The sequence below is a fragment of the Apium graveolens genome, chromosome 5 (assembly GCF_009905375.1).
Source record: "Apium graveolens cultivar Ventura chromosome 5, ASM990537v1, whole genome shotgun sequence".
Lineage (NCBI taxonomy): Eukaryota > Viridiplantae > Streptophyta > Magnoliopsida > Apiales > Apiaceae > Apium > Apium graveolens.
In genome coordinates this window covers 260,105,965-260,178,053 of record NC_133651.1, presented here as the reverse complement: position 1 = coordinate 260,178,053, position 72,089 = coordinate 260,105,965, and the positions used below count along the sequence as shown (strand labels likewise).

General features: G+C 35.9%; 3 protein-coding genes across 3 annotated transcripts; 1 reads left to right on the top strand and 2 right to left on the bottom strand.

Moving 5' to 3' along the window:
* Nucleotides 1-21,227: 21,227 nt before the first annotated feature.
* LOC141661714 (L-tryptophan--pyruvate aminotransferase 1-like) lies at nucleotides 21,228-26,680 on the top strand. The gene is made up of 6 exons (XM_074468715.1): nucleotides 21,228-21,292; nucleotides 23,901-24,092; nucleotides 24,336-24,639; nucleotides 25,358-25,638; nucleotides 25,751-26,049; nucleotides 26,143-26,680. The coding sequence occupies exons 2-6, from the start codon at nucleotides 23,974-23,976 to the stop codon at nucleotides 26,346-26,348; spliced, it is 1,209 nt and encodes a 402-aa protein (XP_074324816.1). The 5' UTR covers nucleotides 21,228-21,292; nucleotides 23,901-23,973; the 3' UTR covers nucleotides 26,349-26,680.
* Nucleotides 26,681-47,747: 21,067 nt separating this feature from the next.
* LOC141660900 (uncharacterized) lies at nucleotides 47,748-50,797 on the bottom strand. Its single transcript, XM_074467881.1, has 3 exons — nucleotides 50,180-50,797; nucleotides 49,312-50,128; nucleotides 47,748-49,210 (listed from the first exon to the last, which is right to left on the bottom strand). The coding sequence occupies exons 1-3, from the start codon at nucleotides 50,795-50,797 to the stop codon at nucleotides 47,748-47,750; spliced, it is 2,898 nt and encodes a 965-aa protein (XP_074323982.1).
* A 12,128-nt stretch (nucleotides 50,798-62,925) lies between these two features.
* On the bottom strand, nucleotides 62,926-68,015 carry LOC141725116 (ribose-phosphate pyrophosphokinase 4-like). Its single transcript, XM_074527533.1, has 7 exons — nucleotides 67,535-68,015; nucleotides 66,164-66,479; nucleotides 65,908-66,003; nucleotides 65,072-65,140; nucleotides 64,560-64,688; nucleotides 63,846-63,945; nucleotides 62,926-63,285 (listed from the first exon to the last, which is right to left on the bottom strand). Exons 1-7 carry the CDS (start codon nucleotides 67,903-67,905, stop codon nucleotides 63,152-63,154), a joined length of 1,215 nt encoding a protein of 404 aa, XP_074383634.1. The 5' UTR covers nucleotides 67,906-68,015; the 3' UTR covers nucleotides 62,926-63,151.
* Between the last annotated feature and the right edge of the window lie 4,074 nt (nucleotides 68,016-72,089).

The following is a 72,089-nucleotide window of genomic DNA, read 5'->3' as shown; positions in this document are numbered from 1 at the left end:
GTTTAGAGCTCTGACTGAGTGACACACTGTGAGACTAAGTGACAAACACTTAAGTGTAGAATGGAGTGAAACACATTATGAGATCACTAAACAGAAATCACACACTTGCACTGTGAGGAAATGGTTACCAACTATAATCTCTTCACTTGATTGTGTGATCATATCCCTCTGATTTGATACATTTTGAAGGATTACTCAACTAAATGGTAGAGATTATAGAAGATTAACAGAGATTACACAGAAAAATAGTCTTTCTTATACTAAGGAGGAGAGTTTTCACCTTTGTTGTACTAAGGGGGAGGTTCTTCATCTTGGGGGGGGATTATTGGTTATGAGTTCTAAAACATTTTCTATGTGCTCTATGGGAAGATCTGAAGGTTGAAGATAGTATTTGGAAGATTTTAAGATATATTTATCTGTAACTTTACTTAAGGGAGAGAAGAACCAGTTCTCTACTGAAGTTAAATGTTTATAGAATATGTAGAAGGTATAAGATAGTATTATTTACACGTCCAGAGCTGAATGTTGAAAGCTGATTGAATATCTAATTTTGGAGTTAGTTGAGTTATCCTCCAAACTATTGTTTCTCCATTATTGTTTGACCGCCAGGTGTAACAGTCAAATAAGGGGGATTGTTCAGCAAAGTTGAAGTAGAATGTCTAACTCAACAATACTGGTTTCGATAACTCAACATAGAACAAAGAATTGAAAATAATCTATATTTTACTAGAATCAGTTCAGAATAATGATTTGGTATATACATAATAATCTTATAGCTGCAGTAAAAAAGATGTCAACAGAAGTCCGTATGAAGTTCATTAATATGTTCAGGCAACGATGGAATAAGGTTGACGTCATTCGAATTAGTTATTAGGGTTAATATAAAGACCTGAAGGATTCTAAGTGAAGCTGAATGGATATTATAAAGAACTTAATAGCGGTTTGTATAGTGATAATACGAAGGCCTGGGAATGAAACTAGTCGTCTGTGAACCAGACTAATTGTACTAGGCACCAGTGTTCCGTGAAGGAAAACTAAGTGTCATTCTCAGAAATATTGTTAAGTGGTATTCATAATCAAGGTTAATCTTAAATGATTTAATTATAAAGACCTGAAGATTAGAATATTTGAAGACAGAAGACTGAAGACTTGAAGATACATAGGACTACAGCTCAAGGCATACATGAATGGGTAAACGGATTAAAAATAATCCAAGTACAAGACCATAACTTTATAATATCGATTTATATAATCAAATACAAGTTTATTTGGTCGATTAGTAGCCTTGGTTTATTACATTATCAATTTGTAGAGATGAAAATCCAAAGAAAGAACATGAGATGTCACTATCATGCACATGAGATGACTAGATTCTTTTTCTCTCATCCTTGGTCGATTTTTAGGAGTCAAGGACTCTATATTATCAATTTCTAATTAATTCCCAAGGCATATGGTCGATTTCCATTATAAAAGAAGCACCATGTCGATTTACAGTTTTTCATGAAGTTATATAGTGATTTGTATCTCCCTACGTAATATCAAGTCACCATCAAGTCCTTCTATTCTTTTTTGGTCGATTTGTAGAATAAATAAATATTATATTATCGATTTTCAAGCTAAGGGAGGTTACATTGTCAACTAGGAGCTCTACATGGTCGATTTTTAGCATCAAGAGGGTCCCAAAGTTGATTTATAGATGGAGAAAAAGACATGGTCGATTTCTAGCATATACCTGGTCGATTTCCAATTTTTTAGTGGAAATTAGTAGCATTTCAAGTTGAAATGAGTGGACTAAAATGAACCACATGTCCCCGTCTTCTCTATCAAGTCACATCACTCTACATCCATCATATCTTTGAAGGAACCAGTAGTCTTCTCCAGCCAACAGTAACGAAACTATGCAAAATTCTTTTTGTGATAGCTAGTTTGATTATTTGAAGGTTTTACAAAGAGAAGTGCTTCCAAAATTACCTCACACCATAAGGACTTACACAACTACATTCACAAGTTTTAGATCTATATTTTAATAGGTTATTTGATAAGATCTCTAGCTTGTTTGACTGATAAGAAGAACCTAATACTGATAGCTTTGTATCGGTTTGTTTTATATTTGTTGCTTCGAATCTTTTATATTAGGAGTTGTAAGCAAACCCCCCAGGTATTTATACTTTGAATAAAAGAATATTTATCCAGAAACTTGTGTGTGTTCGTTTGATTTATATTCCGCTGCATTTAATCGATTAAAAACAAAAAACATATATTCACTCCCCATGTATGTACCTTTTAGACCTAACATAAGTGTCTTTGAGCTTCAACATCCGTACGAACAAAGGTTAAGACCATAAGTATATCAAACTATATATCTTCTGATGGTTGAACTTCTGGATTATATTCCATTCGAGGACCGTCAAGGATTGAATTGTTTTCATCGGTGTTTGTATGTTCCAGCTTTTCAGCCCAATCATTTTCATCAATCACTTTTATTTTATTTTGAGATTCCACCAACTTCTCATGTTGAACACCGAGATCATCATGAAATAACTTGAATGTCCATATGAGATCTATTAGTGTAAGTCATATGTCATAGGCCTATTTGTATATTCGAGGATTTAACTCAACTCAAATAAGAATGTAATAAGTAAATAGTGGATCTATCATCAGAGAGATCTCACAAAGTAACATCTGTCAAAGGATAAAGAAACATTGTTCATCTGCAAACTTGAAGATTCACTGGAAGAAGTTCAAGAATTTGATCATGCCTCAGTGATATAAATCAAGATCGTGGATTTAATCAAGTGACAGAGATCTCGTCAGGGTATCATTTATTACAAGGATTTAATCTGAAGAAAATCAGAGTATCAAAGTCAAGACATGAAGAAATGTCACGGAAGTTAGTCACTCATGAACCAGACAGTACATCGAGTGTCAGCATGGAAGTGGCGGAATTGATTCATAAGTCTCAGTGATTTTCAGAAGATTGTCAGAAGAATGGATGCTGCTCAGGGTTAGTATTAATTCTCTATTAACTAATTAAGTCATATATTTTAATTAAGAAAATAAATTATATCTGCAAAGATTAATTTATTGATTAATTGAATTAAATTGATTAATTAATTTAGAATTAATATTGAGGATTTACAAGATTTTAATTGGTTTAAAATCTGCTTAAATTCAAAACAAGACAATTCATTTGAACTAGTATGACAATTGATAGTCATACCGAAAGTCATGCCAATACATTTAATTGTCTTATTAGAATTTCTGTTTAGATTAAAATCTGTTATTAATTCAGCAAGACAATTTATTTGAACTAATATGACAATCGGTATGACAATCAATAGTCATACCGAAAGTCTTGCTAGTTTATTTTGATTGTCTTGCTAGTTGTAAATATTGTCATACCGAAAGTCTTGCTGGCCAAAGAGATTGTCATGCCAGTACATTTTTCAGTTCGGTGTTTGATAAAAGAAGCAGAAGACTTTTATTGATCAATACTCTAACAGAATCCAATCCAACAAACAAAAAACAAGAACACAGCAGCCGCCTAAGAAATATTTCATTGTTCTCTGCTGAAATTCAAAGATCAATTTCTAGATTGCAAAGTTAAATCCAATCAACTAGAAATCTTTATCTTGTTCTTGTGTAACAATCTAGCGGATCAAAATCCCTAGAACTTAATCTCAAATCGCGTTTAGCATTTGATTCTAATTATTGCAAAAATAGAAAAAGTTCATGTGGAATTTATTCTAGATTTGTGATAATTGATTTGAGATTAATACCTTGTAATCGATACAGTTGTTGTAACACCTTTCAAGTTTAATAATATTTTTATTTAACTTGAATTTTGTTTCACATTTTTATTCCGCATTTATTCGATTATTCGGTACCGTTTGTATTCAACCCCCCCTTCTACAAACACATTGGGACCTAACAATTGGTATCAGAGCCTTCTGATTAACGAACAAATCAAGATCCTAGACTTTTGTGATTTTTCAACTCCTTGAATTTTTATTCATTCAAAAATTCATAATGACTTCACAAAAAGTTGGAACCGTTAAAATTCCACAATTTGATAAAGAGAATTATATTATGTGGAAGAAGAAGATGCTCTTATTTTTACAAGTGGCAAATCCCAAATATTCAAACTTGTTAAAGAAGGGTCTAAAAACTCCGATGGTTATTGAACCAGAGGTGATAGTAGATGATGTTGTGATTACCAAAGCTAGAACCTATCCAAAAGAGCCTGAAGATTTTACTCCTGCTGAGAAGGAAGAAGCCTCCTTGGATGCCAGCCTTCAATTAATATTAATTGATTCCCTTGATCCCTTGATGAACAGACATGTGATGAACTGTAAAAATTCCAAACACATGTGGGAAACTATTGAGGTGATTAATGAAGGCACAGAGGAAGTTAGGGAGAACAAGTTGGAAATCCTAACCTCTGAATATGAACATTTCAAATCAAATCCAGGAGAAGGAATTACTGAAGTGTTTGAGAGGTACAATGCGTTGATCAACAACCTGAACATCAATGGAAAGTATTATTCAATCAGGGAGGTCAACAAAAAGTTCCTTTTAACACTGCCAGCTCATCTTGAACATTGAATCACTGCCATTAGAGAAGCTAGAGATCTGAGTGAGATTTCTTTGGACAGGCTCTATGGAGTGTTAAAAACCTATGAGTTGGAGCAGATTCAACAGAAGGAAGTCTACGGGAAGGATAGAATGGTTAGCACATCTACTGCACTTGTAGTTGAAGGTCAACAACAACAACAATCTCAACAGTTAGAAAGAATGGTACAGTTTTCCAAGGGTGAGGAAAATGAGTTAGTAGCAGAATATGATCCTCCTACTACAAATCAATCAAGTGATGATTTTTATTCCTTGGAAGAGCTGGAGCAATTGGAAGATGAATCAATGGCCCAAATTGTCAAGAGATTCTCTAATGTCAGATTCAGGAGGAATCCCAAGCTTAAGTACAAGTCCAACTACAACAAATTCCAGAAAGGTGGATCTTCATCCTCTAACACCAGCAGTGGTGGGTACAAAACAGGGATGGTTGATCGAAGCACCATTAGATGCTATAACTGTAATGAGTTGGGACACTTTTCCACAGAATATAGGAAGCCAAAGCAAGTAAGAAAGAACTCTGAAAGGGCTTATCTGGCAAAGGGAAGAAGCTGGGATGATACTGACAGTGAAGATGAAGAAGAAGGAAATCTTGCTCTTATGGCTATTGATGGAAAAGCTTCATCATCAAGAATAGAGGTAAAACTTTCTGATGCTGAAATGGTTTATCATCTAAGAGGTAACTTAGATTGTGCACGTCGTGATAATGAACTGTTAAGTTTACAGATCACAGACCTTGAGAAAGAGGTCAATGAATTAAGACTTGTGCACATTAATCAAGACAAATTAAAAGAACAAGTATCTTTTCTAGAGAATAGAGTTGACTGTTATAGAAAACTCGAAACTATTCTCAAAGACAAGATCACCGGTCTTGAGACTAAGGTTAGAGCCTACTTCAATTCTTGTTCGAAGGCTAAAGAGTTCTACAGTAAGCAAGCTGTTAATCAAACATCTGGAATAGGTTATGATTACAATGCTGCTATTGGAGAATTAGGCATAAACTCCCCTCCTCGTGTCTGTGCTAAAGGGAGGGAAGTACCACATGTGCTTAAGGGTGTTGATGAACCCCTCTATAAAGCATCAATTGCTGAACCATTTGATGCGACCTCTTCTGTTATTCAAGAAGAAATACGTGCTGAGGATCATGCTTATGAGAAGATTGTTTCCAAGTCATATGAGTCGAAAGTTCCAGTCAAAGTTGTGAAAGCAACTGAGATTAACTCAGACACACATGAGTTGGATAACAATAATGCCATGTCTACCATGCATAAATTGCCTGCTGTTAATCACTCTCATAGAGCATGTAGTATTGCTAATTGTATGTCTTGTGCTTTTAATATGATGTATGCTTATTTTAATGGTAAGCATGTGTCTAATGATAAGACTACTCCTCGTCAGTATGTGAATAACAAGAAGCATGATAGGTCTAAGACTGCTAGTCCTTCTAAGGCTAGAAAGGAGACATTTGTGCCTAAGCCTAACCAGAAATTTGTTAAGGCTATTTACAAGGTCAAATGTTCAGTCATTGAGAATGTTGAGATCGTTAAAATTAAAAATGTTGTTTTGCTTGACAAAGGACAATTCTACAAGTATGCCGGGCTCAACCAAGTTTGGGTTCCGAAGAAGGTCTAATCCATTTGAAGTGCAGGGCAGTATACAGGTGTAACCGGTAGTGTGCATTCTTGACAGTGGATCATCAAGACATATGACCGGAGATAGAGCCCTGCTATCAAATATGGATTGAGAAAGCTGGCCCCCTGGTTACCTTTGGAGATAACAGCAAAGGTTTATCTGAGGGATATGGCTGTTTGCAAGCTGGATATGTTATCAGTGAAATTTTGTATATTATGCTAGGTTATTATCAGGAAGCAGTATCCAACATATAGCACCAGTGACGAGACTTGGGAATATTACGACATATCAAGCACCTGCTGCACATTACACTTGGAATTGAACTCTAGTAAGATGTGTACAAGTGTACTCCTGTTTGGTGAGTCAAAAGAGGAAGTCAGTGCACCACAGTTCATGAACTTTGCAGTTGCAGATCTATTGGACTATGCAATCTCTTCTTCACAATCTCACTTCAGGTTGGTATGAACTAGTATACTGCTCAAGCAATCATCAAGGACATGGTATGGCACTCTAACTGCAGTTACAGTTTTATATGAATAAGTAGAGTCGTCATATTTATAACTATCTTATCACTAGGCACAATCATATTGTTTTATATGTGCAGTGGTATATTGTTTATGCAACATAACAATTAGTATCTAAAGTACTTGACAAGTATCGGTCAATGATATCTTGTTAACATTATGTTGCAGATATTTGTAAGCTTTTGACATGAATGAGAATTACTTAGACTTTACCCTAAGTGATCAATGTTTTATCAAAAACTCATTCATATTGAAAAACAAAATCAAACTTCTTTCTACATTAGTGATTTCTTATGTCATGTAAAATCTTTTGAAATCACTATTGTAAATCATTTTCTCTCTATCACCATATGTTCTGTGTTACAGGTTCAGTCTCCAATGACTTTCTTTCATTGACAGTCATGAGGTTGAAAACCCACAACATCTATCCCAGACTGTAAAGACAAACACAGAAATAGAACCAACCAACACTCTCTTACCACTAAATGTAGTATGAATGAGCGTGAGGGAGATAATGCCTTAGTGCACCACATAAGGAAGGTTCTGTAGTCAACCCAGTAGCTCTGTCTCCTACATAGATGAGTAGTATTTAAACCGAGACAACTGCTAGCCCCCATACATCTTCTCAAAAAGATGTAATGGCTGAAAAGGCACAAAAACAGTTACTAGATTCATTCTCTCAACAGGGTGCGTCTATTGAATTTTGCCTGTCAGCCAAGGTATCCGATCTAGTGTCACCACTTCAAACATAAACAATTCTTGATGCACAAGAAGAGGTTACACACACAAAGGATGAGTTGACGGAAACAAGAGTTTCGACCATTTTAAGGTCAGATTCGATTGTTCAAGGTTCGTTAGTGGACCAATTGCCTTTACAGGTGTTAGGAGAGGATACTGATCCAAAAGCCATATGTCAGTGGTCAGTATCTACCTCCCCAGGCTTAAATCCCCTGGATGCATCTGCGGATAGTGGATCTGACATAGGCGCAGATCGGCAACTTGTTGACAATGATTCAGATATTACCTGATGAGTCACAAGGAAATGTCTTCACATATATTAGAAGGGAACCTTGATCTTTATGCTAAATTCTTTGGATCATTGTTTACCTTCCCAGAATTCAAATCTGGAACCCTAAAAGGGAAACTAGCAACTTGTAGATTATGACTCAGATTCATCTGACGAGTTTAACAAGGATGGGGATTTGTGAACTCCCATTGCACCACCTGTGACCTCCTTAAGGATGGCTAAGGTGATTTTCCTTGCAGGTACAGCTGGATTATGGAGCTATGAGAGAAGAGTGATACACTTGTGAGAAAGAGTGTAAACACGAGTGGAGAGAAGAGTGAAACACATGTGAGGTACACTAAACAGAATCACACACTCACAGTGAGGAAGAAAGAGAAACTACTTGTTATTTCTTTTCCAACCAAGTGAAATATGAGAACTCCTTCAGACGATGGCATACATTCCTTCTTTAAGAGGGAGATAAAAGCTTAAGTAATAGTTTGGAGGATTCCTCAACTAAGGGGGAGAAATAGCAGGGAGGAAGAAAAAGATCATATGTACACTACTCCACACCATTGTTGTTTGTAACTACGGATCCTATTGTACGGGAGAGGTGGTAAACACAAGGTGATTTTCTGATAAGGGAAGAAGCTGTTAAGGGAGTACCATTGGTTTTATCTGCGGATCCTATTGTACGGGAGAGGTGGTAAACGAAGGTGATCTTCTTTAATCAGTTGATTCTCATAGGGGGAGAAGCAAGAGAGATATGGGCTTCTCAACAGGAAATGTGGTTGTACAAATGAAGATGGAACTACTTGAAGATATGTTCAGTCTAGAGGAACATCTACTTGGAATCTGGAAAATGTTAAATCTCATCCAGAACTTTTCTGCTATTTACTTTGCATTTCTGTTTATATCTTTTTCTTATTTGTTAGTTGAGTTATCCTCTAGGTATTTGTGTGTTATTGTCTAACAAACAAATAGGGGGAGATTGTAAGTCATATGTCATAGGCCTATTTGTATATTCGAGGATTTAACTCAACTCAAATAAGAATGTAATAAGTAAATAGTGGATCTATCATCAGAGAGATCTCACAAAGTAACATCTGTCAAAGGATAAAGAAACATTGTTCATCTGCAGACTTGAAGATTCACTGGAAGAAGTTCAAGAATTTGATCATGCCTTAGTGATATAAATCAAGATCGTGAATTTAATCAAGTGACAGAGATCTCGTCAGGGTATCATTTATTACAAGGATTTAATCTGAAGAAAATCAGAGTATCAAAGTCAAGACATGAAGAAACGTCACGGAAGTTAGTCACTCATGAACCAGACAGTACATCGAGTGTCAGCATTGAAGTGGCGGAATTGATTCATAAGTCTCAGTGATTTTCAGAAGATTGTCAGAAGAATGGATGCTGCTCAGGGTTAGTATTAATTCTCTATTAACTAATTAAGTCATATAATTTAATTAAGAAAATAAATTATATCTGCAAAGATTAATTTATTGATTAATTGAATTAAATTGATTAATTAATTTAGAATTAATATTGAGGATTTACAAGATTTTAATTGGTTTAAAATCTGCTTAAATTCAAAACAAGACAATTCATTTGAACTAGTATGACAATCGGTATGACAATTGATAGTCATACCGAAAGTCATGCCAATACATTTAATTGTCTTATTAGAATTTCTGTTTAGATTAAAATCTGTTATTAATTCAGCAAGACAATTTATTTGAACTAATATGACAATCGGTATGACAATCAATAGTCATACCAAAAGTCTTGCTAGTTTATTTTGATTGTCTTGCTAGTTGTAAATATTGTCATACCGAAAGTCTTGCTGGCCAAAGAGATTGTCATGCCAGTACATTTTTCAGTTCGGTGTTTGATAAAAGAAGCAGAAGACTTTTATTGATCAATACTCTAACAGAATCCAATCCAACAAACAAAAAACAAGAACACAGCAGCCGCCTAAGAAATATTTCATTGTTCTCTGCTGAAATTCAAAGATCAATTTCTAGATTGCAAAGTTAAATCCAATCAACTAGAAATCTTTATCTTGTTCTTGTGTAACAATCTAGCGGATCAAAATCCCTAGAACTTAATCTCAAATCGCGTTTAGCATTTGATTCTAATTATTGCAAAAATAGAAAAAGTTCATGTGGAATTTATTCTAGATTTGTGATAATTGATTTGAGATTAATACCTTGTAATCGATACAGTTGTTGTAACACCTTTCAAGTTTAATAATATTTTTATTTAACTTGAATTTTGTTTCACATTTTTTATTCCGCATTTATTCGATTATTCGGTACCGTTTGTATTCAACCCCCCCTTCTACAAACACATTGGGACCTAACAATTAGTATTTTAGAAGGTTGAATAGTTGGTGGCTTATCTAATTTCTTCTTCCCCTTATCATTCCAATCAGCTTTAGTAATTGTCATAGACCTTGTGATAGGTCCAGAAGAATGTGGAGTACTGTTGATCTCTTTGATTACAAGGTTCTTCTCCTTTGGCTTTTGTGTTATAATTTTCCTGGGTACTTGAATATCATCCGTATTAAATTGTAACAAGTTTTCATCCATCAGTCTGATCTATTTTAAGTTCATCCTATGATTTTATTTCACATAAATTCTTCTACTAAATCATCATCCTGGTTTTGAAGTTTAGGATCTTTATAGTATAGAGTGGTTGATTTTCTTTTGAATTTTAGAATCCGTATACTTCCCGGTACACTTCCACTCATCAGATCTAAATTGTTTGGACAGTCCTGAGTTGTGTGCCCTAGTTTTTCTTTCTCTCTCCTCAGTAGACATATCTTTAGGAAACACAATAGGAGTAAGATCTTCAGTAATGAATGGTCCTTGGCCTTTCTGTGTCTCTTCATCTATAGCAACATTGGCATCGACATTTGAAGGACCTTCGGTAGATACTAAATCATCAGGGCTTGATGGTTACTGTACTGCCCCTTCAGCTGTAGAAGTAACAATATTAGGAATATGTTAATATAGTAACATAAGATCATGAATAAGGCATTCCTGTAACATCTTGAGATTTTAGAGTGACTGGTTCAGTAATATGGTATCAGATTTTAGGCTAGAGGGAGAATCGGGTGCGACTCGTTGCCACCCCTAATATTCTCAAAATTTATTCCAGACATGAAAGAAAAATTAATACTTGAAAGATAGGCTCGCGTGATCCACTCTTCGACCCATAAATGGACTTTCAAGTGAGAGGGTGTGTTAGAATACTAATATAAGATCCCGGAAAGGGCCTTACTCTAACATCTTGAGAGTTTACAACGACTGGTTCCTTAACATAATGGATGATGTAGAAACATGAGTGGATTGCTTTGTAACTTCTTATTTAGCAATAACAGAGAAAACAAGTGGTGTGTTAGAGATAGTAGGAATGGACTACAGTTGTACATCAATAATTGTACGTGAATAGGTTATAATAGTAGCACAAACTGAAGGTGCATCAGAGTTTGATATTAGTGGATGAATAGTCTGGGCATCAGAGCATGTCCTAGTTTTACTCTGAGCACATATAAAAGAAGACAAGAAAACACTTAGATCTTTATGTTCTTTTACAGTGGCCTCGCTGCTCTTCACTTCATACAATTCCTGACTTTTGAGAGTCAGAGTTTGCTCATTACGGTCAACTACACCCTTTCTCAATTCTACCTTTACTTTTTCCAGGTCAAGAGTCTGCCTCTCAAATTTCTGTTTTTCTTTAAATCTTGTCTCAATATCACTTGAAAAGCTCTGAAAATTTTGTCTTACAGAAATAAGTGATGGCTGAGTAGAGACGACTGTGATCACATGAACAAGGGTACCCTCTTTTGAGGATTGTCCATGATCATTCCAACATTAATTATAGAAAAAGTAAATGCTGTCAAGACAGAATTGGAAAAAGTAGATTCTCATGAAGTGATGTCAGGCGTTATACATTCTATAGTGGAAGGTGGAGTGTTTGTGATAGGGACAGCTTGGAGAGGTGAAACTAGAGTGCATCAATAATTAAAATTTATTCTTCAGCCTCCACATCAGCATGTACTCTACCTTCGATATCTAGTGTAAACACTGATGATTCAAATTCCTTTACTTATCATGAGCCTCACTATCACTATGAATTGGTGGTTCTTATGTGACTTGAGATTTTAGAGTTTTTTCCATCATAATTTCAGAGATAGTTTGATGGATAGGTTCTTGTGGGATCCTCTCATGTGCAGTATCATAGATCATAGCACCAAGAGAAAATTGAAATGCATTAGCATTTGTGTCTTCTCCATCCCTTTTAGACGGAAGTTCTTGTAGGACAAAAGATTGAAAAATAATTGATTTCCTTTCACAATCAGGTTCTTGTAGATCCACCTTTAAAAAAAATTCAGATGCAACACCAGATAAAATATATCTTGGGGTCTTTTTTTATTTAAGTATGTGAAAGACCATTTCATTATTTTGGACAACGGGTACATATATATGTTTCTAACACATGACAACTTTGTCCAGGTCTTTATCAAATTTAGTACTCATTTTTACAAGAAGTTATTTTCGTTATCTTGCATGAAAGTTAGTGACTCTTTTTTAAAATAATGTTATTGCAGAAATTTTGTTTATCTTGCTGCTTTGACTCACGAAATTTGATTATGTTGTACGTGAAGTCTTTCGTAAATCTGTGAATTTTGATGATACTTCTAAACATATTCAGGAACTATATATATATATATATTAATTTTTTCAAAAAAATGATAATGTCATTCTTAAAATTATTAAGTATTTCATGTTATGTTTCCTTAAAAATCTTTATTTAAATGTTGCAATGATCATTCATATTTTTAATCTTATTTATAAATTAAAAATATTTTTTTAATAAATACAACATATATCAATATAACAACAACAAATATTAAATTAAATTAAATAAATATGGTGGAAGGATTCAAATTTGAGTCTCTCCCTAAATCGAACTCTGATATATATCATGTTAAGTAACCAGGCCTACTAAAACATTAAGGTGATATAGGAAGTAGTGTACAAGATCTTGTACTCTTTAATAACTAGCTCTATAGCCCGTGCGAGGCACGGACATGATCTAACATCAAGTCATCAACTATTATAAAATTTGTGTACATGCTTGTGAAATGGAATATATATCCTATAACAATGAGTTATTTCGTTTTTCGTTTGTGTAAAGTGACCTTTACTCTAAGAATGAGTTTCAGCGGTCTGTGTATTTTATAACCGGTTCGAGACACGGAACTCATATGTTAATGAAATGTGTACATGTTATATACTTAAAATATATGTTGGGGTTTGAGATGCACTTTATTTCAATTTTGTATCGAACAACTAATCGATTATCTTCGTAAAAGATGTACTTGAAATTGTTTAAATATTTTAAGTTTTATAATTGCTTCCTTATAGCGTGGAAATTCATTATTTGACAAGATCATGTTGATTGATAACGAAGAAATTGAGGTCATTTGTGTTAGTTGCCTTAATATCTTATATGTATGCATGCATGCATATATTTGAATGTTAAATGTGCGAAAATGAGTTATACGATAAGTAATTTGACATAATTATATGTTGTGAATTTATAATCCAAGTGTTATACGTATATAGATAAATAAGAACACATAATTGTTTTTCGTTCGAATTTAAGTTTTTTCTATTGTAATAATTAAAATTTGACATACGACATATTAAATGCGATAATAAAAGATATGTAAAATCATAATAAATTAGAAATTTAGTCTATACTAATAAAATATAGGTGAGAAATACATTTATAATTATAAGTTGTTAATATACAATAATGCGGAGTAGTAAAAAATATATAAATATTAATAATTATTGAGTTAGATGTAATTAATATATGTTATTAAATTTGATTTTTATTAATACATATTTATACATATTTATGAGGGACAATTCAGTAATTTCAAATGAATAAATTGTCTCAAGTGTTAGTGTGTACTGAAAATATTTATTTGAAGTATGTACATTTAATTCTGGCCAGTTTATTTGAGAATCATTTGAATGTTTACATGTTGTCTAATATTATATATTGTGAACAATCTAGTATCAAATGGAATACAGAATATTAGATTGTTAAATACGGTTATATAATATAATAAGGTTCACAGCACAGGTGGTGTTGGACAATCCACTGGTATGGCTGTAGTATTATTTAGATTAGTTTATATTAACTAATAAATAATACTAGTATACTTTGTGTATATTGAACAGGATCAAATTTAGAATTGTTCCCTTAATACTGATTAAGAAGGAGAACTAAGATTATATGTTATTATTAATGATTAGGTTTTTAATCCGGAAATAGTAATTGACACGTGTATATTATTTACATGCTTTGATTTATATACGAAATAATTCTTTTGAATTATATCATTATATTTTGGGTGATGGAATTATATACATGGTGGATATTATTTATTGAAGGAATTCATGTCCTGATAATATCCGGGTTAATGATGTCCCCTTGAAAGCTCAAAAAGATTTAATTATGTGAAATCCTGCAGGTGGAATTTATTCTGGCATAATTAAATAAAGGTTGAGTGGATGATCAAGGATAAAAGATATTAATTAAATAAATTATTAGTAATTTATTTAATTAATGGACATATGATATTTTAAACATGGGGAATTTAATAAGCAAATAATATTGGAACCGAATTAATTAAATTACGGTATTAGGAAAGGTAGTGCAAATATTAATTCTTTAGTGGATTAAATTAATATTTAATTACATTGGGCTAGGCTCAAGATGTAATTAGAAGGCCCAACCTATCAAGATGTAATTAGAAGGCCCAACCTAATTATCCATGGTCCCTATTGTAGCCTATATATATTCTTATTCTCTTCTTGCTTGGGATTATATGAAAACATATTGTAGCCACCAGGAGTAAAAAGAGAGGATAACTTGAGAAGACGGAGGCCACACTTCGCTCAAGGGAATTTGGGAATACAATAGAAGAGCGTGGAATCAACCATTAACAAGGTAATCCTCTTTTCGTAATCTTTATCGTAAAACGTAGTAACACCCTAAGTCCGTGGTTCCCAACAATTGGTATCAAGAGCCTGGTAATGGGTTCTACGTTTTATGATATAATGTCCATGTCGTAATTATATATGCGTGTATATAGTGTTTTGCTTGTATTGGTTTTAATGTAGGTTGTTAATCCACTATTATGGCCATGTATATTTTAATTATGTGTTTGGATCCCACGTGGTTTAATCGTGGTTAATTTTTGTTTTGGTTTCCGCGTGGTTTAATCGTGGTTGTAATTTACACGAGGGTTGATCGTGTTAGAATAGATTTTACAAAATTAGTTTTGTATTAGATCTATTTTTTTTTGTAATTGTTTCGGGTATTTTGTAATAGTTATGTGCGATCGGAAATCAATTCCGGTAGTTTTTTTTGTTCCGCTGTGCGATTACATGGGGCTGCTGGGGCTGCTGGGGCTGCTGGGGCTGCTGGGGGCGTCGGGGCGCGCTTGGGGCAGATTTTTTTTGAGAGCTGGATTTTTTTTCAAGGGCCATAATAGTGAAAAATTTATTTTAATTTTTTCCATTAAATTTTAATTATTGCTTTAATTTATTGATTATGTGTGTCGTTAATTATGTGTGTAATTCTTTTAAAATTGCATGTTTAACTTAATTAGGACGACATGGACATAAATTTTATTTATTGTTTAATTAAATGTTATATGTTGCTAAAATTATGTGTGTATTTTGAATGCATGTTTAGACATAATTATAACAACATAGGGCCCCATTTAATTTTAAAATTCCTCAATTTTAATAAAAAAATTCTAAGTGGGAGAGGGAATTAATATGAAATTAAATCACATGGTCTCCATTATTGGTTGTAGGTAATTTAACATAAAGACGAATATAAATTATATATACGTCACCGATCGTGGCATGTAATTTATGGTGTCTAGAATGTTATAGAAATTACTAGAACAAACTTCTTAAATTAATAAATTTTGAAAGGAATAAATACGAATTTTCTTTATTTCTGATTTGGGGCGATTTTGTCAAAAACGGGTTCATCGAACTTGTAAGGCTGTGGGTTTTAAGCGAGACCGATGTGACTCCTCCACTACCTGGAAATCAAACCATTGATGAATATTGAATTGAAGTATTCTATTCAAGGCAAAATTACGAATATTGGAAGGTATACATGCCACCCATCGTGGCGTACCAAGTTCCATAGATTTCAAATAATTTAAGATTTGATGATGGTATACACTTAGCTATGAAAAATAATATAGTCCACCCCAACGTGGCATATTGTTTAGTAATAGGACCGAAGTAACATTTAAACAAAATTAGGTGGTATACATGTCACACATCGTGGCGTACCAGAAGCTTATGGTGTTTATATGTTAGTGCATTAAATTTTAATAATTGTTAGAGGAATCAATAGATCTTAATAATTAATGCACCCTTATTTATGTGATGTTTTTATGCATGAATCTCAGGATAAAATGGGTTTTAATCCACTATTCACCATACTTAAGGATAACAAACTTACCGGACCTAACTATATTGAATGGAAACGAAATTTGGACATTGTGTTGACTGCTGAGGAGTACAAGTTTTGCACTTATGAACCCAAGCCAGAACAGCCTGCTGTTGATGCTCCTGAAGATGAGAAAGAGTATTATAAACGGTGGATTAAGGTTGATGAAATATCGCGATGTTACATTCTGGCAGCAATGTCGGGTGTTTTGCAGCATCAGCATCAGTCTATGGCCACTGCTTCGGATATGCTCTTTAATCTCAAGGAACTTTTTGGAGATCAGAATAGGGCTGCTAGGCAAGTAGCCATGAAGGCTTTAATTAACACTCAGATGGCTGAGAGCACACCTGTAAGGGATCATGTTCTCAAGATGATGTCTCATCTGAATGAGATAGAGATCCTTGGTGCTGAACTTGACGGGGAAACCCAGATTGACATTATCCTTATGAGCTTGTCCAAGAGTTTTGAGCAGTTCCGCTTGAATTACAACATGAAGAAGAGGCAGTATAGTCTCGCGGAACTGCTGACAGAACTTCAGGCAGCTGAAGGATTATTTCGGCAGAGTGTTCAAGTGAATGTGGCTGATAAAGGTTCTTCCTCTAAGCCGAAAGGTATTAAGAAGAAGAAAAAGGCTCAGACACAGAAAGTTGTGAAGGCAGTGGGAGTTCAGGGTGGTGTGAAAAAGCCTAAGGGAAAGTGCTTCAGATGCAAACAGTCAGGTCACTGGAAACAGGATTGTCCTCTTCCTAAGAAGACAAACAATACTGGTATGTCTCTTTCTCTAGTTACAGAAACATTTATAGCGGCTATATCTACGAGCACTTGGTTTGTAGATACAGGAGCCACTGATCATGTTTGTAATTCTATGCAGGGGTTCCAACTATCCAGAATGCTTAGAGATGGTGAGATATACGTGTTCATGGGAGATGCTACGAAAGTAGCAGTAGTTGCAGTAGGAGTTATTTATTTATCTTTTGGTTCTGATAGGATTTTGGTTTTGAACAATTGTCTTTATGTACCTTCTTTTAGAAGGAATTTAATTTCGGTTTCTAAACTTGTTTTGGATGGTTATAATGTTTGTTTGGATCGTAATATTTCTATTATGATGAATAAATGAATTATATGTTCTGGTATATTGCAAGACAATTTGTATATAATTAATCCTAGTCAACCTGCACTGCAACTGCAATTTAGGGAATTGAACAACACATCTTCTAACTCTACTAAAAGAAAGGAACCTTCTAGTTTGAACCAAACATATCTTTGGCACTTGAGATTAGGTCATATTAACTTGAGGAGGATTCAAAGACTGGTAGTAGACGGGCCTTTAAGCTCATTGGCAGTGGAGCCATTTCTAGTTTGTGAATCCTGCTTGGAAGGTAAAATGACTAATAGGCCTTTCAAGGCAAAGGGGAATAGAGCCAAACAAGTATTAGAATTGAATCACTCTCATTTATGTGGACCCATGAATATCCAAGCAAGAGGTGGTTATGAATATTTCGTCACTTTTATTGATGATTATTCTAGATATGGGTACGTTTATTTGTTGCGCCGTAAGTCTGAGTGCTTTGATAAGTTCAAAGAGTACAAAGCTAAAACGGAGAAGCGACTTAATAAAAGTATCAAGTCACTACGATCAGATCGTGGTGGCGAATACTTGCTTGGAGAATTTAGGGAATATTTATAAGAAAATGGGATAGAATCCCAGTTAACTGTACCAGGCACACCCCAGCAGAACGGTGTAGCAGAGAGAAGGAACCGGACTCTTTTAGAGAGTGTTAGATCGATGATGAGTTATTCGGATTTACCCAAGTCATTTTGGGGACATGCCTTAGAGACAGCAGCTTATCTTCTGAACTTAGTACCTTCTAAGTCGGTTCCTAAAACCCCCTTAGAATTGTGGACCGGGGATAAACCGAGTCTAAGACATATTCGAATATGGGGTTGTCCAGCACATGTGCTGAACAAGAACGCGACTAAGTTAGAATCTCGTACGAAAGTAAAGTTGTTTGTAGGCTACCCCATGGGAACGAAAGGATATTTATTTTATAGTCCAAAGAATCGGGATGTCATTGTTAGCACCAATGCAAGATTCTTTGAGGAGGAATATATAATGAATCACAAACCCATGAGTAGTGTCGTTTTAGAGGAACTAGTGGGAGGGACAAATAATACCCATGAAGCTGTAGTACAAGTAGAACAACCACAACATAATGTACAACCTGTCACTAATACCGCACCAGTGCCTCGTCGTAGTGGAAGGGTTGTTCAACAGCCTGGTCCCTGGTGAACATGATGATGATCCCCGTACATACGAAGAGGCAGTACAAGACAAAGATGCAGATCTTTGGCAAAAGGCGATGGAATCTGAGATAGAATCAATGTATTCTAATCAGGTCTGGGAGCTCGTGGAACCACCCAAAGGTATAAAACCTATTGGATGTAAGTGGATCTACAAGAAAAAGAGGGGATTAGATAAAAAAGGTGAAAGCCTGGAAAGCAAGACTTGTTGTGAAAGGGTATACTCAGAAAGAAGGTATCGATTATGAGGAAACCTTTTCACCGGTAGTCATGCTTAAGTCAATCTGTATTCTTTTATCTATAGCAGCTCATCTCGATTATGAGATTTGGCAAATGGATGTCAAGATAGCTTTTCTTAATGGAAGTCTTGAAGAAACCATCTATATGCAGCAACCAAAAGGATTCATTAAGGAAGGCCAAGAGCATCGGGTATGTAAGCTTAAGAGGTTTATTTATGGACTTAAACAAGGTTCTAGAGACTGGAATATTCGTTTTGATCAGGCAGTCCAGTCATATGGATTTGATCAAAGTCCAAGCGAATCGTGCGTGTATAAGAGAAGTGAAGGTAATGCAGTGGTTTTTCTAGTACTATATGTAGATGATATTTTACTCATTGGAAACAATGTTGAGATGTTGTCATCAGTAAAGGCATGGTTGTTCAAACAATTTGACATGAAGGACTTAGGTGAAGCGGCATACATCCTTGGGATCAAAGTTATAAGGGATCGCAAGAAAAGGATGTTGGCTTTATCTCAAGAGCCCTACATTGATGAAGTATTAGCTCGTTTTAACATGCAGAACTCCAAGAAAGGTTTTTTACCTTTTAAGCATGGAGTTGCTCTATCTAAGAAGCAGTGTCCTTCGACACCTAAGGATATAGAGAGCATGAAAGCAGTTCCTTATGCTTCAGCATGTGGAAGCTTAATGTATGCTATGTTATGTACGAGGCCTGACATCTGCTTTGCTGTAGGCATGGTTAGTAGATATCAGTCGAACCCAGGTCAGGAACATTGGAGTGCAGTAAAAACTATACTCAAGTACCTGAGAAGGACTAAGGAGTATATGTTAATTTACAAGGCCTCAGATCTATTTCATTTGGGATATACTGATTCAGATTTCCAATCAAATAGGGATAAGAGGAAATCAACCTCGGGATATGTTTTTACTTTGGGAGGTGGAGCCGTTATATGGAGGAGTGTAAAGCAGAAATGCATTGCAGGCTCCACCATGGAGGCCGAGTACGTGGCGGCCTCTGAGGCTGCCAAGGAGGCTGTATGGTTTAGGAACTTCCTTTTGGACTTAGATGTGGTACCTAATTTGCCTAGGAGCTTGACGGTGTATTGTGATAACACTGGTGCTGTGGCAAATTCAAAGGAACCGCGAGACCACAAAGCAGCTAAACATATTGAACGTAAGTATCATCTCATACGAGGAATCGTAAAGCGAGGGGATATAGTTGTGGCTCACATATCATCAGAAGACAACCGAGCAGATCCTTTCACAAAGAGCTTGCCAACCAAGGTTTTTGACAAGCATGTGGAAGCGATAGGAGTCAGATGGATGGACACATAGATTTTTATGTAATAGTGGATTAAATAAACACTGATGTACACATAGAATATTTTGAGTATAAGTGGGAGATTGTTAGTGTATACTGAAAATATTTATTTGAAGTATGTACATTTATTTCTGGCCAGTTTATTTGAGAATCATTTGAATGTTTACATGTTGTCTAATATTATATATTGTGAACAATCTAGTATCAAATGCGATACAGAATATTAAATTATTAAATACGGTTATATAATATAATAAGGTTCACAGCACAGGTGGTGTTGGACAATCCACTGGTATGGCTGTAGTATTATTTAGATTAGTTTATATTAACTAATAAATAATACTAGTATACTTTGTGTATATTGAACAGGATCAAATTTAGAATTGTTCCCTTAATACTGATTAAGAAGGAGAACTAAGATTCTATGTTATTATTAATGCTTAGGTTTTTAATCCGGAAATAGTAATTGACACGTGTATATTATTTACATGCTTTGATTTATATACGAAATAATTCTTTTGAATTATATCATTATATTTTGGGTGATGGAATTATATACATGGTGGATATTATTTATTGAAGGAATTCATGTCCTGATAATATCCGGGTTAATGATGTCCCCTTGAAAGCTCAAAAAGATTTAATTATGTGAAACCCTGTAGGTGGAATTTATTCTAGCATAATTAAATAAAGGTTGAGTGGATGATCAAGGATAAAAGATATTAATTAAATAAATTATCAGTAATTTATTTAATTAATGGACATATGATATTTTAAACATGGGGAATTTAATAAGCAAATAATATTGGAACCGAATTAATTAAATTACGGTATTAGGAAAGGTAGTGCAAATATTAATTTTTTAGTGGATTGAATTAATATTTAATTACATTGGGCTAGGCTCAAGATGTAATTAGAAGGCCCAACCTAATTATCCATGGTCCCTATTGTAGCCTATATATATTCTTATTATGTTCTTGCTTGGGATTATGTGAAAACATATTGTAGCCATACTTCGCTCAAGGAAATTTGGGAATACAATAGAAGAGCGTGGAATCAACCATTAACAAGGTAATCCTCTTTTCGTAATCTTTATCGTAAAACGTAGTAACACCCTAAGTCCGTGGTTCCCAACATCAAGGACTCCCTAGTTGCTCTATTATATAATAGATATCTACTTAAAACTTAATATTTTCTTAGATCGAATGTTAGCTATAACTATAAAATCGAAATTGAAATTTTAAGTAAAAAGAAATAAGGAGTTTTTCTATATTAACTCAAGAAACTTCACATGACATCTAAAATCACCAACTTCCTCACATCATGTTTTCTTTTTTGAAAATATCTACACATTTTTTTTTTGTTTTTTTTATATACATTCTGTATTATTAGACAAATTTAAAGTGCATAATTTTTTATTTATTCAAATCCCAAAAATTTTTATGTTATATTTGTTAAAAATATTTATAAGTTCATATGTCGTGACCTTCTACAAAATTGTTAGACTTTGTGAATCAGTTCTTTTTTAAAATTTTAGAAAATTTGTCATATTATATTTTTAATGTCATAAACTCCAATTTACTACATAGTTGAATGACTTTTCGAGAAGAATAAATTTCACGATATAGTTTTTAAAATATGTCACATGGTAACTAGAATTCTCAGTAAAACTATCAGATATAAAATTCACAACATGACTTGTCAAATTGTACAATGTACAATATGATGACCTTACGACGTAATTTTATTACTTTTTCTACATGCCACTTCATGATATAATATCGAGACTCTCTAGTAAAGAAATCATGCAAATAATTCATTTGTATTATTATACAATTAATTTTTATAAATTGAATTGAAATATACCTGTATGTCTAATATTTACCAAAATACCTTACCTACATTAATGGATTTCAACGAATAAATACCTGGATATTAAAAAAGTTATGATAAAAGCACGTTTCAGTTCGGATAAAAATTCGACTTTTTCCATATAACATAATAAATTTTAAAAAAACTATGTGTAATATTGAAATATAACATGTAATATTCCATTGATTTTCGATTCAGAATACAAATAAAAATAGCAAAAGTTGTTGGTTAATAAATAGAATATTTGAACGTGATTTAAAACAATTTACATCGATTAAGGCACAAAATATAAACTAGCATTATAAATAAAATCTCGTTTTGGTCCGATCTAGCACGGATTGAGTGCCTAAAACGTGCCTCATAATTTATGGAAGTCCGGCCCGACACGATCCGACCTGATTTTCAAGAAAACAAGTTGGCCCAATTCGTTGGACTACGAACTTTTTGTGCATCACTAATAGGAGGGTATTTAATATTTATAATAACATGTGAGCAGAATTAATAAAATATCACAAAACTGATAATAAATTCTCTGATATTTAGGATTCTAAATTGATAAAATAAATCAACCTTTTTTTTGACAAATGCAGAAAATTTTCATTAAATTGAATATAGTACAGCCGGGATAAACCCCCAACCGTCGATACAACCAGGTGGTAAAACAAATAACATATTAAAAATAATTAGATGATTTATTTCCTTATCGTTTAACACATAATATTTAAAAATTCTTGAAGTTAAAAATAAAATCAAAGACATCCCAAGCAATCCAAATTGCACCAGCATATCTTAAAACAGCAATCGCAATTGACCATATCACATAAAAAGTATGGTTAACTTAATATTCAGTAACACCAATCACATAAAATGAGATTGGAGAAGCGGCACCTCAGCTATCTACATGTCGGACACCGGTTATAAACATATCGAAGGCACCCAAGCTATTTACATGCCGGATACCAGCTATAGACATGCCGAACGTGTAAACCCATAAAAGATGAACAATCTTGGTTGTGAAAGGTAAGCGCTTGCAATAAACACTGTCGTCCTAGATTGGATGCAAACTTTGCAGATCACAAAAATATCAATAAATCCGTTCTCAACAGATACAACAATAGATAAACCCAAACATAACTAAACAAAAACATAACACACACTCCAAAATGAGAGACAAAACACGCACTACAAGAGTAAAGACACACAAACACCCAAAAAATAGATTTTATTAAAAGGAAATTAACGAAAATAAAAGAAAATGAAGGGATTGAGACTTTCCACCGGAGAAAACCAGAATGGAAACCACTCGATTTACTTGAAAATAAACAAACTCTAGGAAAGGGGAGGAAAGGAGGAAGACCGCGGTCAAACTTTAAATAAACCAATCTTTTAATTTCTAGGATTGTCACCAAACTTTAATCTTAAATAGAGTATTTTGAAATGCAACAATCCTCTAAAATACTTTTTAAATATCCCTGGATTCTAAAGATAAATGTTATTTTCGGAGTTTTTTTTTATTTCCCAAGCAAACACATGCCTTAATATTTTTCAAGAGCTTTTAATTGTGAAAGTAGGGACAATTTTGTCTTTTCATTCATTCTCTGCTCTGAGAAATAAGAAAGTGCTCGGGAAATCTTAAAATTGAAAAAATCAATACCCCAAATTTTAATATCCAAAAAAAATCTCAGATTCTAAACTGAATTCATTTCCTTCTTTTTCGCTTCTGCATATATATTCTTCTAAATATGGCCAACTATTTTATTTTCCAAAAGAATGACATATTCATGCATATTTACATCTATAAATACAGAAGCCTGAGCATACAACATGAATAAGTGAGTGCAGCGAGAGAAATTATAAGTGTTAATAAGAAAAAAGAAAAGATGTGTGGCACAACAGAGCAGGGTCATGCCATCAGACAAACAGAAGATGTTTCTCCAGATGCAAGGAACAATGGTGCAAGCAGGAACTTATCGTCCGATGCTGTTGTTAATCTGGATCAGTATGTTTGTGTTTGTGTGTGTGTTTTTACAGTTACATTTTTGTTTAAGATTTTTTTTGTGTTAATTTTTGACATTCATGTTATACAAACCGTTTAAGGAGATCCTTAGCATTGTCGCATAAATTTCTGTTATCGACAATTACTGGGAAAAATTTGTGTACATATATTAAAGGCTCTGTCATTATTTAAATTACTCTTATATATGGTTATTTTGATTAAAATTTCAAATTGATATTGAATCAGTGGGGATCCAACAATGTTCGAGACTTACTGGAGAAATATGGGAGATAAGTGTACGTTGGTGATCCCTGGATATCAATCACTAAGCTACTTTGCTGATACCAAAAATTTGTGCTGGTTTTTGGAGCCAAAACTTGAGGAATCAATCAAGAATTTGCATAATGTGGTCGGGAATGCAGTTGTCGATGACTATTACATCGTTGTTGGAACTGGATCTAGTCAGCTCATTGAGGCGGTTCTCTATGCTCTCTCACCGCCTGACCAGCCAAAGCCGACCAGCGTTGTGTGTGCAGCTCCTTATTACTCGGTCAGCCATGTTACCTTATTACATTTTATAAGTCCTGTTTTGAAGTTTCGAAATATATCTATGAAATGTGTCTCAGATTTGAAGTACTGTTGTAGGTAAACTAAACCAGATGATGTGGTCTTAATTAGATGTTTATCTGACCATATTTCATGTTGTTTATATATTTCATAGGACACTAAATTAGTCTTATACTATTTAAAAGTCAACCACACAATTAGACATACTCTTATATTTTTGTTTGTGTATGTTTCCTTCAAACATGACAAATCATGTGTTTCCCTAACCTTTCTTGTCCATATGTTGTTACTTGTGTTACACATGTATCTGAAATCCCCTGAACAAGGGAAATGAGTAACGTGGCATGTATATGATTAAGATTCGGAAATGAACTATGCTATTGAGGTCATAGAGCCACATGCATGCTCTTGGTCTTGGTTTCAGAACATAGTGATGAGATCAATCATGCTAACTGGTTAATGCTAGTATATCTAGTGATAATAGTCTAAGTAGCTAAAAGTATTTCCTAGGAAAAAATTTCTGCATAATGTTGTTGTTTTGAGACTTGGATTTGTAAAAATAATGTTCTGGAATATGAATTTTTGTTTACCTCCTCCAATTTTCATATAAACTCAATAAGCATCTGCACTATATAAATTGAGTTTAGGTTCCTATAAAACATTGTAGTGCATGTTTCTGAATATCAAATTGATTTGAGCAGTGTTACAAGGAGATGGCCGAATACATGCGGTCAGGGCTTTACAAATGGGAAGGTGATGCCCACACATTCGACAAGGCTGGAACATACATTGAAATGGTGACTTCTCCAAACAACCCCGATGGTATTTGTCGAGAAGCAGTTGTGAAGAAAGATGGAGGAAAGCTTGTTCATGATCTTGCCTACTATTGGCCTCAGTACACTCCCATTACTGCACCAGCTGATTATGATATAATGCTATTTACAGTTTCCAAATGCACTGGACATGCAGGCTCTAGAATTGGGTAAATAACAAAAAATTATATATTGGAATGCTTCAATTACTTACTCTGCAAACATTGGTTTGTTCTTTTGTGAAAATTTCAACTTATTTAGATATTTGATATTATGGTGCAGTTGGGCTCTGGTGAAGGATAAAGAAGTGGCACAAAAAATGGTGGGTTTTATGACAATCAGCACAATTGGTGTATCAAAAGAATCCCAACATAGGGCTGCAAAGATCCTGGAAGTCATTTCCAATGGCTGTGAAGATTTCAAATCTCCCGGTGGTAACTTCTTTCACTATGGCAAAAGCATCCTGACCAAAAGATGGGACATATTAAGGAACACTTTGAAGCACAGTCGAGTATTCAGCCTTGCTAAGTATCCCATCAAGTACTGTCACTTTACCCAAGATTTCTCCGAAGCACACCCTGGTAATTACTTACAAACTTATCCCGCATAATTCAATTAAGATAGGCCTGCATATCAAGTATCAAGATTTTCATTTTTGTTTTCTGTTGCAACAGCTTTTGCATGGATAAAGTCCAAGGACAAGATAGATGATTGTGAGAAGTTCTTTAGAGGGCACAATATACTGACGCGAAGTGGAAGGCGATTCGGGTCAGATCCAATGTATGCCAGGGTTAGTATGGTGAGCAAAGAAGAAGATTTCGAGCTTTTCATAAAGAGGTTATCTTCAATCAACAATTTGAACATTATTTCTGCTGCATGAGTATGGAGGGTTTTCGTTCCTGGCAAGGACATTATTTACATGGGATTGATTATTTTGTTTGTAATTTCTGGTTGGCGGAGAGCAAGATTTAAAGCCTCCTACCAAGATTGTCTTGGGTTATGGATTATTAGCAACCACGAAATATGTTTGATTATGCACTTCCTCTCCCGTTTAAGACTTTACAAGGGGCAATTATCTTGCACCTCATGTGTGTGTATGTCTATTGCTAGTGTATTATTAGAACTGAGGAGAAGGAGTTAATAGATATTTTATGTTATAATTTGAAGAAGTATGAGTTTGCTTTAGTATGTTGATTGTTAAAAATGTGTGATTATTATGGCGTTGCATGATTATACGGTTTTTGGTCTTGAAAAACTTGGATAGATTGAAAAACTTGGATACTGATCATATTGAAGGAGTAGTCCCTTTTATATATGTTTGTTCATTATTGTCAATTTACATTCTCGTTATTATTGTCTGACTTGCATATGTGGCAAGGTTGTTAGCCTTATTTGTCTGCTAGAACTCTCTATAAACGACACAGCTACTACTGTGAAACATTAAGTGGAATGAAATAATATTCTTCTTCCCCAAGCTATTTCAATGTTATGCTTTATCCATTAGTGATGTAAAATAATCATTTAGTCATTATGGTATCAGAGCAGGACATCACAAACTAGGAGTATAGCAATATCATTCTTCTGCTTTCTTTGATCTTCATAAACATTTCTCTTTGAGATCCTTCGATGGCCTCAGCATCTTCAACACCTGGGAGACTCACTTACCAGGATATGGTTAACCCATTATTTATTCACCCATCTGATGGGTCAAACTCCATTCAAGTGGAGAAACTTCAAGGATCTACAGATTATCGTGGCTAGCGTAGATCGATGGAAATCAGCCTGGGTTCGAAACGCAAACTTAGATTCGTTGAAGGCACTGTTGAGAAACCTACAGATGCCATTCAAGGGGAGCTATGGGAGACCTGCAATAACCTGGTAATTGCTTGGCTTACTCAAAATGTTTCACCCTCTATTATGAAATCTGTTATGTTTATGACCTCTGCAAGAGATATCTGGTTAAATCTTGAGAAACGCTTTGCCCTCACAAATGGGTCAAGAAAGTACAAGATTAACAAAGATTTATATGAGTTAAAACAGAACTCAAGATCTATTAATGATTATTACACTACAATGAAATCTCAGTGGGTTGAAATAGATTCCTTAAATTGTTTGCCTGCTGTTAACGCCACAACAACCGAGGTCACTAAGTTACTAGAGGTTATAAATTTACAACAAGATGAGACCAAATTGTTCCAATTCTTAAATGGCCTAGATGAAATATATAATGCTCATCGTAGTCATTTCTTACTCTTAGATCCACTCCCTACTGTTGAAATTGTGTCAGCTGCTTTGCAGCAAGAAGAAGCACAACGTGAGTTGTTGCATTTGGGTAAGATTGATAATGATCTAGTTACTATAAACAGTAGATTCCAAATAGATAGGCATGTTGTTATTTGTTCTGCTTGTGGAGGTAAAGGTCAAGGGGGGAACGTTGTTGGACTGTCATTGGCTTCCCAAAATGGCATCCTCAACATCCTAGTAATCTGGGTGTTGTTACTAAACCACCCTCTCGAAACAAGTTTGTCCCAAACCAGTCAAGTGGAAAATGGAAGCAAGGAACTCACAAAGCCATGGCTGCTGTTGCGGGTGCTACCACAGCTCACTCATCTAGTCTTGACACTTCAAACTTCTTTACTCCACAACAGTTGGCTCAATTGGCCAAATTAATGCCTCAGTTAATGGTAAATTGCAAAGACTCAGACACTGATGATGAAATAGATCAGCATTTTTCAGGAATGATATCTTGCAATGCCACAAGATCTCCATTGGATACTACTTCATGGATCATAGATTCTGGAGCTTCTGCTCATATGACACCAAATTTGGGTGCTCTTACTGATCCTGTTCCACTGTTAAAATCTACTCAGATTACTCTTCCTACTGGTGATACTGCAGTAGTTACTCACATAGGAAGTGTGCATCTCTCTATCGGACTTCAATTGCAAAAGGTCATGTGTGTGCCAGTATTTAAACACAATCTTATATCTGTGCAATAGCTCCTAGTAGATAACAATTGTTAAGTGTCTTTTAACACAACTCACTGTGTTATCACTGATAATTATACTGATAAAGTTAAAGGAGTGGGGGAGACAAGAAACAGCCTGTACTATCTCAAACCCAGCATTGATGTCCAGTATGCCAACACTGTTTCTGGATATGCAGATGGAAACACTTCAACCAGAGTCACACCAAACGTTGTTAATCCTATGGAGCTATGGCACCACAGACTTGGGCATGTTCCCCTCTCTAAATTGAAACTGATTCCAGGTATCAATCTCTCCTCAAACATAAAATCTTCCAAAATTTGCTTGACATGCCCTATGTCCAAGTTTACCAAATTACCTTACTCTCTAAGTGATTCTCATGCTGTGCATTCATTTGATTTAGTGCATATAGATATATGGGGTCCGTATAAGGTATGTACTGGGGGTAAATTCCGTTTATTCCTGACCTTAGTCGATGACCATACACGTCATACATGGGTATACCTGCTAGAACATAAATATGAGTCATTGCACACACTTGAAATATTTCTTAACTATGTTCATACTCATTTTCATAAAGCTATCAAGATTATCAAATCTGATAACGCTTTAGAATTTGATGATATGGCATGCAAACACTTCTTCAATAAACATGGCATAATACACCAAACATCCTGTGTTAGACGTCCTCAACAAAATGCTCGTGTAGAGCCCAAACACAGGCACATACTCGAGGTTGCTCGAGCCCTTCGTTTTCAATCTGCTGTCCCTCTCTCTTTTTGGGGAGAGTGTGTTATGACCCCGGTCCATATAATCAATTGCCTCCCATCTCCTGTTTTGAACAATAAAACCCCATATGAGTGTCTCTATAAGGAACATCCCACATATGAACAATTTAAAATCTTTGGTTGCCTAGCACTTCCTAGTAACCCTCAGCTGGCAGTTGATAAATTCACACCACGAGTTGTACCTGCGGTGTTTATGGGCTATCCTGCTAATAAGAAAGGCTACAGACTCTTAAACTTACATACAAACCAAATGTTTATCTCACGAGATGTTCTCTTTCATGAGAATATTTTTCCCTTTCACTGTAAATCTGAATCCACTTTTATGCAACCTATCCCTGAACCATCATCTATATTAATCTACTCTCAACCATGTGATGATGATATCCTATATCCATCTTTTGAAAACACCAGTGGTCCTGCCACAGACACTGATCCTCCTCATCTTTCTGATAACTCCACTCAGTCTCTTCTTCCTCTTCGACGGTCTACTAGAGAACACAAAACCCCTGCTTGGCTTGATCAGTTTGTTGCTAATACAGCTCAACCAATTGGCAACATAGCTAACTCAGTCATTGCCCCTACATTTCACTGCTTCTTGTCCACCTTGACTCAAACCACAGACCCTGTTCACTTCAAGGAAGCTGTTAAAATACCTCAATGGGTTCAGGCCATGAACAATGAACTTTATGCACTCGAAATGAACAAAACTTGGGTTGTCACAACATTGCCACCTGAAAAAACAGCTATTGGTTGTAAATGGCTTTACAAAACTAAATTCCTTCCCGATGGTAGCATTGATAGATTTAAAGCTCATCTTGTCATCTTAGGATGTAAACAAAAGTATGGAGATGATTACTTTGATACGTTTGCACCTGTTGCAAAAATGACAACCTTGAGAACTTTGTTGGCTGTTGCAGCAATGCAGGAATGGCATACCATTCAAATGGACGTGAAAAATGCTTTCTTGCACGGGGAGCTTTCTGAAACCATATATATGAAGATGCCAACTGGTTACACACATGAGGGATGCAGAATTCAGCAACTTGATGATCCTTCTCAGATATCTAAAGCAGACCCAACTCTTGTTTACAGATTATTGAAATCTTTATACGGACTTGAACAGGCCCCCAGGCTCTGGTTCAACAAGCTTTCATCTACTCTCCTACAGATGGCCTTTCTTCAATCCAAATCAGATCATAGCTTATTCACAAAGATATCAGATTCTACAATAACTTTGGTTTTGGTCTATGTCGACGATCTTTTAATATGTGGGAACAGCGTGTCTGAGATTGAGAAGCTGCAAGAAATGCTATCAAAGACTTTTCACATGAAGAATCTTGGCCAACTCCACTACTTTCTGGGAATAGAAATTCACAGATCTCCAGATGGATTCTTTCTTTCATAAAAAAAGTACATCACTGACATATTAAAGGAGTATGGGATGCTTCATGTTAAGCCTGTACATCTGCCTATGGATACTCACTTAAAGCTTACACAGGACAAGGGTACAATGCTGCCAGATCCCACTTGCTATCAAAGGTTGTTAGGAAAACTGATTTACTTGTCAATTACCAGACCAGACATTACATTCACTGTGCAGCTTTTGACTCAGTTTATGCAAAGCCCCACTTGTATTCATATGCAAGCTGCCAAAAGGCTGTTAAGGTACTTATCTGGAACCACCTCACAAGGAATTCTCTTAGCTTCTCAGTATGCTGCCAAGCTCACAACCTATTGTGACTCTGATTGGGCGAGTTGTCCCACTACAAGATGATCAACAAGCGGCTATTGTATCTTCCTTGGTCAGTCACCTATCTCCTGAAAAACAAAAAAACAAACTGTGGTTGCTAGATCTTCTGCAGAGGCCGAATATAGGGCCATGGCTCTCACCACGTGTGAAGTCACCTGGATTTCTGCTCTTCTTAAGGACCTTGGACTGAAGAATCTCCTTCCATCTATACTCAAATGCGATAATCAAGCTGCTATTTCCATAGCAGCTAATCCAATTCTGCACGAAAAAACCAAGCACGTTGACATCGATTGTCATTACATCAGGGATCAACTGAAAGCTGGAGTCATCCAAACTGCACATGTATCCTCCTCTGATCAAATTGCTGATATTATGACCAAAGTTCTACCAGTCAAGCTTCATACTAAGCATATCAACAAGCTGGGAAGTTCACCTGGTGTTCCTTCATCAGCTTGACGGAGAGTATTGAAGGAGCAGTCCCTTTTATATATGTTTGTCCATTATTGTCAATTTACATTCTCGTTATTATTGTCTGACTTGTATATGTGGCAAGGTTGTTAGCCTTATTTGTCTGTTAGTACTCTCTATAAACGACACAGCTACTACTGTGAAACATTAAGTGGAATGAAATAATATTCTTCTTCCCCAAGCTATTTCAATGTTATGTTTTCTCCATTAGTGATGTAAAATAATCATTTAGTCATTAGATCATATACAAGTAAAGAAACTTTTTTTGTCATGAAGGGGTGAGCATTCACATATTTAATGGTCATTAATTTGTTAACAAACTAGAGGATATGAACTGAATTGTTCCATGTGAGCAAGTCCAATCTTATTCTATATTTATATTATACGATAAAAATTAAAAAATTTCACTCCAATGATGTTCTATATCTTTTACTAAAATAGAACAATTTTATAACTTGTGCTAAATATATAATAAAATATAGGTGTCACACATCATCCTACCTCATCCCATCTCATCAAAAAATAGAAAGTTAGTTAAAAAAATTAATTTTGTATTTAAAATAGTGGGGTAGTTGATAAAATTTGAAACAAAATATAAAACTAAATTATAGGAATCATGATGCTATTTTTATACCAAAAATTATTTTTAATTACTAAATTATAAAAATAACTACACTTATTTTTATATCAACTCCCACCCGGCTTTAAATGCAGAGGTGACCAGTAGGGCGGGCTATGCGGTCCGGGCCGGGCTGGGAGCGGGTTGGACCCGAAAATAACAAACACTGAACCGGCACGTTAATTAAACAAATTGTAACACCCCCAGATCCGGGGTCGGGGATCCGGGTCGTCACGGTCTTTCTTTCCACAATATCACTTCACTTAATTAATAATAAATAACCTTATGCTGTGACCCCACACTAACACACACCACAACCCGTTATAGTCTCAGAGATGAAATTTAAATAAGTACAAGTCTTTGAATCCACAATTTAAAAGTTATTACAACCCAAAATGATTACTTGATAAATTTACAGTTAATTGCCATTATCTGCCACAAGTTATAATTATACATAATTGATTCTCAAAAGTAGATGGTCTGATCTACAATAGATCTACCTCTACAGCTATAGCAGCTACAACATCCACGGGAAGACGCGGGACGCTTCCCACGCGCTTGCGCTGGGTCTGCTGGAGTCTGGCCATCTTTCCTAACTGTTGTTGTGTGATGAAGAAATAAGGCAAGGGTGAGCAGCAAGCCCACCAAAATAATATGTATAATGATTTACAATATATGAGCCTACTCATAATACTCATGAAAGTCTTGGTCAAAAGAAATGAACCAAGTTTGATATCTTAATGCGATGAAGTCGCAAAATATTCAGTATATATACATATATACTTTTCAAAATATTGGAAGTCCTCTTCCATGCATAATATACACAAAGTCCCAGTGTATAACTGTATATAAAAAAATATCGTTGCAAGGTGATCTCATATATCTAACCTTGTCTCAATGTTTTTCTGAAAATCTTTGTCATTCATAAGACAATTATTAATTAGATATAAGTTTAAAAGATGAGGTTACCAAATACCCCAATATACTTATATATTTCCCAATACTACTTGAACTACCACCGTTCAAGTTATAATCAGTTTCAAAAGTTCATCACATAGATGAGACTACAAGACAAGATTTGAATAGATTAAATCTTTAAAATATTATTAAAGGAAATGAAGTTATGACATACTTCATTAAGTCTGATATATATATATATATATATATATATATATATCCACATATACATCTTCCTTTATACATTTCCTGAAAACCTCTGTCATGTAAAGTATGAACAGAATTGCAATATCCAATAAGTTTGGAAAGGAAAAGAATTTTGGCATAAACCAGATATCTTGCTGATCAGGCAAAGATACCAATAAGTAACCTTTTCTACTAGTAGATGGATGAATCCCCCACCGGTCATCACCCTGGCCTCATAAGGACCTTGTGCTGGACCGCCACCCGGCCTCTTACGCGTTGATGGACTGCCACCCAGCCACTTACACAATAATAGACCGTACCCCGGCTTGTCGCTTATGCCGACTCAATTAGATGGGCTTACTTCCCGAACATTGGGCAAGTAATCAATTCATTTACCAAAACTGCAACCTCGTTGCGAATATAAAATACACCACAGAGCCGGATTCCCCAGGTTTTGAGCGAGTATTTAAATCCCCTTAAAAAAAGGAAGATCTTAAATATAAAAGTGAGTTTTGGGATCCGCTCTAACTTTAAAAATCATTTTGAAGACTCGAAAACACTTTATAGAGTGTTTGGAGTAAAGCTGATTTAATGAAGTAAATCAGTCCCCAGAATATTTAGAAATGACTGAATATTATTATTTAAATAATATTCCCATAAAGAATAATCTTTATAAAAATAATTGAAGTAGAAGTATTAAAACTTATACTTGAAACGAGTATTAAATAACCAAAGATATACTTATATGAAAGTATTATCTTTATTTGAATAATCGAAAATAAGTTTGATTATTGACACCTTATTCTTTAATAAAATAAAGAATATACCTCAGCAAATAATCGGAGTCATAGATCCTCAAATGAATGTTCAAATAATATTCATTAAATAATATAAACTGAGTCATAAGCCTTCGAATGAATATTCAAATAATATTCAATAAATAATATAAAAGAGTCATAAGCCCTCGAATGAATATTCAAATAATATTCAATAAATAATATAAAAGAGTCATAATCCCTCGAATGAATATTCAAATAATATTCAATAAATAATATAAAAGAGTCATAAGCCCTCGAATGAATATTCAAATAATATTCAATAATAAAATAAAGTTAAAGTTATCGAATAAACCTTATTCGATTAATAGTTTGGAAAACTATAACCATATATATATATATATAAATATATATATATATATATCCATATCCATATATACAAAATCTACTCGGGATCCTCGACTCCCGATTTTAGAAAATATTTTCACCTTTGGGTCTCTATACTAAGGGTATATGCAAGTTACCGCTATCCTCTAGCATAGGTATTATCAACTGAATCAACAGATATATATGGAAAGAATACGAAACAAGCATGCATATGTATACCATAGCAGCATGCCTCAATATATTGCAACATTTGCTAATTAACCAACATGCATCTATCACAAGATAATGCAAATACATATATTCATCACAACAACAGTATAACGGGTAGAAAACTTGCCTGAGCGACTTGGGGTGATAAAAGGCTCGGGACGAGTCTGGTAACCTATAAACAACAAGTAAGTTGGAATTAAACCAAAATCACTTGTAAATCTATACTTTAACTAACTTAGACTCTAACGCTTGTTTTGCGCTCACTGATTCTCTTAAGTCACTCGAGTACCCTCGGTTCCACCATTTTTAATAATTTAACCTTTACGAGTTTTAAGGCGATTCCTTCGCGAGTGTCTTACCAACTGCCTAACACACTTACCATAAATGTTTCATACATTAATTAACCCTTTTTGGTCTTTAACCTATGTTTCAAAGTAAGGCGAGGGGAAAAGTTTTGTTCGCGAAACGCCGTTACTTGAAACGGTCGTTTCTCCTAAACCGTGCATCGGAATCGAACGAACTACATATCAAAACGAAGCTCGTAACATGAGCTATCTAAACATGGCAGTGGTCATAATCTAGCAGGGGGTTCTCGGGTCCTAATGCTATGCACAAAAACAGTCCAAAGAAAATCGGACGTTACGACGGCTATGTTTACGCGATTTCCAAATTTTAAACCATTCAAAACCAACCACAAACCAACCTCAAATCCAACATACAACCAACATCCATCCTTATCACATCATAAAAACCCCAACCAATTCAATTTAATCATTCATACTTATGCCTAAACTTAACTTTAATCATACTTAAGTTCTTTTAAATCAAAACCACAACATTTACCATTCCATTTCACTACCATTTCAAATCCCAAACTCTAATCACAACAACAAGCTATAATATCATCCTACTAATCAAAATCATCTTATAATATATAGGAATCTAGGGTTTGGAGATGGTATACCTTCCTTGAAGTGGTGGGAGGAGCTAGGAAGCCTTAAGAAGCTTTGAGAAGTCTTAAGAATGCTTGGATCTTCAAGAAAAACAAGAAAAAGTTCAAGTTAAAAACTTGAAAACACTATTCATTGTCTTCTTCTTTGATTAAATGAAGAAGATTGAGAAGGAATTAATGGCTTAAACTCATGATATAGTCCTAACTAAGCATGAAGATGATTAGGGAATTATCTTACCAATTTAGGAAGCTTGGATCTTGAGTTTTGAAATTCTTGCCCATTTGAATAGTGAAAAGCCGAGAGCTTCAAGAACAAAGCCTTGGTTGCTTTTTGATTTTGATGAAAATGATTTTGCTTGGCTTGGTTGGCTTGATTTTTGTGTTTGATTTAGTAAATTACCTAGTTGCCCTTGATTTTGTGTGGTTAAAAAGTCACCACATCTCCTTCCTTTTTTGTCATGCCTATGTCACCTTGCACATGTCATAATGCTCCCACTTGTCCACACCTTGTGGTTTGATGATGTCACAGTCTCTGGCTTCTTGTACAAGCTTGTCTCTTGGTCACTTATTTGTTTTACGGTTCGCTTATCTTTCGTTCTCGTTTATCGTTTGAGGGATCATACCCGGGATCTTATTACTTAGGTTCCCTTAACCTTTCTCAATATATTGTATTCCTTTTACGATCCTCTCTTATAATCCTTTAATTTAAATCCTTTTTATCCTGTTACCTTTTTCTCAAATCTTTCCGTATCTAGTGTATTTCCGGGAAAAATCAAAGTGTTCGGATTTGGATTCTGACGATCTTTACATACACTTATATCCCATATAAAGTACTAATAAAATCTCAGAATATCCATATCAGAACCCCTACATAGTGTGGCGTGAAAAGTTTTCTCGTTCAGCAAAAACACTATTCATAAGGGTTTCAAAATTTCTCAAAAATTGGGGTTATTACAGTCTCCCCTCCTTAAAAGGATTCCGTCCCGGAATCAGATAGAAAACAAATGGGGATACTTTCTTAGCATTACACTTTCTAACTCTCGAGTCAATTTTCCCACATTGTGGTTCTACCACCAAACTCTGCCTAGTTTGATAATCCTTCTCCTAAGCACTTGTTCCTTTTCACTCTATAACCCTTCCTGGTTGCTCCATATAGGTTACGTCGGGTTGCATATCTATGCGCTCATATGCCTCTATTTATCTGGCATCTGAATTACACTTCCTTAACATTGATACGTGAAACACGTTACGACCTGCTACATGTTCGGGGTTAGGGCTAGCTCATATGCTAACTTCCCAAACGTCTTAATATATCCAAGGGTCCAACAAATTGTAGACTTACCTTTCCTTTCTTTCCGAACCTCATCAATCCTTTCCAAGGGGTACCTATAACATTACTAGGTCCCCTATTTCATACTCTTTATCCTTTCGTGTCAAATCAACATACTTATCATGTCCATCTTGGGCTACTACCAGCCGTCCTCTGATTAGATCTATCATATCCTTGGTCCTTTGGACTACTGCGGGTCCAAGCATCTTGCGCTCTACAACTTCATCCTAACATAAGGGAGATCGACATTTCCTTCCCTCAAGGATCTCATAAGGCGACATCTCGATAATGACATATGATCTATTGTCGTAAGATAACTCAATCCGAATTAAGTGATCATTCCAAATTCTTTCAAGTCTATTGCACAGACTCTCATTATTGCTTTTAGCATTAGAGCTTCTGCTTCTCAATACCCATTCTTTTCCAGTTCGTAATCGCTACTACCTTCCGTTCCTAATATTATACTGGTTATACTTTTGCTCGTTAGCGTTCTATAACCTTTTAATAACCACGTCAACCTTAGTATTACGAATGTGTTCCCATTCCGCATACTACCACCACTTTATTACTCCTTTTTCAGTTGTTTCTATTTTTCCAAAATTTGATCAATCAAATAGAAGTAAAGGAATTTGTTGAGAGATCACTATGATCATGAACACTTGTTATATCGCATAGTTAGTACAGAAGGTGGCCAGCCTTTAGTACTTGACAAGCAATTAAACAATAGATGGTATCCTACTAGGCTTCTATCACACAGATAGATAGTCATTCGGCAATACCTCCCCTTCTGGAAGGGTTGTTCTTCTCAGATTACATGAAATGAAAAGAAGAGAAAAGAACGAACTGAAGAGAATTGTATATATAAAAAAATATATATACTGCCACAAAATATCTGGCTTGGAACCTACCTCTGAATTATAGAGGTTTGTCATAGGAGAACAAAACATAAACGTATTTATATCAGCATCAAGTATTATAGCATCGTATTTCCCATGCCTAAATATTTCTATTCCGTCCATCATTCTATGGACCCATGCTCTTCCTCGGGCTTATACACAATCACCTTTGAAACTCCCTCGATATCGAAAATCGAATCTGGGATCTCATTCTAGACCTCATCGTTACTAGAATCCATTTCTATACCGCAACCTTCTTCGTATGGGTAATACTACTCTTTATCGATAAGAAGGAATAAATATATCATAGGTAGATAATTGACTTAATTAGTCTATCAATGATAACTTATACACCACCACGACCCGATTAGTGGTACTTACTCTCAACATCCATTCCAATACAACTCTCACGGTTGTAAGTAATCAGCTCATTACTCTCAGAATCATTCCTACATTACTATGGCCCACCGTTGACCTACTGTAGTCATTCGTTTTCCATGAAGTTTTAATAGCTAACCATACGGAGTCCATTCATATCATATCGAATTCTTCTAAGGAGGTAACATGATCACCGTTCTTGATTCATGAAGAACACTCCTGATCCTGACGTACATTCATGACGTGAAGCAGATAAAATTGCAGAAGAGTTTCAATCAAAGCAACGATAGCAGGTTAATACCATTCTTAATCATAGGCCTTAAATAGAAGACTTAACTCAAAGGTTCGTCTAGTCCTTTTGGAAACATGGTCCTGGCTTATCCCAAGATAGGACCTCCTAAGATAGATAGCCCGTTCATGGCGATTACACGAATTAAACTTTTACCAACTACTATTACGGTTGGGTATTGCACAGTCATCAGAAGGAATGTCAATCTTCCAAACCATAATACAACCTTCACAGTTTTAACCATCATCACTGTATTCCTCTGGCACAAGCGCCTATAATTATCCTCTTACCTTTAAAGTGTCGGCCACCTCTTTGGCCTTTCCTGATATTAAAATTTCCTTATAGTCAATGTCATTTTAACCACCTCCAAATAAATTTTCTACCTTATTTCAATCACTGCTTTTGTGAAGATGTATTCCTTAAAATCTGATGAGTAAAAAAAAAATATCACCATTTTTCCATAAGTTATTGCCTCAGTCTTTAGAGGTTAATCACTGTCACGACTGAATCTCAATCATACTTAGAACATCTTTTATCTTAAGTCTTAATTGCCCTGAATAATTTCGACCTTTACTGGTTCGATCCATACTTTCTCGTGGTTTAACACGTGCCCCACTTGGCATCATTATAATTATGTCATATTTCCTTTATCAACATTTTTATTCTTGAGAATTTCGAATATTTCCTTTCTCCTTGTAAAACCTCTAAGGTTATCCTTCAATCGTTCCTCCTGTATTCCCTATATACAGGGCATATCAAAATACCATTTACTGATACTAGAACCATTGTCTATATACTTCTGAAAAATTTCTCCACTGATCCTTAAAGGTTATTATTACCTTAATCCTTTCCAATTCATACTGTCAAAACTCATACTATCCCTATTAAGGGTGAAATGCCAACCTTTATGCATTCCCCTAGGATTCGTTTTAAGTTACCGATGTTCTATCCTTAATTCCACCTTTAAAAAGGTACAAGCATCCTTCCATGGATAAATAAAGTCATATATCCCTGATAAGGGTATCTTATTCAATCATTTCCACCTCGATAGTCTATACCGAATTTCACAATAGCATCCTTATTCAAGTTAAGGTCAATCCACATGGCCTCCAAAAGATAAAAATGGTTATCCGCTTTTCTTTCCTGATTTGGTAATGATCACATGGATGATCTGGAAGATATTGGTCGTGTTCAACGTGAACTTCTTCTTAATAAATCCTTATTTACTTTTGTTGTTTATCTCAACAGTCATCTCAATGTTGGGATATCTTTCATACCTGGCGTCTCCCTTCCTGGGTATCAAGCCACCGGTCTTACACTTCACATTCTTGAAGGTCACTTCCTTCATCCAATTTTCTTAATTTCTTACTTTCTTGTCTCCTCAGTCTATCCGCGTCTCATTATTTATCCTTCGAACTATCTCAAGGTTTCTTCGAATCCTCCCAACTTACAGGGGATAATATATATGTATCTCTTATGCCCTCAACCATCAATTTTAACTCATGGTGAATCACCCTCATCCTGACGATTACTTACTTTTCTATTTCTATTACTACGAGTCTTTAGGGTTTCCTCATACCCAACTTCCTTATCATTATTTCATGAACTAACACAACATAAGCATTGATTTCAAACATCCCGTCATTCTGGATTCGTGTCCTCAGAACGAATCTTGACAACTTTTATAACTTAGATTCATAATTTATCATACTCGTCTGCCTTTGTTCTGACTCTAAAGCTTTTACACTATCTCCTTATCTTTGGGAATTACTTTCCCGAAAACAATTGACTGGACTTAAATCAGTTTATTATAATCTCTTGCTCTGTGCCTTCCTTGGCCTTTCACCAGCAGGTGGTCTCTCTCTTAGGAGGGTGAGTGATAAAAACAGTCTTTTGTGGTTCATCAATCATTTTGAATCTTAAATGATTCCTATATTTCCTTTAGCCAGGCTCTTGCCTCGGCTGGGTCAGCCTGTTCCTTGGAACTCTGAGAGCTTAGCGATTTAAAGGTTATGAAAGAATTTCACACCACATTATTTCCTCAGGGTGGTGGTTGGGGATAATAGTCTAAGTTCTGTCTAGACTGGTCCATAAATTGTCGTATAGGAGTACCATCTCGGGTCTCCTTTCCTTACTCGACTTTCTGTTTCCTTAGTATGAAATGTTTCATCCTACTCCCCATAATTGGGGTCATCTTTTAATTTAAAATCCTCATTTTCCACTCCATTATGTCATGGGTTCCTTCTATCTTAATGGCGACCTCCCTGACTATCACGTTCAGGGTTTGCTCTAAATCTTATTCCTCAAACTATGACTCTCATCTAAGTTCTCATCCTTACGCTCTTGAACTTTCGGAACCCAAATTCTATAGGAATACCTCATTATTCCCTTATCATCTTTCTCGATATTAATCTTTTATCTAATTGTTGGCTCTCTGCCTTCATTCATAACTTTTTCTGGCACAATATGATCTTTTCCAATAATTCGGGCTGTATTGCAATCTCAAACAGCTTTTTGGTACCGGCTCCGGTTACTTTCACTTCTATTCCCATTTTCTCAAAATCTCTTATAAACTCTCCAAAAGACATTATCATCTTGAGTCTCTCCTTTTTACTAAGGGCATCAGCCACCATATTGGCTTTCCCCGCATGATAAAGAATCTCCCAATCATTATTCTTGAATAGCTCTAACTGCCTCCTCTGGCATATGTTGAGCTCTTTCTACGTGAAAATGTACTAGAGCACTTATAGCTTAGGTAATTCTCGCACTTCTCTCCATACAAGTAGTGCCTCCAATCTTTAGGGTAAACTATTGCCACGAGCCTAAGCTCATGAGCGGGGATATCGAATTTCATATTACCTTAATTATCTTGACATGTACGCGATTACCTTACCGTGCTGCATAAGCACGCACCCTAAGCCCTTGTGCGAAGTGTCACTACACTTCACAAAATCTCCTTTTCCATCCGGCAACGCCAGCATAGGGGCCATCACCAACCTCTGCTTCAGTTCTTGAAAGTTGTTCTCGCATTTCTCTGTCCATTCGAACTTCTCAGTCTTACGAGTAAGCCGCGTTAAAGGGGCTACTATCTTTATAACTTGAACGAACCTCCGGTAGTGACCGGCCAATCCTACATCTGGTAGTCGACCAAACCATGGTCATCAATTCATCAGTGGTCCTTTATCCAATCCTGCCAGGATCCTCCATGGGATCCTCCTCAACAACTATCCCTTCTAGGACAACATCCTCAACCGCTACATCCTCAATATCAACATCATCCGGTCCTGCATTAGGACACTCTATCGGATCCACAATCCGATCTCCAACTTGTAAAAAAACATCCTCATGCTGATGCTCCTGAACCTCAAGGTTTGGTGCCCCGCTGCCCTATACGAGAACAAACTATGTTACTATCACGATACCTATAAGGGTTCCCATAAGGGTTTTAACTGTCAGTGCTACGTTAGGTAGCCCGACTATGAACTTGGCAAGAGTTCTTATTATCTTAGTGAACTTATTATCTTAACGTCCCATCATCTCTGAGGTTTATAACGCTTAGCTCTGTTACCATTTCTGTAACACCCCCAGATCCGGGGTCGGGGATCCGGGTCATCACGGTCTTTCTTTCCACAATATCACTTCACTTAATTAATAATAAATAACCTTATGTTGTGACCCCACACTAATACACACCACAACCCGTTATAGTCTCAGAGATGAAATTTAAATAAGTACAAGTCTTTGAATCCACAATTTAAAAGTTATTACAACCCAAAATGATTACTTGATAAATTTACAGTTAATTGCCATTATCTGCCACAAGTTATAATTATACATAATTGATTCTCAAAAGTAGATGGTCTGATCTACAATAGATCTACCTCTGCAGCTATAGCAGCTACAACATCCACGGGAAGACGCAGGACGCTTCCCACGCGCTTGCGCTGGGTCTGCTGGAGTCTGGCCATCTTTCCTAACTGTTGTTGTGTGATGAAGAAATAAAGCAAGGGTGAGCAGCAAGCCCACCAAAATAATATGTATAATGATTTACAATATATGAGCCTACTCATAATACTCATGAAAGTCTTGGTCAAAAGAAATGAACCAAGTTTGATATCTTAATGCGATGAAGTCGTAAAATATTCAGTATATATACATATATACTTTTCAAAATATTGGAAGTCCTCTTCCATGCATAATATACACAAAGTCCCAGTGTATAACTGTATATAAAAAAAATATCGTTGCAAGGTGATCTCATATATCTAACCTTGTCTCAATGTTTTTCTGAAAATCTTTGTCATTCATAAGACAATTATTAATTAGATATAAGTTTAAAAGATGAGGTTACCAAATACCCCAATATACTTATATCTTTCCCAATACTACTTGAACTACCACCGTTCAAGTTATAATCAGTTTCAAAAGTTCATCACATAGATGAGACTACAAGACAAGATTTGAATAGATTAAATCTTTAAAATATTATTAAAGGAAATGAAGTTATGACATACTTCATTAAGTCTGATATATATATATATATATATCCACATATACATCTTCCTTTATACATTTCCTGAAAACCTCTGTCATGTAAAGTATGAACAGAATTGCAATATCCAATAAGTTTGGAAAGAAAAAGAATTTTGGCATAAACCAGATATCTTGCTGATCAGGCAAAGATACCAATAAGTAACCTTTTCTACTAGTAGATGGATGAATCCCCCACTGGTCATCACCCTGGCCTCATAAGGACCTTGTGCTGGACCGCCACCCGGCCTCTTACGCGTTGATGGACTGTCACCCAGCCACTTACATAATAATAGACCGTACCCCGGCCTGTCGCTTATGCCGACTCAATTAGATGGGCTTACTTCCCGAACATTGGGCAAGTAATCAATTCATTTACCAAAACTGCAACCTCGTTGCGAATATAAAATACACCACAGAGCCGGATTCCCCAGGTTTTGAGTGAGTATTTAAATCCCCTTAAAAAAAAGGAAGATCTTAAATATAAAAATGAGTTTTGGGATCCGCTCTAACTTTAAAAATCATTTTGAAGACTCGAAAACACTTTATAGAGTGTTTGGAGTAAAGCTGATTTAATGAAGTAAATCAGTCCCCAGAATATTTAGAAATGACTGAATATTATTATTTAAATAATATTCCCATAAAGAATAATCTTTATAAAAATAATTGAAGTAGAAGTATTAAAACTTATACTTGAAACGAGTATTAAATAACCAAAGATATACTTATATGAAAGTATTATCTTTATTTGAATAATCGAAAATAAGTTTGATTATTGACACCTTATTCTTTAATAAAATAAAGAATATACCTCAGCAAATAATCGGAGTCATAGATCCTCAAATGAATGTTCAAATAATATTCATTAAATAATATAAACTGAGTCATAAGCCTTCGAATGAATATTCAAATAATATTCAATAAATAATATAAAAGAGTCATAAGCCCTCGAATGAATATTCAAATAATATTCAATAAATAATATAAAAGAGTCATAAGCCCTCGAATGAATATTCAAATAATATTCAATAAATAATATAAAAGAGTCATAAGCCCTCGAATGAATATTCAAATAATATTCAATAATAAAATAAAGTTAAAGTTATCGAATAAACCTTATTCGATTAATAGTTTGGAAAACTATAACCATATATATATATATAAATATATATATATATATATCCATATCCATATATACAAAATCTACTCGGGATCCTCGACTCCCGGTTTTAGAAAATATTTTCACCTTTGGGTCCCTATACTAAGGGTATATGCAAGTTACCGCTATCCTCTAGCATAGGTATTATCAACTGAATCAACAGATATATATGGAAAGAATACGAAACAGGCATGCATATGTATACCATAGCAGCATGCTTCAATATATTGCAACATTTGCTAATTAACCAACATGCATCTATCACAAGATAATGCAAATACATATATTCATCACAACAACAGTATAACGGGTAGAAAACTTGCCTGAGCGACTTGGGGTGATAAAAGGCTCGGGACGAGTCTGGTAACCTATAAACAACAAGTAAGTTGGAATTAAACCAAAATCACTTGTAAATCTATACTTTAACTAACTTAGACTCTAACGCTTGTTTTGCGCTCACTGATTCTCTTAAGTCACTCGAGTACCCTCGGCTCCACCATTTTTAATAATTTAACCTTTACGAGTTTTAAGGCGATTCCTTCGCGAGTGTCTTACCAACTGCCTAACACACTTACCATAAATGTTTCATACATTAATTAACCCTTTTTGGTCTTTAACCTATGTTTCAAAGTAAGGCGAGGGGAAAAGTTTCGTTCGCGAAACGCCGTTACTTGAAACGGTCGTTTCTCCTAAACCGTGCATCGGAATCGAACGAACTACATATCAAAACGAAGCTCGTAACATGAGCTATCTAAACATGGCAGTGGTCATAATCTAGCAGGGGGTTCTCGGGTCCTAATGCTATGCACAAAAACAGTCCAAAGAAAATCGGACGTTACGACGGCTATATTTACGCGATTTCCAAATTTTAAACCATTCAAAACCAACCACAAACCAACCTCAAATCCAACATACAACCAACATCCATCCTTATCACATCATAACAACCCCAACCAATTCAATTTAATCATTCATACTTATGCCTAAACTTAACTTTAATCATACTTAAGTTCTTTTAAATCAAAACCACAACATTTACCATTCCATTTCACTACCATTTCAAATCCCAAACTCTAATCATAACAACAACCTATAATATCATCCTACTAATCAAAATCATCTTATAATATATAGGAATCTAGGGTTTGGAGATGGTATACCTTCCTTGAAGTGGTGGGAGGAGCTAGGAAGCCTTAAGAAGCTTTGAGAAGTCTTAAGAATGCTTGGATCTTCAAGAAAAACAAGAAAAAGTTCAAGTTAAAAACTTGAAAACACTATTCATTTTGATTAAATGAAGAAGATTGAGAAGGAATTAATGGCTTAAACTCATGATATAGTCCTAACTAAGCATGAAGATGATTAGGGAATTATCTTACCAATTTAGGAAGCTTGGATCTTGAGTTTTGAAATTCTTGCCCATTTGAATAGTGAAAAGCCGAGAGCTTCAAGAACAAAGCCTTGGTTGCTTTTTGATTTTGATGAAAATGATTTTGCTTGGCTTGGTTGGCTTGATTTTTGTGTTTGATTTAGTAAATTACCTAGTTGCCCTTGATTTTGTGTGGTTAAAAAGTCACCACATCTCCTTCCTTTTTTTGTCATGCCTATGTCACCTTGCACATGTCATAATGCTCCCACTTGTCCACACCTTGTGGTTTGATGATGTCACAGTCCCTGGCTTCTTGTACAAGCTTGTCTCTTGGTCACTTATTTGTTTTACGGTTCGCTTATCTTTCGTTCTCGTTTATCGTTTGAGGGATCATACCCGGGATCTTATTACTTAGGTTCCCTTAACCTTTCTCAATATATTGTATTCCTTTTACGATCCTCTCTTATAATCCTTTAATTTAAATCCTTTTTATCCTGTTACCTTTTTCTCAAATCTTTCCGTATCTAGTGTATTTCCGGGAAAAATCAAAGTGTTCGGATTTGGATTCTGACGATCTTTACATACACTTATATCCCATATAAAGTACTAATAAAATCTCAGTATATCCATATCAGAACCCCTACATAGTGTGGCGTGAAAAGTTTTCTCGTTCAGCAAAAACACTATTCATAAGGGTTTCAAAATTTCTCAAAAATTGGGGTTATTACACAAATCAAGTCGGGCTGGACTTGAACCGGCAGAAGGAAAACCGTACCCAACACTGAGCTCGTGAGCGAGCTGTGCGGGCTGCGGGTTGTACTGTGAGCTCGTTGAACGAGCTGTGCGGGCCGCGGGCTCTTGATTTGTTAACTCATGATTTTTTATTGTTTTTTCTTCCTAGCACTGCACTCAGCTCCTCTACTTTGTCACATGTGCACTCTACTATGTCACATCACATGTGCACTCTACTATGTCACATCACATGTGATGTCCAACCAGTTAGCTGTGTAGAACAATTTAATTTTAACTCTACTGGCTGTAAAATAATTTAAGTTAATAGATAATGTAATTTACAAATGAAAATATATCATTAAACAAATTTTAAATTTATCTATTTATTCTTTAAGTAGGAATAAACATGATTACAAAAATAGGGAATCAGACCTAACAAAATTTAAAGAACAAAAAAACAAGCGAGGAGTGATAACTCTGTTTCTTCCTGGGTCTTCTCCTCTCTCACGTAGGCTAGAGCCATGTCCACGTGGCAGCTGGTGTGAGGTTAACCTGCTAGGTAGGGGACTCTGCAAGGAGGGGGGGTTATTTCCCGCGGCAACTCCGGCGTGAGAATAAGAATGGGGTTTATTCAAGAAGAAGAAGAAGAGGGAAGAAGGAGCTATTCAAAATATATATAGTGGTGTGTGTATAGGTGTGTAGCAGTCAAATATTTTTCAACCCCTAAAACCCTCTTTTTGAGGCCTTTTATATGTCCCAAGATTTAGGGTTTTTGGGGTTTGTACCTCTTCATCCTAGCCTTTGATCATTCTTGGTTGGTGAGTGGTTGGACGGTTTGGATCGACTGTGGGGCTGGGTGCCCCTCTTCCACCAGTGTTGTCTTGGGATCTTTACATATGGATGGCTGGGATGCAATTGTTCTATTTTGGGTAACATGAGACAGTTGACGTTTTTATCCTGTGCCACGTGGCCCCGGGACCCACCTTAGTTTAGGCCTGGGGTGTTCTCTGTTTGGGCTTTTGCTTCTTTATTTGGGCTTGATTATTTATGGCCTATCAGGGAGCGCAGGGCTTTATAAAAGTCAAAGAAGGAACAAAGAGATCCAACAGAGAGAGTCGTGTACAAGCTACAGAGAAACTATAAAGAGAGTCGTGCGGGCGGGTTAGTGCGGGCCAGTCCCGGTCCTGATTTTTTAGTACTGTATTCGTAACCGGCGCACCGATGCCCGTTTGTGCTTAATTCCTTGAGGGTACGCCACCGATGCCCTTTTGTGCTTAATTCCGAGTTCTCTCAAATATGCTTCAAAGTCGGATCCAACGAACTGAGGTCCATTGTCGTAGACCAGAACTACCGAAATTCTGAATCTCATGATGATTGAATCCATGAATTTGATGCAATCTTGTTGATTGATTATTCTCATGGACTTAGCTTCTTCCCACTTTGTCATATAGTCGATGGCTACTAGAACGTAGAGAAGGTCGCCTCTTGCCCGGGGAAATGGGCCCATGATATCTATACCCTAAACCGCAAAGGGGATAGGGGATAGTACTAACGCTGGCAGGCTGGGGCTTTGCCTGGGAACATTACTGAATTTCTGGCACTGAGGGCATTTCTTGACGTAGGCGATGAAGTCGGAGTGGATTGTGGGCCAGTAATATCCTTGCCTGATGACTTTGTAAGCCAGAGCTTTGGCCGCCAGGTGATCTCCGCAGATGCCTTCATGAACTTCCCAAAGACAATAGTTTGCTTCCTCCAGGTCTACACACTTCAGGGTGGGCGCTGAAAAGGTTCTTCTGTATAGCTGACCATTTTCCAGGAAGAAACAAGCAGCCTTGTGCCGCAAGTATTTGGCTTTGTTCTGGTCCTTCGGGAGCGTTCTGTCCCTTAGGTAAGCTATGTAGGGAGTCATCCAGTTGTCCGAGCTGCCGATGCACAAGACCTTCGATCGCTCTGTGCTAGGTGCCTCAAGTTCTTCGAAGTATACCGAACTGGTGAGATCCGAAATGTTTTGTACGAGCTTGGATAGTTCATCTGCCTTGGAGTTCTCTTCTCTGTTTATCTGGTGGATGGTGATATCGGGAATGGTTTCCAGGATATCCCGTATCGTTGCTTGATATTGTGCTAATTTTGAATCTTTCGCGATATACTCTCCACTGGTTTGATTTACTACAATCTGGGAGTCGCTATAGATGATCAACTTCATAATACCGAGAGATTTTTTTAACCTGAGCCCGAAGATGATTGCCTCATATTCGGCTTGATTGTTCGTTGCTTTGAAGGCAAATGTTATTGCTTGCTGAATGGTGAAACCTTCTGGGCTAATGAGAATGAGGCCAGCCCCGGACCTTTTGACTGTTGATGATCCATCCACATAGAGCTTCCAAGAGCCTGTGTCCGGGTTGGATTCCTTACAATCAATCCTGCTGGGTGCAAGTGGTTGTGGCTCGGGGAAGGTACATTCCATAACAAATATTGCTAGGGCCTGGGCTTTTATCGCCGTTCGCGGCACAAACTTGATGTTCAACTGGCTTAATTCAATGGCCCAATTGACCAGCCTCCCGGATGCATCTGGCTTGTGGATGATTTTCCTGAGCTGCTGATCTGTGACCACTCTAATTTTTCGGCCTTGGAAATATTGCCTTAACTTCCTGCTGGAGTGTACGAGGGCCAATGCGAATTTTTCCAAGTTTGGGTACCGAGTCTTAACATCTTTGAGGACTTGGCTGACATAATAGATGGGGCTCTGAATTCCTCCTTCCTCCCGGATTAAGGCAGAAGAGACAGCCTTGGGGCCAGCGGCGATGTAGAAGGACAAAGGCTCTTCGGGCTTGGCTTTTGATAGCACCGGGGGGTTCATCAGGTGTTGCTTGACTTCTTCAAAAGCTGTGTGGCATTTTGGAGTCCCGCCAGCTTCGGGATGAACCTGCGTAGGGCCACCAGGAATCCTGCCATCTTCTGGATGTCCTTCTGAGTGTGGGGTACCTTCATTTCCATTATGGCGTTGATTTTTTCCGGGTTTGCTTCGATTCCTCTTTCGCTAACTAGGAAGCCCAGGAATTTTCCTGAAGGTACCCCGAACGCACATTTCTCCGAGTTTAACTTCATGTTGTACCTCCTCAAGTTGTCAAAACACTCCTTGAGGTCCTTGATGTGATCCGGGATTGTGATCAATTTGGTGATCATGTCATCTACATAGGATTCCATATTATTCCCTAGTTGGCTTTTGAAAATTGTGTTCATCATTTTCTGGTAGGTTGCTCCGGCATTGATGAGCCCGAAGGGCATCATGACAAAGGCGTAGACTGCCCGATGAGTGATGAAGGATGTTTTGGCAATATCTTCGGGATTCATGCGGACTTGGTTATATCCTGAGAAGGCATCCATAAAGCTGAGCACGGTGTGGCCCGAAGTTGCGTCGATTAGTTGATCGATGTTGGGGAGGGGATAGGAATCTTTGGGGCATGCAGCATTGAGGCTCGTGTAGTCGATACACATTCTCCACTTTCCATTCGGCTTCTTGACTAACACCACATTGGCGAGCCAGTCGGGGTACTTGATTTTGCATATGATGTCGGCCTTAAGCAACTTTTTTACCTCTTCGTCTATAGCTTGTTGTCGCTCCGGGGCGAAGTTTCTCCTCTTCTGTTTGATCGGCCTCTTCCATGGGTCTACATCCAAACTATGCATTGCCACAGAGTGGTCAATCCCGGGCATATCTTCCGGTGCCCATGCGAATACGTCCGCATATTCTTTTAACAGCAGGGTGAGTTCTTCCCGGAAGGATGCCTCTAAGCCTTTTCCAATTTTCAACTTCCGGGTGGGGTTCCCGGGCACCAACTCTATCTCGATGGTTTGCGCAGCAGGTTCCACCTTGGTCTTTTCCTTTACTTCCACAAATTTCTGTATTCAGGCATCGGCGTTGGTTACGCCGTAGCCCGAGTCCTCTATCACATTGATATCTAACCTTGGTCTTTTGCTGAGATGTTCACGGTGCTTCTTCCGGCTTTGGCCTTTGGGTAAGGTCATTGCCTTCTTCCTGTTCTCAGGATTGGTTTCTGCGATCATCAAGGCCTGCCCATAGCATTTCCCGGATGCGCCCTGATCTACTCTAAGTTCTTCGATGCCTCCCGGGGTGGGAAACTTTAGTTTTAAGTGAATTGTTGAAGGGATGGCCCGGAGCCTGGTGATGGTGGGCCTCCCCAAAATTATGTTATAAGAGGATGTAGCACTTATCACGTAGAATTTTATGATATGAGAGACTTGTCGGGGTGCGGTCCCGTAGACCATGGGGAGGTATATTACCCCGCGGATCGGGATCATATTATTTCCAAATCCATAGAGGGGGTCTTCGAGGCATGGGTCCATACGAAGGTTTCCCAACTTCATCATGTTAAGTATGTGCTCAAAGACAATGTTAGCCGAGGAACCAATATCAACCAAAATTCTTTGTACCTCATTGTCCGCAATATCGAGAGTTATGACCAGGGCTTGGTTGTGTTCGGGATCTAGGTCTTCATAATCGGCATTAGAGAAGTATATGGGTTCATCTTCAGCAGGCTGGATCATCATGACATCATTGTCTATATCTGGGCTTCAGGGCGGGGAGGAGGTTCCCCCGAAGATCACGTTGACCACGTGCTTGCCGCCGCTAGAGGGCTTATCTTTGTCATTGAGTCTCCTTTGCAGGTACTGGTTCATGTTTCCCTTCTTGATTTGGTCTTCGATGAATATTTTGAAGGAAAAACAATTTTCCATTGTATGGTCGTGATCCTCGTGGTATCCGCAATGTTTATCTCTTGCCCTGTTCTCGGGAGGTGCTAGCAATGACTTTGGAGGGTAATAGAAGGGCTTTCCTTTTACCTTTCTTAAGATGTCAGCCCGGGGTCTGTTGAGTGGTGTCCATTCGGGCTCTGGCTTGGGCTCTCGCTTAGGCTTGGGCTTCCCTTCAGTCCTCTAGGATCTGGAGTAGTTATCCCGGGGTGGGGTTCCCCGAGACTGTTGTACATAATTGGTCTGCCTGTATGGCTTGTACCTCTTTTCCTTTCTATAGGAGGAGCGACATTCCGGGGACTCATCATCGTCCTGGATTCTCCTATTCATCTTCATGGAGGTGAGGAAGTCATTTTCCTTGATGAACTTTGAAGTCATCACATAAGCAGAAGCAAAGCTTTGGGGCTCTCTATGGATCAGGTCTTTTACGTAACCTTCGCATGGGACCGGGTGGAGGTTTCGTCGAAAAATGTTGACGGCTTCCTTCTCCTCAAGGTTGGAGAGTTGGTTGACCGCTTCTTGAAATCTTTTGATGAACTCGGGCAGTGTTTCTCTGCTCTTTTGTTGGATGGTTTCCAAGTGGCACATCTGGAGCTTGTTCATGCGGTTCGCCCCTGAACCTCTTTAAAAATATTTCCCGAAAGTCTTTCCAAGAGTCGATGCTCCGGGAGGAGATTCTGCTGAACCATTTTTGTGATCCTCCCTTTAGTGTTGAAGCAAAGAAACGACACTTGGTGAGGTCGTTGTAATCATATATGTTTGAGATCTGTTCAAAGTAGTTCAGATGTTCTTCAGGGTCGGCCAGCCCGTCAAAAGAATCGAAATTGAAGTGCTTGAGTGTGGGTTCCTTGGGGTGGATTCCAGTTTTTTGGTGAAGGGCGTGGCCGCCGCTCCGACCTCCACATCCCCCTCAACTTTTCTTTTAAGATCCCGGAGAACCCGGGCCATCTGCTCCTGTTTAGATTCCTTCTCCTGCTCGAAATCTGAGGAGACATGAATCCTGCGTGTCTTCTTCTTTTGTTTCGCTTCCTCCTCTTGGATCCTCTTTTCAATGTCGGCCTTGGCCTTGGCCTCTTCTTCCTTCCGGATGCGGTCCCGGAGTGTGGCCCTCTTGATCTCATCTCGGGCGTCTTCTGATGGCTTCTTAGTTTTGCCAATCTGGTCCAAGACTGAGCCCCGAGATTCTTTAGAGTGTTCCTCCTGGTCCCCGGGATGAGTTTCAGGAGTCTTATTCTTTTCCTTCCATAGATCCATATCCGCTTGAATCTGCTCCGGAGTCATGTTTCCCCAAGGGTTTGTAGAGGTTTCTGCATACTTGTGGGTTGCTTTCTCTATAGTTACTCTCTGATCACCGGGCTGAAGTTGAGATGAAGCACGAGTTATGGGGGCTCCTCTTCTATCTCCTCCATCTCTCCATCCCTGGGTGGGACAACGGTGGGTTGAATAGTTCCCGAGACCAAAGTTTTGCTCTATTTTGTGGCCATTTTTTCAGAACGGAGTATGGGAAATGGTAGCAGAGGTGCAACAGGGTGTGTGACTGTTTTCGAAGGAAAGATAAGAAAAATAAGTCGTGAAGAGAGTGAGGGTCTTGTTTTTACCTGGGAGGGGGTTTTCTTGGCTCTTGGAGCTGTGTAATGTAACTGGAAATGGCACCACACCACCAAAGGTTTGTCCCTCCTTTTAGCGCCAATGATAACTCTGTTTCTTCACGGGTCTTCTCCTCTCTCACGTAGGCTAGAGCCCTGTCGACGTGGCAGCTGGTGTGAGGTTAAACTGCTACGTAGGGGATTCTGTAAAACAGAACCGGAGGGGGGGCTGTTTCCCGAGGCAACTCCGGCGTGAATAAAAATGGGGTTTCTTCAAGAAGAAGAAGAAGATGGAAGAAGGAGCTATTCAAAATATATATAGTGGTGTGTGTATAGGTGTGTAGCAGTCAAATAATTTTCAACACCTAAAATCCTCTTTTTGAGGCCTTTTATAGGTCCCAAGATTTAAGGGTTTTTGGGATTTGTACCTCTTTATCCTAGCCTTTGATCATTCTTGGTTGGTGAGTGGTTGGACGGTTTGGATTGACTGTGGGGTCGGGTGCCCCTCTTCCACCAGTGTTGTTTTGGGATCTTTACATATGGATGGTTGGGATGCAATTATTCCATTTTTGGTAACATGAGACAATTGATGTTTTTGTCCTGTGCCACGTGGCCCCGGGACCCACCTTAGTTTGGGTATGTAGTGTTCTCTGTCTGGGCTTTTGCTTCTTTATTTGGGCTTGATTATTTATGGCCTATCAGGGAGCGCGGGGCTTTATAAAAGTCAAAGAAGGAACAAAGAGATCCAACAGAGAGAGTCGTGTACAAGCTACAGAGAAACTATAAAGAGAGTCGTGCGGGCGGGTTAGTGCGGGCCAGTCCCGGTCCTGATTTTTTAGTACTGTATTCGTAACCGGCGCGCTTAATTTAACGAATTTTTTGGGCTTGAACCGGCCCGATTTGGACCGAATAATTAAGAGTTTCCGTACGAACCGGTCTCGAATGTGTGGTTCAAACCCGCACATTTGGTCACCTCCATCTCTAAGACATAGTCCAAGGCGTATGAGTGAGATGGGTAAATTTTTTAAAATCTAGCGGCAGAGTCTTTAAATTCTCGTGGACGCCTGCCCTCCAAATTATATCTGAATGGTGCTCTTATCTAATCTCTAGTATCTACTTTGCTGCATTATCTATTACCTTGCAAATGTTTCTTTTTTTAAAAAAAATCTTCCTGTCAAAAAATATATTTGCTTTTGAGTTTTGACGACTATACATTGCATACGTTTCTATTAGTATTTACTTTTTTTTGTCGGGTATTATTATTTACTTTAAAATAAGAAAATATTTCTTTCTTTTTTCTTATATTAAATTTATTTTACTTAACTTATTATATGACCAGATATCCAATTAAATAGTTAAAAATAGGGTAACCGTAGATTAACTTTTCCTTCCAAAGTATTAAATTGTCTATTTGCATTTCATATTATTATGTTAATAGATCTTTTTTTTAAACTAAAAAAAATCTATTTAAACCAAACATTAATAGTAATATAACAAGAAACAAAAAGCAGAATTCATCATTCAGAATTTAAAAAATTATTTATCAAACGAGTACATTCATTCATCATTAAGATTTATCACTTATCCGGAATCTTAACTATTCAAAAAATTCTATAAATATTTAAAAAATGAGCTAGACTCCGAACCGTAATTATTTCGGATATCCAAATATCTAAAAAAAATATTTCCAATGTTGAACCAAACTAAATTTTATAGTTACCAAATCATAGTTTAAAATTTAGTTTGGTTACCAAAATAACCAAAAATCCAAAATTTATAGCCGTTTAATTAGCTAAAAATTACACAATTATTATACTTTTTTTTGAAAAGCCAAATATATAAAAGGGACAAGCCCAATCCAATTACAAACCCAATTGAAAATGGGCCATAATTCATGCCAAACCAACACAATAATCAAACCACCAGACATAACTTACGAATAATTAACCCATCAAAAACATCCACTAAATACTAATTAAGCATAAAATTAAAATTAACTAAACATCTGTTGGGATACCCCAACAGTCTTCTACAGCCCAACTTTATCCGTCTCTGCTCAGCCAAACCAGGAGCACCAGATCAATGATCCATCTCCTCTACTAAACCATGTGCATTACCAGCTCCATCACCAACTCTAAGACCAGCTTCACCCGGGAACCCAATCGCCGACAAACCAACCACAATTTCCAGTACATTCAAATCAACCTCAGCTGCATTCCCTTCTGCATCAACTTCCTCATCATTGAAATCCAACCCTAACCCTTGACCCTGACCACCATTCGCCTCTGCATTATGAGGCAAGTCCTCCTCCTAGGGATTAAAAACCTCATCTTCCATTACTACTGCCTCCATTTCACTCTACCTTACTGCTCTAAACCTCTTATCAATACTACCCAAGCTCATATCTAACTACCACAGCTCCTCAATTCTACCAAAATCTTCTTCCACTATAACTATTCTATCCCAGTGATTTGCTCCATACTCGGCAATGTATGCAGCAAGTTCATTGACTTCTCTACCGACCAGCCTTAACTCACACTTAAACTTTTTGTCCGCCTTTCTCTAATTAAGTTGCCACATCACATGCTCATGCATGGCCCCCTCCTACTATTGAGTTAAACAAGTATCAGTAAACATCCACATGGTCAGTCTCAAGGATAAGCCTCTTGTAGCCCGTAAAATAAGCTTCCTTAAGACCTTCTAGAAGAGCATGGAACTCATTTTCTCTCTGGTCCTCAAACCCTAGAGCCCCCAGTCATATGCAAGATAACTCCCAATGAATCCCTAAAAACAGCCCCAATACCTGAGTATTGACCATTAGGAAAAGCTTCCTGAGAAAAGAAGCTATGCACATTGCATTTTACTATACCCCCCCTTAGCATAATCCATTTGGCATTTACATTGACATTATCCTCCTCCATTTTCTTTCTCAGTAAAGAACTAAAACAAAACCCTAAAAACACACTTCTCTTGACTGCACAATTTATATCTGGGATGAGACTCTTAAGATACACATTTGCATGCAGTACTCCCCTTTAAATACTACTACAAGATGCATCCTCCAGACTGTTATAATAACTGTACAGCCTCCGGTACTACTCCCCCAAGAAAATGTTTACACTTCCGAGGGGGAATCAATATCTTTTCAGTATCTCCAAGCAATCCCCAAAAAAACCATAATAACACTACTCCTAAATAATTATGCCTATTAAGTCTATTAAAGAAAAAAAATCTACACTAATCCCTCAAAAAATAATTTTAACCCAAGAAACCTTATTTAATAATCTCCAAATTATTTAAAAAACTCCTCTTTTTGCATGTCTATCTGCCAGACTATTCCAAATTCTGCTCACGTACCTTAACTGAACTCCCAACCGAATTTCATTCCAAAGCTTCTTCTGCATTACATCTAAATCCATCTGATTAACCATCTTCAAATTATCCAAGAATACTAAAGTATTACTTTTTTCCCAGATGTTGTCTTTCAAAATTTCAAACAACACTTCCAATGCATAACATTCAACATCATATACATTACATTCACCTGCAGGACCAGCAAATTGTAGCAAGACTTCCCCTGATTTAGCTTGAATTACACCTCCAATTCCAGCCATAACCTTTCCTTTACCCTCCTTCTTAATGCTACCATCTATAAAAGCCACAACATCATCCTTATACTTGTTGATCTTATCCCACCATGAATCATTTTCACTTGCTACAATCACTCCCACTGGATTATGGATCCACCAATCAACTCTTTTCTTACTAACAATTCCCGTAGCAATACTCCACTCCAATGCTCTTCTTTGAATCAAAGTATAAACTTGCTTACAATCTGAACTTTTGAGCTCAAAAGCACAATAATTCCTATGCAGCCAAATAGTCCAGATATTAGCTATCAAAATAGTGGACCAAGTTGCCTTGAGACTTGTCTGCTTAAAAAAGTTCATTGTCTTCCACATGAAATTCAAATCTTCAATGTACACCCTAGAATTTAACCCCACCAACTTAATACTAGCAACCAAATCTATCAGGAAAACATACACTTCCAAAGCAAATGAACTTGATTTTCCTGTTCCAACCCACACAAAGCACACAACTTTAGTCACTAAAATTTTTTACTCTATTAGCTAACCACAACTTAGTAGGCACTATTTCTGATTGTACTTTCCAGATAAATATTTTGACAATCTCAGGAACTTTGCATTTCCACATAAACTCCCAGTGTAGATCAGAAGACCCAGATTTTACACCACTTAAAAGATCATAGACCAGTTTTGTGTTAAAAGGCTCCATTAATGGAACCCAAATCAACTTATCCTTTCTATCAACCAACTGAATAGAATCCACTATCAAGTTTAAATTTCTCAATTCATCTAATTCTCATCTTCTTAACTTTCTATTCCAAAACACCTCTCCACTTCTGTCATAGCATTCCCAAAGTGTCTTAAAAACACTTATTTTTTTATTCTTTAATTTTGAAATAGCATATAACCTAGAAAACTTTTCTATAATAGTAATGTCTTGAAACCAAATATCCTCCCAAAACATAGCCGAATCTTCATTACCAACCAGCCATTTTAGACTGCTTGAACTAAAATATCCTGACTCACCAAAACTAGAAACTGCCTTCAAGACATCTTGCATCAAAACTGAACCATCTTTGAGACTTAACAAACTTTCTAATCCTTCACCCTTTTGGCATCCATACTTATCTCTAATCCACACATTCCATCCAATCCTACTATCTCCTTGCCACTTAAACCACCGTTTACACAATAACACCAGATTTTTATGGTGTAAAGTGTTTAAACCCAAGCCACCCTCCCTTTAAGATGCATATCGATCTCTATGCAATAAGATGCATCTTTCTAAAACTACTCCCTCCAATCCAGACTAATCACCCAAAAGAAATCTCTTCTTATTTTTTCCAGCTGATTACATATTCCAATTGGAACTTTATGCAAAGCACCCCAATAAGTTGGGAGACTATCTATAGTAGAGTTAACTAGGGACAATCTACCCGCTTGATTTAAACTTTCTCTCTTCCAGCTGGCTAATTTTTCTTTGAATTTCTTTACCAAAGGCTTCTAGAAAATAGCTTTTCGAGCATTAATACCAATCTGACTTCCCAAATATACTAGAGGCCAAGAACCTACTTTGCAACCCAACTTCTCTGCAAAACATAACAATTCCTTCTCTGGAATATGACAGGAGTAGATGGTACTTTTTTGAAAATTTATTGTCAAACCAGACAATAATTGAAAACACTACAAAACCCTCTTAATACCCCAGATGGAATTCACATTTCCCTGAAGAAACACTCTGGTGTCATCAGCATATTGTAAATGAGTGATACCTTTACTTGACCTTCCTAATATAACACCTTCGATCAGTCCCAGTTCACTAGTTAGTAATCATTTTATTCAAAACTTCTCCAGCAATGTTAAAGAGCATTGGTGATAAGGGATCACCTTGTCTCACTCCATTTGACATTTTGAATTCTGAAGTAGGGGAACCATTCACCAAAACAGACAATCTGATTGTTTAAAAAAAACTCTTCATCCATTGGACCCATCTGTTCCCTAGCCCCATCAACTCCATTATTTTGAATAAAAAACTCCAATTCACTATATCAAAAGCTTTTGCAAAATCTAATTTCAGAATCAGACCGCTACTTTTCCTATTTCTTATGGAGTGATAAACCTCCTTTACAATAAAAATACTTTCAGCTTCCTGCCTCCCTTTCACAAAACTAAACTGACTCAACCCAATTAACTTCTCATAAACAGAACTGAGCCAAGCAGCCAACATTTTAGTCAAAATTTTAGCAGAACTGTTAATAAGACTAATTGGTCTAAAATCACTCATCTTGGAAGGTACCTTTACTTTTGGAACCAAGGCAATGAATGAGGAATTAAAACCCTTTGGAAGAAAACCTATTTTGGCAAAGTGATTGAACCCATCCAATATTTTTTCCCTCAAAAGGGACCAAAATTCTTTAATGTATTTCATATTGAAACCATCAGGACCAGGGGCTTTATCATTGCTGAAAGACTTTAAATCCAAATCTAACTCCATGAAGGTGAAATCTCTTCCTAAAAAACTCTCATCCCCCTCATTTAACCTTTTTTCTATAAGAGAATCCAGTTCAAAACAAACTAACCGCTGAGAGTTATAAATACTTTTAAAGTATTTAAAAAAACATGACTAATCTGCTTCTGATCATTTAACATCTTTCCCCCCGAAACAGTTTTATCAATTCTATTTCTGCATTTCCTCTTCTGAATTAGCTTGTGGAAAAACTTAGAATTTCTATCTCCTTTCAAGTTCCAATTCAGCCTTGCCTTTTGCCTTAGCATAGAATCCCTCTTACTATAACATGCATTCAACTCTTCATTACACTTAAGAACTTCAACTCCCCAGAAATGATTATTGTCAAAAAACTCTAACTTGTCTTTTAAACACTCTGTCTCAACATCTAGTTTGTCCTTAGCCCCCTTACTTCACTGCTTCAATCCTAACTCAAAATTCTTTAGAACAACTTGAAAGTCATCTTGACATCCACTCTCCTGATAATTTTGCAAAAAACTCTCCATGTTTTTCCTGATCCCTTCCTCCTGCAACTACCAGTCAAATGCCCTGAAAGGTTTAGGAGCACTTCTAACTTGCTTAGCAGCTAACATAATTGGTCTATGATCGGAAATCATTCTATTCAAAGTAGACACTTCCCAGTTTTCCAAAGCAAACCAAATGTCATTAACTAAGAACCTGTCTAACTTAATACACTTTTCAAGAAGCCCAATTCAGGTAAAGTTCTCATTAATGAACCCAATGTCACAGAGATTATTATCCCTAATGAAAGACTTGAACCCCAAAAGATCCACTCTCCTATACTTGCAATTAGCACTCTCCCCTTCATCCTTGATACTATTAAAATCTCCAACAATACAAATCATCTCATTAACTATCAATATCAAAACCTCATTGAGCTCCTCCCATAAAGATCTTTTACCCTGCAGATTCAAAGGTCCATATACATTTACCACATTTAAAATTTTACCATAAGTTATACATTTAAGTTGCACCCACTGCCAGGTCTTATTAGAAGCTACTCCCAAATCTTGATAGTATAATTTATCCCAATCTAATACTAACCATCCTGACATTCCATCTGAGTTTTGTATCAGCCAACCAATTTGATCACTATCCCAAATTGCACCCTCCCAAAATTTGTTCCAATTTACACATTTTGTTTCCTGCACACATAACACATTACTACATTTCTCTCTAACCAAGTCTTTAACCAATCTTCTTTTAACTTTACTAGCAAGTCCTCTATAATTCCAATAAATTATTTAATATCTTTTACTGACATTTGAACTTTAATTAACTAACATACTAAACTTTCCACACAATTACCAACTTACAATTCTCCATTCTGCAACTGAGCAGCAATCCTTCTTAGAACCACTTCTTTATCACCCACCACTGCTAATCTCATCTACTCAGCACATTCCATTATCTCTTTAGCCACCTCTTCCTTTGACTTTCCTATTTTTTCTGATTTTTCTGAGATAGTTTCCAAACCACCTTCAAACCCCAAACAAGGACCTAACCTCCTATTCTTACCAAATTTTATACTATGCCTATTCTAAAACATCTTTTCAAATCAAAGGATTCCTGTATTTTTTACATCTTTTCTTTGGTCTACCCACTCCTTTGACTTTTAGCTTATCAATTTCTATACAAAGTGATCCATGAGATTGCTCAACTAATTCTACAACCTCTGCACTGGAAGATTTTACCTCTAGCTCTTCCTGACAAGAAGATTCTGAACTTAAATTCTTTTCTCTATTATGTTGACCTAGCTCTAATCTTCGAACTCCTACAAAGACCTCTTCATCATTTTCACCCACTTTACCATCAACCAATTCCTTCAATTCTGAAGAATGCATCATCTTTGGCTCACTTACTGCCTTCTCTAAATTCACATCTACCAAGCATAAAGCACCATCACCCTTCACCTCGATATCTTCAACCACTGAGTAGGACTTTCCCACCTCTTTAGAATTTCTCTTCCTATTCACCACTGATTGATCACCCATGAGCTTCACATTCTTACTTGTTTCTTTAGCAGCAACTTCCAACACACTGCTAGAAGCATTCATACGCTGAATCTTATTTTTTAACTTCTCTAAATTTTCCACCTCCATAAATTTGATTGGAAAAATTTTACCCTTGACTAAGATATTCATTTTTTCTTTAATAATTTCTAACCTTTTGGTAGAGAGACAGATAATCGGATCAAAGAACTCACTTTTCTCATCTTTTTGATACGACCAATTTATCCAATCCCCTAACCATCTGGTGTAACCTTTTATATTTTCTTTTAACCATGCATTCATAGGAATCCCAGACGATTGCAAAGGCACAATCAAATCTTTTTCACTAAAATTTCTTAAACCATTTATTGAACCTCTCCAACCCAATGTCCTCCCAACTCTTCTCGCTCATATTTGCGAGTAAGAACTTTCTCGAGGTTAAATCAACCACATTAATTCCCAAAACTCCTTATGCCTTTATTTTGTTTTGCAAGGACCTAACAGTATCTTCAGCCTTAGAATAAGCAACCTTAGTTTCAAACAATCCTTCCTCAACATCTTTATCAATTACCACTTCAATATACTCAAACATCTCTGTCCCCAGATTTTTGCTTATCTTCGCACTCTTATTATTTTCTTTAAAATTCATCCTCTTATCCATACTATTATCAGGCCTTTTTTTAGCCCCCATTATCCCTCTCTAGAGTCTCCTTTATACTACTACCTCCTGCAACTTTACTTCCAATACATTTTCTAACATTGAAACTCATCTTGATTTTTAAATGCAAACCTCTCTTTTCTTTTGCATTTAAAATTATTGTTTCAGCCTCTAACTCCGAAAATATCTTAACAAAACCAAATCTTTTTCCCTTCTTATCCCTCTTCCTTGGTAAAATAATATCTAAGACTTTGCCCGTATTCTTAAAATATTCCCAAATTTTCCAGGCTTGTGCCTTCTCTGGAATGTCATATAAAAAGATCGTAAAACTTGGTGAAGAACTAACCTTATTTCTATTCTTCTTATTCTGAACCAAATGCCACCCCCTTCTTCACTCACCACTTTATCACTTTTTACCATACTATTCCCTTCTTTCAGCACCTGCACATAAGTTTTCGAGCTCACCAGGGACTTGCTTTCCACTTTTCCCTTCTCTTTCCAATTTATTCCTCCCCTCGCCTTCAATGACCGCCAGTGAATCTGATTAAGGGTCTCCATCACAGCTTGTTTTTCACCTCTGAAAAAGCTAGCACTTGTTGTTTTGTCCAACAAATCTCTGTGAGCCCGGACAAAATTCTTGAGAATCCGCTCACCAACCTCAACTCCATTCTTACCATCCTGGAGAACCTTACCGCCCGACCTAGCTTCATTAACCTTGGCTTGCTCTATTTGAATCTTCTTTGGCAAAAAGAGCTGTTACCTTTGGATTGAGAGACCGCCTTACACAATTATTATACTAACACATCTAAATTGAACATTCTAGTAAAATATCAAATCAAAATTCAGTTTTGCAAATCAAAATATTTATTTCACGAAAATAGCTTGAGAGTTTTGTAAATGTTTCTCAGAAATGATTAAGTTAAATGTTTACCAAGATATCTAAATTTTCAATAAACATTAAATGTTATAAAATAATTCAAAACTAGAATAATTAATTTAAATTATATAGAATCATGACATACTACATCCATATATTTGTCTCATACTAATTTATAACCATTTTCTTATTTATACTTTTGTTCATTTATCATTTTCAATATCGAATTTACGTATAGATTTATTATACTAATATTCAATATCAATATAAGTAAACATGACTTTTAAATTTTATTAATAAACATGATTTTATAAAAAGATATTACTAATTATGTATTAAGTGAGTAACAAATTAGTAGTTATTAAAATTTAAATAATTTAAAAGACCGATATAACAATCATATATTTATATATACAATATACATATAATTCTCAAATAAAAAATAATTCAAATAATTTGGATATTTCGATAATCCGAAAATTTAAATAAAAAATCCAAAATTCCAAAATTTAAAAAATTATATTGAAATACCGAACCATATTTTATAAATTTGGATGCCAGACCGAATTATTTCAGATATATACATTCGTTTATTGGATATCCGAACCGAATGTTCGTCTGTAGTTGGGACAAGTTAAAAACTTGGCTAGAAAAAATAAATCCTTTCAAGAAAATCTACACACAGTAAATGAGCAAATATCTGAGTAAAAACTCTTATCACCTGAGCTGAAATATTATTTTTATTTGTCTAATCCAACAGCTGAGAATGCAATAAAATTCCCCGATTCAAAGTTTTGACCGTAAATCTCTATAAACGATAGTCACGGAAGATGATTAAGATTGAAGAAAAAACCACCAACCATTTTTTTTTAACTTCTACAGACAAACTAATTCAATTTTTTCAAAAAAAAAGAAAGAAAAGAAACTTCAAATATGCAGTGTAGCTGCTATTGAAGAAGCAAGGCTAAGGACTTCAAATGGTTGTCTGTTCTTCACCTCTTTCACTGTCAATGGGCATGAATCTGTGATCCAGAAGTAGTTGAATCCATTCTCAGGACAACCTAGGCAAAAGAATAAGGGTAAGGGCACACATTTGGGAACTGATGATGTAGCAAAGGACATTATAGTTGTTCAGAGTTATATTAGGAGTATGCAAGAGATTGAAAACACCAACATCAGTAACCGATACACTATGACTCTCCACCACTACAAACTATCATGATCACGAGTCCTATGAGCACATAATTTCAAAGTGCAGATACTTTATCAGAACATCAGATACAGAAGAATGTTTTGCATAGCGTGTTTGAGTGCGTGAAAGTGGGCAAGAGAGTATGCGTGCAAGGTAGAGAAGAGAGGTTAACTCTATCATGTTCTGCGGTCCATGTTTCATAATGTGCGAAGATTTCTATTCTGTTTGTCAATGCAGGGAAAGTAACTACAACTACACAAGTAGCCATAAAGAGCCCGGAGTGTAGTGCTAATTAAGATAAACTAGAATAAGTTCATACAGTTTATAAGGCTAATAAACAAAAGCAGTCACATATGGGCATATCTGAAGTAGTTGCTGGTTATTTATTGTGGAATTAAAACTATATTTATACAATTCAACAAGGCATACCTTTTGTATCATGCTCAAAGCGCTCCCATGACCTATTTGGAAATATTCCGTGCGTCACGTAGGCACTGATTTTTGCTGCACCATGTTTGGCCAACATTTTCTGAAAGAGGCCAGGAATGAAACTCAGATAATTGGATTTAAGAAAATAATTCACTGAAGAAACTTTGAATCGATTAATAAATTACTAATGCAATATCAAAACCTAGAATTAATGCATGACAACGAGGATGTTAAAATCCATAGGAAATTTCCCTTACGGGTTTTCCAAATGACTAATTTAAGCACACAATTGCATAACTGAACAACCTAGTACTCTTTGATTTTTTTTCCTTTAAAATTGCAGCAGTCTTGCAACACGTCTAGCAACATTAAAAGTAGCAATACAAAACTCTGCAACACAACATTGGATACTACATTTCCATAACAGGCATACCCGAATGAGGCTCTTTATCTTATATATATGTTGTTTTCCGGAATCAGCTGTAAGTGTCTAACATGGATTCACATCCAAGTGTCAATCTCGGTAATTTTAGGTAACAAAGACTAATATGTTTTTGGCAAAAAAACGTCACCGAGTCTCCCTACACGTGTCAAGTGTCAGACACGGGTACTTTAACATGGGTTATGGATCAAGTAATCTAGTCTCCCGATCAGTGAAACTAGAACTTCGAACGAGAGGGAAAGAAAAATCAAAAGAGCTGCATCAGATTTTACCTGACATTCAATCAGTGTGCCGCCTGATTGTACAAGATCGTCAACAATGACAACATGGCGTCCTTTTGGGTCTCCTTCTTTAAGGCGAACTATTCTTTGATCCCCTTCTCTAACTTTGTTGCAGACAATCTGAAATTCAATCACTCAGCTGGTCATTCAGATGTAAAGTATCCTCCGTGTATATCTAGAGTAGATCGTCTACTACATTTGTAACTAATGATATTTTTGTCCACACTCACAAGTCATGACATTCTTATTAAAAGCACACCAATTGTTTTAACAGTTCTGGTGTAGCACGAGCACATCCGCTTGTTAAAAGTAATTACAGTGGTGTCTCAACATTAATTGCCCAACAATGAAGATATTACAATGGTGCTACGACATGGACATGATCATAACCAGAATATATATATACATGTATATATATTTATTTATTTATATTTTATATCTATCTGTGTGTGTGTGTGTTTCGGAGTTTGAACACAACCTAATATCAATTAACGATAGAGTACCGTTGGAAAATGTTGCAGTTGCTTATGAAACCGTTTCCATGCACCATCATCTGGAAAAGCAATTGATATCTAACCAGAGAAAATATGACCACTGTCAGAAATTTCTCAGAAAACAAATACTCTCATCACCTACAAACAGTAAATATGATATTATACTGAATCTCTAAGACTGAGGTTACTCAAAACAATCAACTAACCTAGAAATTAAAAGTCATAAAAATTATACTACAGAGTATTGTTATAGATAAGTGTATGCAAGCATATAGATTCACAAAAATCATGCAGTTCATTAAGAAACACAAATATTTATACCTGTTTTACACTTCAACAGTACCACAAGTCACAGTGGACTTTTACTTCAGTATGTACACTCAATAGGACAAACTTCAGTTTCAAATGTTGACTGTCTAAGCAGTCTAGTAAAGTACTTACAGGTGTGAAAAACAGAATTGCATGTTGAGTATATTCACTTCTGTCATGCTAAAGATGGAATTTAGGTCGGTATAAGGCCCATATAATCTAACACCCCAAACCATTCACCCCAAACAATATGTCAGCGTTCTACTAATCCACAGAATTTCATTACTCGCCCATATCTCATTGTGATGACTGGAAATTTGTAAAAATTATCCAGAAAATAGTAAAATGCATACTTTAGAACATACATTGACCAACTTGCAATCAGAAATTAACTGATTTAGAATATCAACAGTATAAAATATTAATATTTTTAGATAGGGAACTTTCTCTTTTAGGATAAATATTAATATGAGTAACTTTTAGTCGAGAATGTAAGAAAATCACTAGCAGTATGCACTTTTTCTTATGATACTTGCATTGTCAGAGTCAGGGAGCTGTTGAAGCCTGTTTTTAAGCAAAGGCACCCCACTTTCAAAGCATGGTAAAACATTATCACCAAAGTAAAATCGTTCCTGCAATAAACCAAATAATGAAAAAAAAATACTTAATTAGGATATTAGAATTAAGGAGGTCGAGAAGATAAGCTAGAAACCATATTAACTGGTATAGAAATACAACTTGACAAGGAATGAACTATTAACATATTATTGAGCAGATGATTTTCGCACCAACCTGCAAGGCATGGATATCAAAAACAACCAAGCTTGTGGGTCCTCCCCTTGATATGGGAACATTCGACAATATTCTAGCAAGAGTAAAGGCTGTTGCAACATCTCCTTCCTCTTCCATGCGCTCAGAAGTCCCGGTAGGGAAAAATGGAAGGACTAATGTGAACGAAGAAACAAAAAGCTTTGGGAGTGCATAAATAACAGAGAGTTGCTCAAAAATTACTCCAGGAGAACTGAATGAAGCAAGAAAAGCTACATGCTGACCACGAATTCCATGAGCATTAGATATGAATAAATTGGGGAAGCCATCAGCAAATGTTCTGAAGTTAAATCACCAACATGGCCATGTAAGTTTCACATGTACGATAAAAAAAAAGTTGGGAATATTGGCAAAGATTTTAAGCTTATAGTTCTAATTAACATTACCTTTAATAAGCGGGGTCATATATTTTCCATCCCAAAAATATATTTTGTTCATAGAAAGTGATATTCCAATAGACACGATTTGCAAAAACATACCCTCGACCTCTTATTACCAAAAGGAGAGGGGTACTCACTATACTAAATCGAAGATATACTCCACAAATAAAATTTTAAGAACTGAATTTCAAGTTCAGCTCCCTTGATTTAAGTACAAAAACTGTAAACCTAGATTAGACCACATAACCTATCACGATTTACATGTAAAACAAGGAAAAAGTTGGAAAATATCAATAGATATTTTTCAAATTATAATTGTAATTAACATTACCTAAGTTATGATCAATGTATATATGTAACAGTTAATTCCTAGTCTTAAATAGTACTATTGAGAAATGATAGTTACAAGTCCACACATAAAATTAAGAAATGAACTTAAAGATCAGTTCTCTTAATTGAAGTGCAAACACTACAAACACCAACAATATATGCAACAGCGAAAAGCCCCTAAGTTTATACTCCGTTTGGTAGTAACTCAGATATCAGGTTGGGACGAAATTTGTACAACTTCCAAGGGAAAACATCTATTATCTTCATTTCTTCTTCCTGCCTTACTCCATTCCTTCTGCCCAAATTGATCATTATAGAATATGCGAACCACAGTTCTAGTTATTTCGTAAAAAAACACAACAAAAATTGTAATCATTATTATATACAGAAATATTATCTCACTTTGAAAATTAGCTATTATAAACTATAATTACTACTCCTATGACATACTGAAAAATTATAGTTCAATTTGAAAATAAGGTTCAAAACCTAAAATGTAAACTAAAATAGTGTATATTTCATATTAATTCGATCCGTAAATTAGCTTCAAACCCTAAATTTATATACCACGGAAATTTAGGAGGAAAAGCTGGAAAACACGGGTTGAGGAGGAATAAAAGGGTACCTCCAGGTGATGCTACGAAGCTCAATAGTATCAGACTCAGAAGCGATTCTCTCAGCCAGAGCTTTCATTTCAGCACAGTAGAACAAACAAACCTTCTTAGATTGTTTAAGAGTAGTTGAAGAAGACGCCATTGACATTGAGCTAGGAGGCTTAAGAATTATATGAATTGGATTATTGTCAGTTACGCAATCGACTGTCCAGCGATTATCGAAGCTGCTGCTCAACTCGCATCGAAATTGATCAAGGCCGCATTTGGGAAAAACAGATTTGTATTTATGAAAATGAGAAGATTGTGATGTAGTTGTTGTTTTTAGGGTTTTAGTGTCAGAGGAGAAGAGATAACAAGGACCCTGCGGTGAAGCTGCCGACATGTGGGCTCGTCGATTCCGGTGAATATTACGCTATCCCCCGCCTAATAGATACACAATATTTTTGCACTTCGATTTATTCAGAATTAGTAAACTTCGAGTTTATCTTTTTTTGCTACTCAGATGCAAATTTAGTTTTGACATTAAAGTTCCAAAAATAAGCAGGTTCCCCGAAAATGACGTGTCTTAGTTTTTTTTTAAATTTATGAACAATATATATATATATATATGGCTCTCCCTCATTCGTTTTAAATAATTTAACATTTGCTTTGAAAAATTATTGGGCCAATGAGACCGAACCATTTGTACTATAGTTAACAATTTCACATTATTAATATTTTTCCCTTAAAAACGGTGTTTAGTTTAAATAATGTACTCTTTCACACAACTAAATTTACATAATAATTAAACACTTTGCATTCATATTTTTTCTATTGTAGTTTTTGGACCTTCGAATTCATGTTTCTAAGAAAGAGAAGTCTTAATTAAAATGTAGTAGGGGATATATTCACAGGAATCTACTAAAACTATCATTATCCAACTTAATTATTGTCATTTGATATTTAATAATAAACTCAACTCCACAAAGATCAAAACTAAGCCAGTACAAAAAAATTACCAAAGTTAGTTCAAAACATATTTTTTTTGTTAATCTCGTATTCGAGTCAGATCGGAAAACTATTAGCACAATCATACCCATCGTCGTACCCATCGAGCATGACAATCCTCTTATTTATCTGTTTTCAAGAGAGTTCGAATTTATAATATTGGGCGATAAATCCATAAAATCACGCTTTAAATTAACTAGGACACTCTAAAACATACATTTTAATAATTAACAAAAAACTAGTAACAAGTTGGTGAAATGCAGTTAATTTTGCATTCTCGATGTCAGAACTTGGATAGTATAGTAAACAGCACAAATATATGATATGGGTGCTTTATTAGGGTGAGGCCATTAATGTTTAAATGTATATTTACAGAAAATTCAAAGAACTACTGATGCCTTGAAGCAGTCAAGAATTCGCAATCTTTTAACGAATTCACCTGACTATATATGCATCCAAGAATAAAAAAGTTTGATAGGATGACAATTCAAAATCGTGGCTGTGTTGTAAACGAGAGAGATGTAGACTTCAACTGCTTCTTTTTCTTAATAACAGGTGACGGAGGTGGTGATTGCTTCTTTTTCAGGCTTTGGAACCAATTTTCATGCATCTTTTCCACTGGTTTGCTTCCTCCACTTCTGCAATCCTTAGCCATCTTTCGACTTCCATATCCGCAATTCGAAATCCACAATGAGTTCTTCTCTGAAATTTTGTCAAAATCATCAAATTAAAATATCAAATATTAGTCAACATACGTGCATATTGTATGTCTGTGTGTGTTTTAGGGATGTACCTTGTAGCAGTGATGCAGAACTGAATGTAAACACAGCAACAGTTAAGAACACAAGTGCTGCAATGGCCTTTGAAATTTTAATTATTTTCATGGACTTTGGCTTGTTATTTGCTTACAACTTTACCTGACAATCTCTAGCACCAAAAGCAATGCATGTAATATATATCTACACATTCACATGAATGTCACCCACCCCCAAGTGTTTGATTACACTATAATTTACCAAAATTGGAGTTGACTTTTACGGCGTTCTCTAATTTTCGTGCTAAAATACTACAATTTGATTTTTATTTTAAGTTATATTGGATGATCGATTACACAAGCTCTGTCATATACTGGATTATATAATACATACGTTGTGTACCTAGAGACGACTTTCTTCCTCGGCGCCAAAGTTTGTCGTATTTTTTTAAGAATTTTTCAGATGAATTACTCTATTATTATAGGTCTCGTTTTTAATATAGTTTTTCGGTGGACGATGACCCGCAAAATACATTTTATTATTCTATGTATATTTTTATCTTTCCTCCCTAATAATACATTTTATTGTTCTGTACCGTCTTATAATCATTTTTCTCTAATCAAAGGTACCTTATGTAACGCAAGTCATTAAAAGGACATTCACCAAGATGCATTGCAAGATGCCACGGAATACCCTCTGTTAGTGATTTTTTTTGCGGAGAAAGAACGTATCACAAATTTACAATTACTTTGCATAAATCGGATGATAGAGAAACTCCTGTATTAATATTAATTACTATAATAACCGTACGAGTTACGTGTCATTTTCTAGCAATATTTCTTAATACATAGTGTATAATTTTTAAATTTCAGAAAAAATAATACTCCCTTTATTTTTTAATATATGACGTTTGAATTTCTGACACGCATGTTTAGGAGGTTTGACCGTATAATTAAAATATTTTTAAAACAAAAAATTGTGAATAAAAATTTTGATCTCATATATTTATTCAGAAAAAGAATTTCTTAAAAATAATAATTCTAGCTATGTGGTCAACCCTCTTAAATATGTGTGCGAAAAAGTCAAACGTCATATATTAAAAAATAGAGGAAATATGTAAAGTCCTTCATAATTTATTTGAAGTATACGAAAAATATCACTAGAATTAGTTTATACTTAATGATTATTTCGACCGTTCAGTGATGAAAGTGTTTACATATTTATTTTTAGTCTTCAATAATTCTGGTTATGAAAGATATTTTGGGCATATATGTGATATTTGAGTTAAAAATTTGTTGATATTAATTTTAATTTGCGTGGGTTCCATATTTATGGGTGTAAGGTAATTGAAATTTATATTGGTCAAAGAGGAGATAACTATCCTCATGTCCACCACAGGTAGAATTTATGATTATGCCTCCTGAGGCAGAGTCTGTCGCTTAAATGCGGTTTACCTTGGTTCACGTGGTTTGCATGCTATTACGTGAGCCCGTATGGTTTACCCAGTACGCACCCGAATGGTAGCGGTTGCGGGTTAACTACGATTAAAAAAAATTATTTTATTTGGAATCAACAGTGTTTCCATCCAACTTTAGTGATCTCATACTAAAGTGTCAGTACAAGGTTGTCATATTTATGGCGGCGATATGTAGTTAACAATTGTCGGATGATTCATATTAGTTATTGAATTGATCTTATGAAAAATATCAAACATATTTTATTGATATAAGAGCCTTTCTCCACATTGGTAAAATATCTCCATCGAACTCGTAATTTTAATGGACTAAATTTACGTAGTGAATCGATTCACATAGCTAAATGATGTATATTTTTTTAAAAAATGGGTTATAGTTCGAATTCAAATTATGGAGAATTATTTCCAATATTATTTGAAGAAAATAAGTCAAACTATAACCGGAGTACGCCGACTCTTCGTAGTCGTGACTTTTATATACTAGCTTACGGCACGTGCAATGCACGGGTCATGTTTAACATATAGATATTTTCATTTATGTTTTATATAATTTTATTAAAATTCTATATTAATAATTAAATACTAAATAATGTTTATATAATTATACTTTCATCGTGCATAATTTCAAGTTAAATTATATAGTATAAATACTATATGATTGATGAGATCTTATTTGTAAATAATAATGTAAATATTGGTTATTGGTGAGATTCGAACCTGAAAACTTATATGTATCTTTATATATAATAATATAAATATTTGTTGTTAACGGGATTCGAAACTAAGAACTTGTGAAGTGTATTTTTTTAGTATTTGGATCTAATGGCTCTAATTATTTAATTAAGAAGATCCGACGGTTGGAAAGGGATAACCAAAAAAAGGGGTTAACCAAACTACAAATTATATCACATTTCGGTTATTATAACATACTATCTTAAAATTCGATACACGAATTGTTTTTAAAATTATATAATTTTTGAATTTAATTTTAAGTGAAAATTTTAAGCTCTAAACTTTATTTATTAGAAACATTTGATAATATAATTTGATAATTATTTTAAATACACATGTGTATAATTTAGTGAAATTTTAGTTTTTAAAAAAATATCATTAATCGCAAGCTTTAGTTTTATTGAAATTCATAGGTGTGTTTACAAAAGATAATTATGTTTTAATTAAAAAAAATATTTTTGCTCACATCAATGGTAAACGAATTATCTTTACTTTGGTATACCGAACAAATAAAACTAATTATATTTAAATTTATTTTGATTCAATTTGTTTAAACCTGGATCAATGATAAAAAGTTTATGTATCAATAATAAAAAATTTATGTTAATCCGAATAAAA

Coding starts and splice junctions, on each gene's coding strand:
- LOC141661714 (XM_074468715.1), top strand. CDS start 23,974: ATGTGTGGCACAACAGAGCAGGGTCATGCCATCAGACAAACAGAAGAT. Junction 24,093..24,335: donor GCTGTTGTTAATCTGGATCA/GTATGTTTGTGT, acceptor ATATTGAATCAG/TGGGGATCCAACAATGTTCG. Junction 25,639..25,750: donor CATGCAGGCTCTAGAATTGG/GTAAATAACAAA, acceptor ATTATGGTGCAG/TTGGGCTCTGGTGAAGGATA.
- LOC141660900 (XM_074467881.1), bottom strand. CDS start 50,797: ATGATGATCCAGCCTGCTGAAGATGAACCCATATACTTCTCTAATGCC. Junction 50,129..50,179: donor GACCAAGGTTAGATATCAAT/GTGATAGAGGAC, acceptor GCCTGAATACAG/AAATTTGTGGAAGTAAAGGA. Junction 49,211..49,311: donor GAAGTTAAACTCGGAGAAAT/GTGCGTTCGGGG, acceptor ATGGAAATGAAG/GTACCCCACACTCAGAAGGA.
- LOC141725116 (XM_074527533.1), bottom strand. CDS start 67,905: ATGTCGGCAGCTTCACCGCAGGGTCCTTGTTATCTCTTCTCCTCTGAC. Junction 66,480..67,534: donor CTTCGTAGCATCACCTGGAG/GTACCCTTTTAT, acceptor ATTTAACTTCAG/AACATTTGCTGATGGCTTCC. Junction 65,141..65,907: donor AGCTCCCTGACTCTGACAAT/GCAAGTATCATA, acceptor TTCTCTGGTTAG/ATATCAATTGCTTTTCCAGA.